The sequence below is a fragment of the Engystomops pustulosus genome, chromosome 4, assembly GCF_040894005.1.
Source record: "Engystomops pustulosus chromosome 4, aEngPut4.maternal, whole genome shotgun sequence".
NCBI lineage: Eukaryota > Metazoa > Chordata > Amphibia > Anura > Leptodactylidae > Engystomops > Engystomops pustulosus.
In genome coordinates this window covers 60,534,265-60,606,353 of record NC_092414.1, presented here as the reverse complement: position 1 = coordinate 60,606,353, position 72,089 = coordinate 60,534,265, and the positions used below count along the sequence as shown (strand labels likewise).

Sequence of the window (72,089 nt, the reverse complement as noted above, 5' to 3'; positions counted from 1 at the left end):
CCTCAGATAGGGGTCGTGCATAAGAATTTCCCAATTTTTATTTAGGATTGCGCGGATCCTTTGACTGTCAGTTGAGAAAGTCGTTATGAAGTTGACGTTATGGGGATTTTTGTTCGTGTCTTTATTTTTAGGAACTAGACAAGTTTCTTGTGAAAGGGCTCCTGCTTTCTTGACAGCTGTTTGGATGAGAGAAGTGGGATATTTCTTTGCTTTAAAACGTTTAGTTAAAATGGCACTCTGATCAACATAGTCTTTATCGTCCGTACAATTTCGCCGGATTCTCTTATATTGTCCATAGGGTACGTTTGTGAGCCATTTTTTAAAATGACTACTGCTAAAATCTAAAAAACTGTTGCTATCAACTTGCTTAAAAAACGTTTTTGTTTTGATGTCCCCGTCTGGAGTGTGGAAGACGACAACATCTAAAAATTCGGCATTATTCTTGGTAATATTACAGGTAAAATGAAGACCCCAGGAATTCTCATTGATGTCTTTGATAAAATTCATAGCCTCTTCTTCCGTACCATTCCAAATAATAAAAATGTCATCAATAAATCTTTTATAGAAATAGCAGTGTGAGTAGGATGTATGTTGGTAGATGACCTGTTCTTCAAAAAGTCCGACAAATATGTTCGCAAAGCTGGGGGCGAATTTACTCCCCATAGCTGTGCCACGTTTCTGTAAAAAAATCTTATTAAGGAAGGTGAAGTAGTTGTGTTCAAGGATAAATTTAGTAGCCTGTAACAAAAAGTTGGCCTGTGCTTTACCTATTACGGGATCTTTATCTAAAAAGTGGGAGATGGCGTGTATTCCTAAATCATGTGGTATGTTGGTGTACAGTGATGATATGTCCATTGTAATGAATAAGAAGGAGTTATCCCATTTACGTGTGATTATTTGTTTGATTAAATCAGAAGTGTCAAGTAAGAATGCATCCAAAGATCTTACATATTTTTGCAGGTAGAGGTCGACATAATGTGACAGGTTAGAGGTCAGAGATTCTATGCCTGCAATAATTGGCCTCCCGGGGGGTTTTGTCTGATGTTTGTGTATTTTTGGTAAATGGTAAAAATGTGCAACGGCAGGTTCTTCAATCTTCAGGTATTGATGTTCTTTTTTATTTAGGATTCCAGAGGAGAGACCTTCGTCAAGAAGTCTATACAATTCTTTCTTAAATGTCGGAGTGGGATCGGTTTCAAGTTTGGAATAAAATTCAGTATCAGATAAAAGTCTCATTGCTTCTGTTACATAATCCGCCCTATTCTGTAGCACTATGCCTCCTCCCTTATCCGCTGACTTGATTACTAAGTCATCTATTGAGGACAGATTTTTTAGTGCAGTCCTTTCTTTTAGAGTAAGATTGCTCTTTTTGGGAGGTAATTTATTCTTGTCAGCTAGGGAGTACATATCATGAAATTCTGTTGAGACAAGAGTGTAAAACGTCTCAACGTAATTGCCTTTATGGTGTGATGGGTAGAAAGTTGATTTAGGTTTTAGGTTAGTGTGCACAGGGATCACCCTATCAGTACCGTCAGTCGTGTCTAGTACAATATCATTAGTATTGTGATGTGATTTTCCTTCTTTATTTTCACTAAGAAGATTAAAATGTCTTTTTAACGTTAAGTTCCTAATAAATCTGTTAAGGTCTATAAACAAATCAAATTCGTTAGAACGTTTGGTAGGGCAATATGATAGACCCTTCTGAAGTACTTTCGTCTCGTATGTAGACAAAGGGTGTGAGGATAGATTAAATATTTTTACAAGATCCGTATTCTCTTTTTCCTTTTTGTCTATTGGAGCTATGGTTTCAATTATCTGATTTTCTTGTTCTTTGGTGTCTCGATAAGAGAATCTTCCTCTGATGATGCTGTCCCTGTGTCTAGTTCTTCCTCCTCTTGTTCCTCTCTTACTGCATTTTTTCTTTTTAGGGAGAGGGGGGGTGCCGGGTATATTGTTTCCTTTAGAATTGGTTTTATTGCATATTGTTGTAATGGGAAATTCGTCATTTCCCCTGGAAGTCCTAAAAAAGATATGGTTTCGTTGAATGAAGGACCATCTAGGTTTTGTGAAGGTTCTATGGGTAATTTGATTACATTATTACTATTTAGAGGGGTATAGAATTGTTGTGGGGGGTCATCATTAGGACTACTAGGAGGAGGGCTATTATCGTGGATGGTGAGGATGGACTCATTCAATTCACTGGAGGGGAATTTCCCTGATGGTAGGTTGGGTTTAGGGTAATTGTTATTGGGAAGTGTGAGTTCGTCAAAGTTTAAGGCAGGTTTAGCTCCTGTGTTCAGTTTCGTATGAGTGACCTGTTTGTCTTGGGTAGTGGGCCCTATAGTCTTATGGTTCATGTTGAGAGTGGGTTTAATTAATCTGGCTGTGGGGGGGTCTTTTTTGGGGGGCCTTACACTGTACGTATTCCTGGTGTTAGTATTCGGGGTGATTCTGGGTTTAGTATTTTGGTATAGGTGAGGGGGTATGAATTCTTTTTTATGATATCTAGAACGAGTATTATTGGTATGCTCGTCAGTGCTAGGATTTCTATCCTTATTTTTGTTCTTAGTCCAGTATTTAATGTTTCCAGTGTTGAAATCATTTCTGTCTCTATCTAGTTTCCCCACTTTTTTCTCTAAAATATCTTTTTCGTACTGTTCTATGTTAAGTGTAAGTTTTTTATAAAGTTTGTTGTAAATAGTGCTTTGCTCAAAGGGTTGTAATTTGGATAAAATCTCTTCAATAACGGGTGTACAGTTTTTTGACAGTGACAAACGCTTAATACAGAGACATTTCAAAAGTGTAATGGAGCATTCATGTAATATATTGTCCCATTCTTTTATGAATAGAGGGTCATTCTTAAAAGCTGGTTCAGGGTGCAGACGTAGACCTCTCGGTATGATGTTTTCTGAGAGATAGGTATCCAAAAACAGTTTATCTAAATGGTGTTGAGATTCGGTCTTCATATGTTTCTCAAGGTCAAAGAATAAATGTTCTATATGTTTAGCATCAGGTTGTGGTTCACTTACAGTTTCACAAGTTTTGGTCCTTTCTTCCAACGTAGTTCTGGTGTAGAATGAGAAAGCTTGCTCTCTTTCTCGGAATCTTCTCTCAAATCTTGACATGTTTTCAACAAAGGGATCCGATATCACCCTGTCAGCCGAAGTAACCTCTGCGTTCCGTAGGTCCGAGTTTACAAGTAAACCGGAAAAAACCGTACTCTAATATACATGCCTAAAAACCAAGAATAAACCAGGTGAGCACCCTCTATTCTTCATTCAAACTACCAACGCTTACCAAACGTTATCACCCGAGGCGCCATCCTCCGTGTTTCCTATTTTTTATCCCTTAACCCTCAGTTTTTTCCGGTTTACTTGTAAACTCGGACCTACGGAACGCAGAGGTTACTTCGGCTGACAGGGTGATATCGGATCCCTTTGTTGAAAACATGTCAAGATTTGAGAGAAGATTCCGAGAAAGAGAGCAAGCTTTCTCATTCTACACCAGAACTACGTTGGAAGAAAGGACCAAAACTTGTGAAACTGTAAGTGAACCACAACCTGATGCTAAACATATAGAACATTTATTCTTTGACCTTGAGAAACATATGAAGACCGAATCTCAACACCATTTAGATAAACTGTTTTTGGATACCTATCTCTCAGAAAACATCATACCGAGAGGTCTACGTCTGCACCCTGAACCAGCTTTTAAGAATGACCCTCTATTCATAAAAGAATGGGACAATATATTACATGAATGCTCCATTACACTTTTGAAATGTCTCTGTATTAAGCGTTTGTCACTGTCAAAAAACTGTACACCCGTTATTGAAGAGATTTTATCCAAATTACAACCCTTTGAGCAAAGCACTATTTACAACAAACTTTATAAAAAACTTACACTTAACATAGAACAGTACGAAAAAGATATTTTAGAGAAAAAAGTGGGGAAACTAGATAGAGACAGAAATGATTTCAACACTGGAAACATTAAATACTGGACTAAGAACAAAAATAAGGATAGAAATCCTAGCACTGACGAGCATACCAATAATACTCGTTCTAGATATCATAAAAAAGAATTCATACCCCCTCACCTATACCAAAATACTAAACCCAGAATCACCCCGAATACTAACACCAGGAATACGTACAGTGTAAGGCCCCCCAAAAAAGACCCCCCCACAGCCAGATTAATTAAACCCACTCTCAACATGAACCATAAGACTATAGGGCCCACTACCCAAGACAAACAGGTCACTCATACGAAACTGAACACAGGAGCTAAACCTGCCTTAAACTTTGACGAACTCACACTTCCCAATAACAATTACCCTAAACCCAACCTACCATCAGGGAAATTCCCCTCCAGTGAATTGAATGAGTCCATCCTCACCATCCACGATAATAGCCCTCCTCCTAGTAGTCCTAATGATGACCCCCCACAACAATTCTATACCCCTCTAAATAGTAATAATGTAATCAAATTACCCATAGAACCTTCACAAAACCTAGATGGTCCTTCATTCAACGAAACCATATCTTTTTTAGGACTTCCAGGGGAAATGACGAATTTCCCATTACAACAATATGCAATAAAACCAATTCTAAAGGAAACAATATACCCGGCACCCCCCCTCTCCCTAAAAAGAAAAAATGCAGTAAGAGAGGAACAAGAGGAGGAAGAACTAGACACAGGGACAGCATCATCAGAGGAAGATTCTCTTATCGAGACACCAAAGAACAAGAAAATCAGATAATTGAAACCATAGCTCCAATAGACAAAAAGGAAAAAGAGAATACGGATCTTGTAAAAATATTTAATCTATCCTCACACCCTTTGTCTACATACGAGACGAAAGTACTTCAGAAGGGTCTATCATATTGCCCTACCAAACGTTCTAACGAATTTGATTTGTTTATAGACCTTAACAGATTTATTAGGAACTTAACGTTAAAAAGACATTTTAATCTTCTTAGTGAAAATAAAGAAGGAAAATCACATCACAATACTAATGATATTGTACTAGACACGACTGACGGTACTGATAGGGTGATCCCTGTGCACACTAACCTAAAACCTAAATCAACTTTCTACCCATCACACCATAAAGGCAATTACGTTGAGACGTTTTACACTCTTGTCTCAACAGAATTTCATGATATGTACTCCCTAGCTGACAAGAATAAATTACCTCCCAAAAAGAGCAATCTTACTCTAAAAGAAAGGACTGCACTAAAAAATCTGTCCTCAATAGATGACTTAGTAATCAAGTCAGCGGATAAGGGAGGAGGCATAGTGCTACAGAATAGGGCGGATTATGTAACAGAAGCAATGAGACTTTTATCTGATACTGAATTTTATTCCAAACTTGAAACCGATCCCACTCCGACATTTAAGAAAGAATTGTATAGACTTCTTGACGAAGGTCTCTCCTCTGGAATCCTAAATAAAAAAGAACATCAATACCTGAAGATTGAAGAACCTGCCGTTGCACATTTTTACCATTTACCAAAAATACACAAACATCAGACAAAACCCCCCGGGAGGCCAATTATTGCAGGCATAGAATCTCTGACCTCTAACCTGTCACATTATGTCGACCTCTACCTGCAAAAATATGTAAGATCTTTGGATGCATTCTTACTTGACACTTCTGATTTAATCAAACAAATAATCACACGTAAATGGGATAACTCCTTCTTATTCATTACAATGGACATATCATCACTGTACACCAACATACCACATGATTTAGGAATACACGCCATCTCCCACTTTTTAGATAAAGATCCCGTAATAGGTAAAGCACAGGCCAACTTTTTGTTACAGGCTACTAAATTTATCCTTGAACACAACTACTTCACCTTCCTTAATAAGATTTTTTTACAGAAACGTGGCACAGCTATGGGGAGTAAATTCGCCCCCAGCTTTGCGAACATATTTGTCGGACTTTTTGAAGAACAGGTCATCTACCAACATACATCCTACTCACACTGCTATTTCTATAAAAGATTTATTGATGACATTTTTATTATTTGGAATGGTACGGAAGAAGAGGCTATGAATTTTATCAAAGACATCAATGAGAATTCCTGGGGTCTTCATTTTACCTGTAATATTACCAAGAATAATGCCGAATTTTTAGATGTTGTCGTCTTCCACACTCCAGACGGGGACATCAAAACAAAAACGTTTTTTAAGCAAGTTGATAGCAACAGTTTTTTAGATTTTAGCAGTAGTCATTTTAAAAAATGGCTCACAAACGTACCCTATGGACAATATAAGAGAATCCGGCGAAATTGTACGGACGATAAAGACTATGTTGATCAGAGTGCCATTTTAACTAAACGTTTTAAAGCAAAGAAATATCCCACTTCTCTCATCCAAACAGCTGTCAAGAAAGCAGGAGCCCTTTCACAAGAAACTTGTCTAGTTCCTAAAAATAAAGACACGAACAAAAATCCCCATAACGTCAACTTCATAACGACTTTCTCAACTGACAGTCAAAGGATCCGCGCAATCCTAAATAAAAATTGGGAAATTCTTATGCACGACCCCTATCTGAGGGAATCTATTCCCAAAAAACCACAAGTTACCTTCAGAAGGTCAGAAACCCTGAAGAATATTTTGGCACCTAGCCGCCTTCGGCCGGAAGTAGCCACTACTAATGTGCAATCTTCTTTCTTTCCCAAATTATTAGGAAGCTACAAATGCGGTCACAATCGTTGCAAATGCTGCGACTCGATCACACATAGACGAAGGGACTTTATGTCTACAGTCACTAGAGAAGTTTACCCTATTAAGAGCTTCCTCAATTGTAGCTCTAAATACATTATATACTTGTTGGAATGCAAGTGTAAGCTTCAGTACATTGGACGCACCATCCAACCATTGAGGGAGAGACTTAACAAACATAGACAAAACATAGAAAAAGGTTTTGCTCTACATAGTGTCTCACGCCATGCAGCCACCCATCACAGTTGCAACATGAGTGATTTCAACATCACACCCATTGAGCACATAAAATCCAATACACCTCAGAGATTTAACTACCTGAAAAAAAGAGAAATGTTTTGGATATTTAAATTACAATGCCTGACACCCACAGGATTAAACGAAAGCCTAGAAAATGTATTTTGAGACAAATATTATCTTATCCTCCGGCCATCTCATCATAATCCAATACTTTCTAATCTTGAGTGTATTTGAATATGAATATGAATATATATGGATACAAAATTTTTTTGCATGTACTTATTATTATGCATTTATATATGTTACTATACAAAATTTTTTATCACCTTCTTCTTAATTTTGATAATATCCTTTTTTAACATAGTCCTCTCACCATTCATGAGATTTTTTACTATGTATTAATTATTTATTTATGTATTTACTGTTTGGTACTCATTTTACTCTTACATTTATTTATTTAATTAATTATTCTGTGAATTGATATTTATTATTTATTCCTAAATTAATGTTTATATTAGTCCCAGTATTATAACTACTTGGAAACTCCTATTACCAAAAGTATATTATTCCGACATCAGCCCAATGTTATTTTAATTACCCCAGATCGTGCCAACCTTTATTATTCTCTATTCTGTTCATTATTTATCTAAAGCTAATTTTTTGTGCCCCCCACCCTTTAACTAACGATAAATCCTGACATGCGCATAGATTACTTGCTTAACATTTATTGTTTTGCGCGTAACATTACATACCATGAGCTGCGAGAGCGCATGCTCCGTTGTCAAGACTACCACTCACCACGCTTTACTTCCGGTAACTCCGGCAACATCCTTCAACACAAATTTTCTGCGCATGCGTCGCCCGGCTCCGGGCCGTCAGCGCGCCAAAAACCCGCTTATCGCGCCATTTCCCTATCCATTCACCGCACAGCATGGCAATTGTAAGTACACACTCATTTTGTATTTAAAGACTGCATTATTGATCTGATTATTCATATATGTCCTGTATTTGAGAAAGGGTCTGCGACCCGAAACGCGTCATTTGGACTTTGTCTGTAAGATTTATTTATTTATTTTTTATTTGTTTTTTAAGAAAATAATATTAAAATTCTTTGATAAATCTTTATTTGGTTTCAACATTGGTATATTTCAAATTTGGGTAAGTTATTTCCAATAGCGCTCCACGTGAACTCTCCTTTTTGCAAATTTCTTCCTATTATCTCTCCGGACCCTATTGGGATCCCGGCCCTTTAGAGTTGTGGTAGCTGCATATTTGGTATAACGAACCCTAGAATTGTACCTGTCAGAAACCGATTTAGAAACCTATATAGATACCTAAAACTCCACAAAGGATAACCACCATCTGAGACTTCATCGCCTGGAACACTTGGACCGTACTCTAATATACATGCCTAAAAACCAAGAATAAACCAGGTGAGCACCCTCTATTCTTCATTCAAACTACCAACGCTTACCAAACGTTATCACCCGAGGCGCCATCCTCCGTGTTTCCTATTTTTTATCCCTTTCCTTGTAATGTTAGGAGGCAATGCAAAACATGTTCTCAGCCACAAATTGCTGGAAGACTATATTAACCAATAATTCACTTTGTTTCTTAGCTTTCTTAATTTATGACATCTGACCTTATGTATATAAGAAATGTATTGCTTCATATACTTTGTTATATCATGTCTGATGAAGAGACCTGAGTCGTCCTGAGAGCTTGCTTATAACATCCCCTTTTTCAGTTAGCCGTTGAGGTATCATAATATTAAGAATCTTAACAAATCTATTTTTGCCCTCACTTACGATTATGGAATTGATATCCTTCCTTGGTGCAAGTATCCCAAAGGATAGGTTTTTAATTTATCACCAGAATGTGAGGCTATGCCAGAGCACATCCATGACAGCCTTCTAAAAGGGCACATCCACCCCTCCAACTCACCTTTGTTTGTTTCCTTTATATTGGGATCAGAAGGACATTTTTAACAACCTTTTGGTTGTGTAATGCATAATGTGGTTTAATTGGGAGATATCTTTATATTTTCTCCAAATTTAGCCACTCATATGGAACATAAGAGAAGTTTACTTTCAACACTCAAACATTTCATTTTCTAAACTGTCCCAGTGTTTGTTTGAAGTTCAAAAGTTCTCCTTCATTGGTTAAAACAGAACTCCTGAATCAATTTGTATGGATCCCAACAAAATCACAGGTTCTGAGAATTGGGAACTTCCATTTAACGATTTGGCCCTTATTTGTTTTAGAGTTTCCATTTTTCACTCCCCAGCTTCAAAATATATATTTTTTTATTTTTGTATGTAAAGAGCTGTGTGAGTGCTTGTTTTATGTGTAGCAAATTACAATTCATAGTGAATATTTAATATTCCATGTCGTATAAAGGGATATTGGAAAAAAATTCCAAATGCATTTGCACCATTTTTATGTGAGCTTGGATTTCACAGCTTTCCCTGTGTGGTCCAAATTACATGTCTCCTTAAGGCCCCTTCCACACTCGCGTTGCAGATCACGTCAGAGTTTGATCAGGGTGCGATCAGGGTTTGGTCAGTGAAAAACGCACATTTTGCATCAGAGTGCAATCAGTTTTCAGTCAGAGTTTGTTCAGTGTCTCAGTTTTTCACGCGCATTTTCAATGCAATTTTGATGCAATTTCAATGCGTTCAATGGACTCAGGACTATGGCAATTGATGCGTGAAAAACGCATTGCACTTGCATTGCGCTTGCAAGTGTCTCAGAGTGCAATGCGTTTTTGATACATCTCCATAGACTTGTATGGTGCGGTTTTCACGCGTGTGATTTGCAAAAGTAGAGCATGTCAAGATTTAAACGCGCGTTAAAAAAAATGCGCGTGTGTGAATGCAAGTCTGAAAAGACCCATTGATTACAATGGGTCAGAGTGCAATGCAAGTTCTGTGTGTCAAAAGCACGTGCAGAAAACGTGCGTGAAAAATGCAAGTGTGGAAGGGGCCTTATTCTTTGTATTGGTACGATCATGAGGATTTCAAATTTATATAGCTTTTATAATGGTTTCATACATTTACAAACATCTTCTGGTTCTAATAACTTTTTCATACTTCAGTGTATGGAGCTGTGTGTAGTGTCATTTTTTGCAAGGTGAGTTAAAGTTTTCAATATTGCCATTTGTATGGCCTTTTGATCATGATTTCTAAATATTTAATGTTGCAAAATGCTGAAAAAGTGTCATTTTTGACTATGGGAACTATCTTCTGTTACGTGGTTAAACGTCGGGAATAACCATTATTATATTTTTATAGATCGGACATTTAGGGATGCGGCAATACCTAACAGGTTTATGATTTTTACTGTTTAGTTATATTGATATAACTTCTAGAGCAGGGGTCAGGAACCTTTTTGGCTGAGAGAGCCATAAGCGCCACATATTTTAAAATATAATTCTGCAAGAGCCGTACAATATGCTTAAAGGGACAATGGCTCCAGCAGTCATTAGTACAGCAAGGAGTGTCCCCCCCCCCCCCCCCCGTACTAAGCTCCCACTGGACCAAAACAATGGTAATTCCCTGTAAAATAAAAAATAGATAATTTACATTCGAGCTTGTCCCTATACAGACGGCAACCGCAGCAGAACATCCCCATACATGAGCCAACCGCTGCAGAACATCCCCATACAGACGCCAACCGCTGCAGAACATCCCCATACAGACGCCAACCGCTGCAGAACATCCCTATACAGACGCCAACCGCAGCAGAACATCCCTATACAGACGCCAACCGCTGCAGAACATCCCTATACAGACGCCAACCGCTGCAGAACATCCCTATACAGACGCCAACCGCTGCAGAACATCCCTATACAGACGCCAACCGCTGCAGAACATCCCCATACACGAGCCAACCGCAGCAGAACATCCCCATACAGACGCCAACCGCTGCAGAACATACCCATACAGACGCCAACCGCAGCAGAACTTCCCTATACATGAGCCTACCGCAGCAGAACATCCCTATACAGACGCCAACCAATGCAGAACATCCCTATACAGACGCCAACCAATGCAGAACATCCCTATACAGACGCCAACCGCTGCAGAACATCCCTATACAGACGCCAACCGCTGCAGAACATCCCTATACAGACGACAGCCGCTGCAGAACATCCCTATACAGACGACAGCCGCTGCAGAACATCCCCATACAGACGCCAATCGCAGCAGAACTTCCCTATACAGACGCCAACCGCAGCAGAACTTCCCTATACAGACGCCAACCAATGCAGAACATCCCTATACAGACGACAGCCGCTGCAGAACTTCTCTATACAGACGCCAACCGCTGCAGAACATCCCTATACAGACGCCAACCAATGCAGAACATCCCTATACAGACGACAACCGCTGCAGAACATCCCTGTACAGACGCCAACCAATGCAGAACATCCCTATACAGACGCCAACCGCTGCAGAACATCCCCATACACGAGCCAACCGCAGCAGAACATCCCCATACAGACGCCAACCGCTGCAGAACATACCCATACAGACGCCAACCGCAGCAGAACTTCCCTATACATGAGCCAACCGCAGCAGAACATCCCTATACAGACGCCAACCAATGCAGAACATCCCTATACAGACGCCAACCGCTGCAGAACATCCCCATACACGAGCCAACCGCAGCAGAACATCCCAATACAGACGCCAACCAATGCAGAACATCCCTATACAGACGACAGCCGCTGCAGTACATCCCCATACAGACGCCAACCGCTGCAGAACATCCCTATACAGACGCCAACCAATGCAGAACATCCCTATACAGACGCCAACCAATGCAGAACATCCCTATACAGACGCCAACCGCTGCAGAACATCCCTATACAGACGCCAACCGCTGCAGAACATCCCTATACAGACGACAGCCGCTGCAGAACATCCCTATACAGACGACAGCCGCTGCAGAACATCCCCATACAGACGCCAACCGCAGCAGAACTTCCCTATACAGACGCCAACCGCAGCAGAACTTCCCTATACAGACGCCAACCAATGCAGAACATCCCTATACAGACGACAGCCGCTGCAGAACTTCTCTATACAGACGCCAACCGCTGCAGAACATCCCTATACAGACGCCAACCAATGCAGAACATCCCTATACAGACGACAGCCGCTGCAGAACTTCTCTATACAGACGCCAACCGCTGCAGAACATCCCTATACAGACGCCAACCGCTGCAGAACATCCCTATACAGACGCCAACCGCTGCAGAACATCCCTATACAGACGCCAACCAATGCAGAACATCCCTATACAGACGCCAACCGCTGCAGAACATCCTTATACAGATACCAACGTGTCTGAGCTGCTGCATAACCTCACATTAATGTAGAAATGCAGTGGTGGGGGAAGATATGAGGGGATGATGCAGATGGGTCTGTAAGGGACACTCAGGAGCTTCTTAGCTGCTCCTGCACACAGGACACTAAGGGGTTAGTGCAGAGTGTGAGGAGACACTGGGGGGAGGGAGCACTTAACTCTGGCTGATTCCGGGCTGCTGACTCCTTCTCCTTCATGTCTCCGGAGTGTGCAGCTCTCTGGTCTCCTGTATGAATCTCCCGCGCTGCTACATCCAGCCCCGGGATTGGCTGCAGGCAGACAGTCTCCTCCCCTCCCTTTCACACACGGAGGAGACTGCTGCAGGGAAGGAGAGGGAGGCGCCGCCCCCGAATTAACCCCGCGGACCCTGCGCTGCTCTGCCGAATACATCCAGGGGCATAAGTACAGCCGGGGCACAACAGCCTGGTCTTGGCAGGCATATTAGCAGTTGCTGCGGCTGTAGTAATGCCCCTGGATTGGAGCCCCGGCTGCGAGCCAGATGCGGCCATCAAAAGAGCCATATCTGGCTCGCGAGCCATAGGTTCCCGACCCCTGTTCTAGAGGAAGGGGGTGATTAGATTTTTTAGGCTTTTAAATTATTTATTCATTATTTTATTATTTATTTTTTTAACTTTTTTATTTAATTTTTTAAAATATGTTTCAGGATACTTTAACCCTTGGTTGCCTGACTAAACATGCCATATCCCAAAAACTTTATTTAGTATGCAAAACACGGACGTTTAAAATCATTTAAAAGCACATATTTAAACAGCATACAGGGATTTTACTGATCCTTTATTACAATGTGCCACTTTGTAGCAAAAGTAGACATATACCTACAAAGATTGCAAATAAAGAAGAAAAAACCCTTCTAAAAATTAAACACATGTGTCCCTATGAATTGGCAGCAAAGTTCCTATAAAGCATTTAACTAAAAAGAGCTCAAGCTAAATGAAAGCCCCCATTAGCATTTAACACAAATGCTAAACAATTTTGGAAAATGTATGAGTTTTGTGATATGGTTTCTAGAAAATTTGTGCCCTGTCATGTGGATTTAGTATCAGAAGAAATGTTTCCTATTTCAGGTCAATCAGGAAAGTCAAATGTTTACATACATATCATTAGTATTTGGAACCATTGCCCTTAAATTGAATGACTTGGGTCAAACATTTTGGATAGTAATCGGATTGAAATCAAGACTACAAGACAGTGATGGCGAACCTTTTAGACACCGAGTGCCCAAACTACAATGAAAACCTGCTTATTTATTGTAAAGTGCCAACATGGTCTTTTCTCCTTGCTCTGTCAATTGTAATGGCTCACTTAGGACACCAATACAGTAGAAAAGAGCAGAAATACAGTTTAAGCCTGCGCTCGGAGCCCGAGGATGCGCGATCTCGGGAACGAGGCCGGAGTTACTGCGCATGCGCAGAACTCCGGCTTCTCGGACGAGGGCGTGCAGCTGCCAGGAGCTGCGCGCCGAAGATCACAGGGTAGGCGGGGAAAGCGGCTACTGGGGCGTGGAGTAGCCGCGCCGTGTAGCCTCGTGTCCGGCTACTCCACGCCCCAGTAGCCGCTTAATTAAATTTACATATTAGGGCAATAAAGTTTATGCTACGCTAGCGGGGACGTGAGGATTAGCTCTAAAAAGGGCTATCCTCACGTCCCATACATCCACCTACCACCCGATCTACCTTTATAGGTAGATTCGTGGTGGTAGGTGCCCTTTAACTTCCTGACTGATGTCTTGAGATGTTACTTCACTATTGACACATAGTGGCCGCATTTCCGTTGGATTTTCCGACGTTTTAGGGGATCAAGCCGCTGGACAGGCATTTAGAATCGGATTGTGTCTCACACGATTTGATTTTGGCCCACCGGCGCCGACTTTCATGCAACAGAAATCAAGGGCGGGGCATTGGACGATCCGACTGATTCGGACTGAGCGCGGGATTTAAAATTTAAGTTGTGTCACAAAACAATGCATTTACATGCAGAAGATGGTTAACGCCGGCGGACCTGATCGGGGAAGCTACACATGCAGGAATTGGCGTGCACAATCTTCTAGAATCGTGGCAGATGTGCATTCTGGTCGGACAATGCACTTTTGGGGATTGGGCAGGACAGGTAAGTAAATGTGTGCCATAATGTTCTTTCCTCATGATGCCATCTATTTTGTGAAATGCACCAGTCCCTCCTACAGTAAAACATCTCAAAATATGATGCTGCCATAGCCTTCTCCCTTTTTCCTCCAAGTATGATGATGTCATTATGGCCAAACAGTTTAATTTTAGTTTAATTGATCACAGGACATGTCTCTAAAAATTAAGGTATTTGTTCCTGTGTGCATTTGCAAACATTAATCTGGCTTTTTATCTTTATTTTGGAGCTTCTAGCTTCTTGCCTGGCAGAGAGGCCTTTCAACCAATGTTGATACAGGACTCGTTTCACTGTTGATAATGACACACTCTCCCAGCTTCACTTCTTGCTGAATTTGCACGGTCTTTTGTTCTTAGGTTGATATGCATATGTCGGACCAAAGCACATCTGTCTTTGGAACACAGAACTTGCTTCCTTCATGAATGTTATAACTGGACATTCCCATCTTGTTTGTACTTGCTTTTAATTATTTGCATAGCTGAAAAATGCTTCTTCAGGTTGCTAGAAATTGTACCAAAAGGATGAACCAGACTTGTTCAAGTCCACAATTCTATTCCTCATCTCTTGGCAGATTTTTTTAGATAACCATCGCCCCATGATTTTATACAAAGAAACAGTGAGTTTCGGGTATGCCTTCAAATACATCCACAGGAGTGTGTCTAAATAACCCATATGTTGCCAATAAATGATCAGAAACTTCAAAAGACATTACATCATCATATGGCCTGTCCCAAATTATTTAAAGGCATAGTAATATTAGTGTATCTAAAACTCTTGTTAGAATGTTGTAAAAATGTCAGAAAATTCTCCCCTTCTCAGTATACAAGAAAGAACATACTGTCTATCACTTTAGTCTTTTCTGCAATTAATCAAACCAAACCTGTGTTACTACAAATGTCTAAGGTACATTTCTGGGAATACTGAACACTAAAAGTGCAGGAGAGTCATTTAGACAGCATATGGCACTGTGATTAAGACACAAGACGTATTTTTCATTAAATGATAATTGTTTTTAGGAAAGGAAGAAAAGTAAATACTTTAAATGTTTGCATTTTGCATCAGCTAGAAATACCATGGATTGTCTCCTTCTAAACAAACACTGCTAATACTGAGACCTACATTGCTGCTGGAGTCGTGTTGTTTATGCTGCCATTAAAATATTTTAAAATCTACTGTAAACTTAGAAAATCTCATTTAATAATAGTACGTAAGAAAATGAGTAATGATAAAAATCATATGAAGTTATGTTTTTAATTTTCTTAACGTGTCAAAGACACTGCAGTTGTTAAGGAGACAAAACAGAGCCCAGGTTTGCAATGCAAGTAAAGATAAGATGCCCCGCCATCACAAAACTATATAAATTTGGTATCTCCATGAATTGTGCTGAACAAAAGTCAAAAGAGGATCGGTCAATTGGACAAAATGTGAAAGCCGTGAAGAAAAAGCCCTCAAGAGAATGGTGCAACTATGTTATTTTCACAGAATTTGGAATTTGTTCTCAACTTCCCATTATATTTAACAGAATGTTAAATGGTGTCACTAGAAATCACAATGGGGGGAAGACTGGGTCTTAAAATTCCCTCCGAAGTTGGCCCTGTGCCGATATTCACTAAGATTTACTCCTCTGTAACTACATCCATTGTGGCCTAAAGTGTTTTTTTTCTAGCAGAAAAGAGAAATATAGTAGGCCAGGATGATGGCCATATTGGTGGTGTACCGGAGGCCTATTCATTCGTTGTGAAGTGTTGATGATCACTTTGACACTCCAGGGAATTCAGTAACTGGAACTCAATTATTGTCTGATATTGCTCACACACCCTTGGAATGGAATTCCAGTTGGTTGGTGCTTCACATATTAGGTGGTGAATAGGCTAAAGTTCCTCTGCATTGCCAGATCCCCTGGCCTGGCCTTTGTGTGCTCAGGCATGGGCACAGTGTGCGGAAGCAGGCGACAATACTGCTAAAAGCTGGCTAACATGCTTTTATACCCTTTTCCCAAACTATCATTTTCTTTGATAAATTGTTATCACCCCTCAGATCTTCTTATATCAAGCCCTCACCATTCCCCTCCTTGCCAGTCTGCACATTGCAGAAAGCCACAGAAGTTGACACTTAGGTTTCATCATCATCAAGGCATATGAACTGTAATTCGATTATTTTTTGGAGGACTTGCTGTGTAGGTTTATAAAAGTATCTTGTAGCAGCAGGATAACACTGTTAGGGTATCAAGATGTTGGGGCGATGTAGAACATATCATGTATGTGTGTTAATAAGTAGGGATCTCACTTGTATTTTTTACATTAGTATCTGGTGCAAGCACATGTAAGAGTTTATGTAAAGAAGTGGACACTCATAAAAATTTGGTACACATGCATTAGAGCAGATGTCCCAGATATTTTATTACCCTAGCAACCCCCCTAATGGTATTTTTAAATTTTAACCTGTTTTACTGTTGTTCTTTATGGCTGAGGAAAGCAATGTTTTTTCAATAATTTGTATAAAGGCTAAAACTATCAAATAACATTTTTAAAATCTAATATATAAAGCTGATTGTATATGTGTGTATGTCCACTATAGACATCTGCACCGTCGCATTTACAATCACCAAATTTTGCACAGCCACTCAGTGTCATTCAGGGTACATCATAGACTAGGGTTTTAGCCTAAATTCCCCCCCACGCTTTCCAAGATACACTTATTAACCATATACAGGATCCATTGTCTGCTGCTGCTGTGGTAGTTAGAAGCTTAACCGCGATTGGTTGCTATTTTGCCACAGGTCATTAATATGAACTCTGAATTTTGATTGTGTATTATAGGCAATGAGTATAAAACAGCTTATGTGTGAGGTAATAGGGATAGAGAAAGAGAAGGACAGACACAGACAGACACAGTCAGAGAGTCAGATACAGACAGTCAGAGAGACAATCAGAGACAGGCAGTAAAGGATACAGTCAGAGACAGTCATAGAAACAGTCAGAAAGACTGTCAGTCTGTCTCTGACTGTCTCTGTCACTAAGACAGTCAGAGACAGTCAATCAGAGATAGAACGACAGTCCGAGAGAGACACAGATAGATACATAAAAATAATTTTTTGTTAACCCATTCTATTTTGTTATAGCTAACAGCAGTTATTTACTATCCTGGGCCCAGGAAGCATGCAGCTGCATTCTCTGTGCAGTGGTCAAACCAGGTAGCTACAAACTATAATTCATTAAGCTACTTGGAGGGACCTGCTGTGTTATAGTGACAATAATGGGGAGATTCAGGAGGCAGTTATACAGGGGCACCCTCTATGTCTGCTTATAGCTTTTTATATGTTTTTATAATACTATTAAAGTTCCCCTTGTCTACTTTTTTACTCTATGAATTTGTGTAAGTGTAAATTATTTTTCATTGGACTGATATGCACAATTGAATACCAACTCTTTTTCCTTTAAACATTTTTTATTAAAGTTTTAATAGAAATACATATACACTGAGACATATTATATATTATTATACATATCTTGACAGTTCTAAGTACTTTGTATTGAATGAACGTGGGTTGTTTTCCTCTTGCGGTTTTAGCCACAAGGCTCACTACCACGCGAACAGAGCTTTCTGCTTCCTGTTTCATTCTCTTTTTATCACAGTTGATCCCATCACCCAACAGTTGTTGTTGGAGTGATGGGTGTTGCACCCAAACCAACTGGATATCAATGACCTTTTCTTTCATTGATATTTTTGCCTATCAGAAATTGGCCAAATAAACCATCACCAGTAAGTTATCAAGAAAGTTAACATCTCCAGGTCATGTTTCTTTCATGACCAATGTTGTCATCCAGAAATTCAACCTTGAAGTGAGGAAGCAGGAGAGCAGATGGAGGAGCCATTACACCATTATACCTCACACCATTATACAGGCTGTCAGTCAAGCACTCGGGGTGTGACTGTGCCTCCCACTCATGAATAAGCTGGACAGCTTGAACATGATAATGACTCATTGGACATTCCACAGGTCATTTGCATACAGCTTTAGAACCTCATTGCTTAAAGAGGTATTCCAGGAATCAGCATAATTCATATACAAGTGGGCACTCAAAAAATAAGCTAATGTGTAATTAGTTGTCATTTAAAATTTTGCTCCCCTTAGCAGAAAATGCTGATGACATAGAATGTAATGAAGAATTAAAATGCTACTGGCCCTTTAATTAGTCCGTTAATTTCCTCCGCGCGGTCCGTTGCAGAGCATACACAGGACAGAAGATGGCCGCTGGTCACATGTCCACATCACATGTCCTGCACCTGCCTGGGCAGTTCATGTGATCACCAATATGCTTGGCTGTAGTCGGTTGGTTGCAGTGCAGCCAGTATGGTCAGTGTCGTAGTGATGGCAGTTACACATCATTACTATGGTAACAGAGCAAGAAAATCTGTTACATCATCACTGGGAGCAGAGCCTGAGAGGTAGGAGGAGTTACTGAGAACTAAAGGATCATGGAACTTGTAGTTTCCAGTGGCGGACATCTTAGTGATAACTCCACCTACTTTAAAGAGGCCATAAATTTTGTAAATCATAAAATCATATTATTTTAGCTCTGTTCTGTGACTAGTGACATTGAGTATTGTTGTATTCATTTATTTATATCATCATGGGTTTTTGTGTCAGACGTTCATATTCCCGGAATACCACTTTAAGTTTACAGACATATAGAGGGACAATGAAGGGATAGAGGCAATGCTTTCTAACGGCAGTTTATGAAAATATATTTAGATTAGGGGTTATTTTGCCTGAAGGATTCTCTTTAAAGCTGAGGTCAAACTCTCTGTGCCTAACAATACCCCATTTGCAATAACTGATGGCCCATGCATCCAGGAACATCATAAATGGCTCTCTGAAAGTATGGTGTTTCAAGTCAATCATAGCAGAATGGGTGTTCTGAGGTGGGGAGAGCTTGACTTCAGTGCTTCAGTGACTTAATATAACCAATTTATATCTCACTCCATTTTGATTTAACATATCTGCAAGAGTAAAGATTAGAGATGAGCGAACATACTCGTCCGAGCTTGATGCTCGTTCGAGCATTAGCGTACTCGAAACTGCTCGTTGCTCGGACGAATACTTCGCCCGCTCGAGAAAATGGCAGCTCCCGCCGTTTTGCTTTTTGGCGGCCAGAAACAGAGCCAATCACAAGCCAGGAGACTCTGCACTCCACCCAGCATGACGTGGTACCCTTACACGTCGATAGCAGTGGTTGGCTGGCCAGATCAGGTGACCCTGGGATAGACTAGCCGCTGCCCGCGCTGCTCGGATCATTCTGTGTCTGGATGCCGCTAGGGAGAGAGCTGCTGCTGGTCAGGGAAAGCGTTAGGGTGTTCTATTAGAATAGTGTTAGGCAGGAGTGATTCAACAAGAACCCAACAGCCCTTCTTAGGGCTACAATAACGTTATACTTTTTTTTTTTTGTTTGCTTGTGGCTGGGCTTGCTGGCACTAGTAGTGCAGCTAGTACCATATTGTGAGGAATTTGCAGGGGGACTTGCTACCGTTGTGTTTAGCTCTTAGTGACACACATATCCACCTCAAACACCAAAGTGGGAAAATTTATTAGGGGTTTGATTTCAATTAGGCACAGTCTGCCATTTACTTTTTATTTTACGTTTATTTTTTTAATAACTCAGTGTCATCTCATCTGGCATAGCAGTGTGCTTTCATACTTGGCTAGAAAATAGCCATAGGAGAATCCAAACGGCTTACTTACGCCTACAGTAGCGTTATATATATTTGATTTCAGGTTGATCTGCTGGTGGCTGTACTTGCTGCAGTGCATCTACTAGCAAATTGTGAGCAATTTGTAGTGAGACTTGCGACCACTGTGTTTTGCGCTTAGTGACGCACATATCCATCGCAAAGACCGAAGTGGGAAAATTTATTAGGGGTTGGATTTCAATTAGGCACAGTCTGCCATTTCCTTTTTTATTTTACGTTTATTTTTTTAATAACTCAGCGTCATCTCATCTGGCATAGCAGTGTGCTTTCATACTTGGCTAGAAAATAGCCATCGGAGAATCCAAGCGGCTTACTTACGCCTACAGTAGCGTTATATATATTTGATTTCTGGTTGATCTGCTGGTGGCTGTCCTTGCTGCAGTGCATCTACTAGCAAATTGTGAGCAATTTGTAGTGAGACTTGCGACCACTGTGTTTTGCGCTTAGTGACGCACATATCCATCGCAAAGACCGAAGTGGGAAAATTTATTAGGGGTTGGATTTCAATTAGGCACAGCCTGCCATTTCCTTTTTTATTTTACGTTTATTTTTTTAATAACTCAGCGTCATCTCATCTGGCATAGCAGTGTGCTTTCATACTTGCCTAGAAAATAGCCATCGGAGAATCCAAACGGCTTACTTACGCCTACAGTAGCGTTATATATATTTGATTTCTGGTTGATCTGCTGGTGGCTGTCCTTGCTGCAGTGCATCTACTAGCAAATTGTGAGCAATTTGTAGTGAGACTTGCGACCACTGTGTTTTGCGCTTAGTGACGCACATATCCATCGCAAAGACCGAAGTGGGAAAATTTATTAGGGGTTGGATTTCAATTAGGCACAGTCTGCCATTTCCTTTTTTATTTTACGTTTATTTTTTTAATAACTCAGCGTCATCTCATCTGGCATAGCAGTGTGCTTTCATACTTGGCTAGAAAATAGCCATCGGAGAATCCAAATGGCTTACTTACGCCTACAGTAGCGTTATATATATTTGATTTCTGGTTGATCTGCTGGTGGCTGTCCTTGCTGCAGTGCATCTACTAGCAAATTGTGAGCAATTTGTAGTGAGACTTGCGACCGCTGTGTTTTGCGCTTAGTGACGCACATATCCATCGCAAAGACCGAAGTGGGAAAATTTATTAGGGGTTGGTTTTCAATTAGGCACAGTCTGCCATTTCCTTTTTTATTTTACGTTTATTTTTTTAATAACTCAGCGTCATCTCATCTGGCATAGCAGTGTGCTTTCATACTTGGCTAGAAAATAGCCATAGCAATAGGATAGCATCGTTTGGTTTTAAAAACTAAAAAACACAAAAAAAAACAAAAAACACAAAAAAAAGTTTAAAAAAAATTAAAGTTATAACTCTCATTTTCAAAATGTTTAACCCGAGGGCTAGGGGTAGAGGACAAGGGCGGGGACATGGGCGTCCAACTACTGCAGGGATCAGAGGCCGTGGTCCTGGGCGGGGTGAGACACCACCTGCTTATGAGGGAGCAGGGGAACGCCGCAGAGCTACACTCCCTAGGTTCATGTCTGAAGTTACTGGGAATCGTGGTAGAGCACTGTTGAGGCCAGAACAGTGCGAACAGGTGATGTCGTGTATTGCCGACAATGCTTCGAGCAATTTGTCCACCAGTCAGTCTTCCACGCAGTCCACCCATGTCACCGAAATCGGCACTCCTCCAGCTCCTGCACCTCAGCCTCCTCCCCCCCAGTCTGCCCCCTCCCAGGAAAATTTGGCGTTTGAACCGGCATACTCTGAGGAACTGTTTTCTGGACCCTTCCCACAGTCACAAACCACTTGTCCGGTTGCTGCTGAGCAATTTTCCGATGCCCAGGTTTTCCACCAGTCGCAGTCTGTGGGTGATGATGACCTTCTTGACGTAGTGGAAGAAGTGTGTAAAGAGGTGTCCGACGATGAGGAGACACGGTTGTCAGACAGTGGGGAAGTTGTTGTCAGGGCAGGAAGTCCGAGGGGGGAGCAGACTGAGGGATCGGAGGATGATGAGGTGACAGACCCAAGCTGGGTTGATAGGCCGGGTGAACACAGTGCTTCTGAGACGGAGGAGAGTCCTCGACCAGAACAGGTTGGAAGAGGCAGTGGTGGGGCCAGACGGAGAGGCAGGGCCAGAGCTGGTGCATCAGCGCCAAATGTGTCAACTAGTGAAGCTCCCGTGGCGAGGGCTCCTGCGGCGAGGGCTAGATTTTCAGAAGTCTGGAGGTTCTTTAAGGAAACACCGGATGACCGACGGACTGTGGTGTGCAACATTTGCCAAACCAGGATCAGCAGGGGTTCCACCACTAATAGCTTAACTACCACCAGTATGCGCAGGCATATGAATGCTAAACACCCCACTCAGTGGCAACAAGCCCGTTCACCTCCGGCCGTGCACACCACTGCTCCTTCCCCTGTGTCAGCTGATAGTCAGCCCCCTACCCAGGACCCTGGCACAAAAACCCCATCGTCGCCTCCACGATCCTCCACAGCATCCACCAGCGTTCAGCTCTCCATACCCCAGACGCTGGAGCGGAAACGCAAATATAGTGCAACCCACCCGCACGCCCAAGCCCTTAATGTCCACATCTCCAGATTGCTTAGCCTGGAGATGCTGCCCTATAGGCTAGTAGAGACCGAGGCCTTTCGCAACCTCATGGCGGCGGCCGCCCCTCGGTATTCGGTCCCCAGCCGCCACTACTTTTCCCGATGTGCCGTCCCAACCCTGCACCAGCACGTGTCAGACAACATCATCCGTGCCCTGACCAACGCCGTATCTGACAAGGTCCACCTGACCACGGACACGTGGACGAGTGCTGCCGGGCAGGGCCACTATATATCGCTGACGGCACATTGGGTTAACTTGGTGGAGGCTGGGACCGAGTCTGACCCTGCGGCTGGTCATATACTGCCGACGCCGAGGATTGCGGGGCCTACCTCGGTCCAGGTGTTTCAGGCCTACTATGCCTCCACCTCCTCCCACCCCTCCTCCACCTCCTCCTCCGAACTACCATCCGTGGGCATGGCGCCATCAGTCGGTAGCTCTAGGCACAGCAGCAGTGCCGTCGCTAAGCGACAGCAGGCGGTGCTCAAACTGCTGAGCCTAGGCGATAAAAGGCACACCGCCCAAGAACTATTACAGGGCATCACGGCGCAGACTGATCTGTGGCTGGCACCGCTGAACCTGAAGCCAGGCATGGTTGTGTGTGACAACGGCCGTAACCTGGTGGCGGCTCTGCAACTCGGCAGACTGACACATGTGCCATGCCTGGCCCATGTGTTAAATTTGATAGTTCAGCGTTTCCTCAAGACATACCCCAATCTGTCTGATTTGCTCACGAAGGTGCGCCGCATCTGTGCGCATTTCAGGAAGTCCAGCACAGATGCTGCCACTCTCAGGGCAGCGCAGCGCCGCCTCCAACTGCCCGCTCACCGACTGTTGTGCGATGTGCCCACGAGGTGGAATTTAACACTGACCATGTTATCCAGAGTTTACCAGCAGCGCCGAGCGATTGTAGACTGCCAGATGTCAACTTCCACCAGAACTGGTAGTCAGGTCAGTCAGCTTCCTCAAGTCTACAATGAGGAGTGGACGTGGATGTCTGATATCTGTCAGGTGCTGAGTAACTTTGAGGAGTCAACACAGATGGTCAGTGGCGATGCCGCCATCATCAGCCTCACCATCCCGCTGCTTGGCCTGTTGAAAAACTCTCTGATCAGCATGAAGTCGGAAGCTTTGCGCTCGTCACAAGAGACGGGGGAAGAAGATTCCCTTGTTGATAGCCAAAGCACCCTTAGGTCTCAAGGGTACGCTTTACAAGGCTTTTGCCAGCTTTATGTCACCCCAGCAAGACACTGTCACCTGTCCCCAGTCTCGGCAGAGTAGGGCTGATCTTTACAGAAAGATGGTGAGGGAGTACGTAGCTGACCATACCATCGTCCTAAATGATCACACAGCTCCCTACAACTACTGGGTTTCAAAGCTGGACATGTGGCACGAACTGGCGCTGTACGCCTTGGAGGTTCTTGCCTGCCCTGCCGCTAGCGTCTTGTCCGAGCGGGTTTTCAGTGCAGCTGGTGGCATCATCACCGATAAGCGTACACGCCTGTCGACTGACAGCGCTGACAGGCTGACGCTTATTAAGATGAATAAAGCCTGGATTTCTCATAATTTCCAATCTCCACCAGGTGAAGGAAGCTCAACCTGAATAATTTATCCACTCCTCCTCCTCCTCATTTTCCTCCTTCTCCTCCTCTTTGTACAGTAAAGCAGAGGAAACTGGCTATTTTTTGACAGGGCCCACTGGCTCTAGCTATAGTACTTTATGCATTTAATTTTTCTGGAGGGCCACCGACCCGGTCCTCTGTTTTAAACAATTTTTGGGAGTGCCACATACAGGCACTCAATCTATTGAATTTTTCTGGAGGGCCACCTACCTGCTCCTCTGGTTTGAAAACTTTTTTGGACTGCCACATACAGGCACTCAATCTATTCCATTTTTCTGGAGGGCCACCTACCTGCTCCTCTGGTTTGAAAACTTTTTTGGACTGCCACATACAGGCACTCAATCTATTCCATTTTTCTGGAGGGCCACCTACCTGCTCCTCTGGTTTGAAAACTTTTTTGGACTGCCACATACAGGCACTCAATCTATTCCATTTTTCTGGAGGGCCACCTACCTGCTCCTCTGGTTTGAAAACTTTTTTGGACTGCCACATACAGGCACTCAATCTATTTAATTTTCTGGAGGGCCACCTACCTGCTCCTCTGGTTTGAAAACTTTTTTGGACTGCCACATACAGGCACTATCCAAATTAAATTGTCTCCATAGCAGCCTCCACACGTTGTCTCCATTGCTACCTCCAAAAGTCGTCCATATAGCTGCCTCCATACATCTTCCTTTATCAAACGAGGTGTGTCAGGCAGAAATTTGGGTTGTTTTCATGGATTCCACATCAAAGTTGTTAACTTTGTCGCCACCCAGCTGTGTTATCCACAAATATACTGGCAAACTTTTATCATTTACCAATATTATTTCAGCGCTTCTTGCGCATCTGTTTACATTCCCCTCACCCGCCATATCCTAAACTTATAAGAACGCTACTACACTTGATCTTATACAAAAGGTTCTTAGAAGTGCTGTTTGGGGAGTAGCCTAGAGACACGGGTTTGGATTGGCGAAAGCTCGCCTGGCAGCGGAGCGCCAGCTCCATGCCAAGATCCAACTAACATAGTTTTAACTGCAGCACCTTTAATCTACTACTAGTTCACTGCCTCCATACATGGTCCCCTTATCAAACGAGCTGTGTCAGGCAGAATTTTGGGTTGTTTTCATGGCTTCCATGTTAACTTTGTCGCCACCCTGCTGTGTAATCCACAAAATATACTGGCAAACTTTTATCATGTACCGATATTATTTGAGCGCTTCTTGCTCACCTCCTTTGGTTCCTCTCTGCCACCCATTGGTTTGAAGCCTGAGTCCATTTATGGTATGTCGCCATGCCACTCTCTAGCCTGCCGCTGCTGCCGCTGCCTCTGCATGCCGTCCCCTATAGTGTCAGGGTCAATTATTGGATGTTTTAGATGCTATCTAGCTTCATTCTGTCACTCTGTCATGGCCATGCTGTTGCCCATAGTTTTGGCATAATGGTGCGATTAAGCAGCCTCAGAGGCATCCATGCATGCTGCCCCTGCTGTTTCCTGTCCATTTCCGTGGTGTTTCCATCCTTTTCTGAGGTTCCCAGGTGTTTGGCCAAGCTTCCCTGTGCAGAGCCTTGGTCCCCTTGAAAAATGCTCGAGTCTCCCATTGACTTCAATGGGGCTCGTTATTCGAGACGAGCACTCGAGCATCGGGAAAAGTTTGTCTCGAATAACGAGTACCCGAGCATTTTAGTGCTCGCTCATCTCTAGTAAAGATTATAAAAAACAGCCAATACAATTCCACACACTGGGGCAGATTTATCAGGCAGTCTGAAAGTCAGAATATTTCCAGTTGCCCATGGCAACCAATCACAGCTCAGCTTTCATTTCACCAGTGCTCATGAATATTTTAAAGGGGAGCTGTGATTGGTTGCCATGGGCAATTGGAAATATTCTGACTTTCAGACACTTGATAAATCTGCCCCACTGTCTCAAATTTATCAAAAGTTGTACGAACTGCCTTTCTGCAGTTTGCCTGACTCCAGTACAGGTTGCACTAAATAATTGCAATAATTTTAACCCCTTCCCGCCGCAGCCCTTTTTCGTTTTAATTTTTCACTCCCCACATTCAAAAATCTGTAACTTTTTTATTTTTCCATGTACAGAGATGTGTGACAGCTTATTTTCTATGTAACAAATTACACTTCAAAATTTGGGTATTTAATATTCCATGCCATGTAATGGGAAGCGGGAAAAAAATTCCAAATGCAGTTAAATTGGTAAAAAAACGCATTTGTGCCGTATTCTTGTGGGCTTGGATTTTTTCGGATTTTACTGTACGCCCCAAATGACAGGTCTACTTTATTCTTTGGGTTGGGATAACAAATTTATATAGGTTTTATAATGTTTTCATACATTTAAAAAAATTAAAATCTCCTGTACAAATTTTTTGGGGGGATTTTGCCATCTTCTGGCTCTAATAACTTTTTTTATACTTTGGTGTATGGAGCTGTGGGTGGTGCCATTTTTTGCGGATTTTGATGACGTTTACAATGTTAGGATTGTACAACCTTTTGATCACTTTTTATAGAATTTAACATTTTTTTAAATGGCAAAAAAGTGCCATTTTCGACTTTTTCTTTACGTGGTTAAATGCAGTGAAAAACCGTTATCATATTTTGATATGCAGCAAAGACTTACCGGCTATGGAGAGGGCTCGGCCCGCGAGCGCTCTCCATGAGCGGGGACCCGGCATGTGACATACTAATACGTCACATGTCGGTAAGGGGTTAAAGTGTCGGACAAGATGCAAGATGTTTTTTTAGTGCAAACAAATACAAAAAACTGGACAGATACAATGAACATGTATGTATCTTGATACTTTTGGTAGGTCTTTTTTTTCAAAAACGTTTTTATTGAGTTTTATAAGTTTTACACCAACATAAAGTACAAGTTCACAATCACATTTATCAGGCATACGTCATAATTTATTCAGTGCCATCAGTGTATCAAACAGCAAGTAGCAATCTATGCTGTATTTTCAGGCTCTGGCTGGTCTTTTTTGCGCATTATGTATGAACATGTCTTTTTTCTTTTGATACAAGTTGAGTTTTTCCTGTCCTGACACGTGCAACTTTTTTTTTTTTTTAAACTTTATGTTGCAAAAGTCTCAAATCTACATGTACACAAGCCATGCTAGTCACACCCCAGACAGATGACAACATCTGAGGCTGCGGTCACACGTGGCGTTTGAGATGCCTTTTTAAAAGCATTACAGACATGCAAGCGTTTTGCATTTTACCATGCATTTGGTTAATTAGAAAGCCTTTCTCTTTATTGTTGGAAGTGTAAGCACCTGTGTTCCCATTTTCACAGCTGCTTACACTTCAATCTTTGTAACCAGTCAAACACAAACGCAGGCATTTCTGCCATGCTTTTGAAAATGCATCTCAGACGCCACATGGGATCGAACCCTTAGATGTAACCAATAAAGTTCAATAAACTGTAAAGGCAAAATTTATAAAATAAAAAGAAAAAATCAACCCAAACTTTCAATGCCCATCAATTTTATACGCAAAATATGAAACTTTTAAAACATGGGAAATAATTCCAGTTTGTTAAAAAAAGTCCATGAAAAAAAAATCTTCTCTTTGCACCTGACCCTGGACCAGGTTCAGATTTGTGATTGAAAAGTTATAAAAATAGAAAAAAAATTATACATAAGTAAAAAGTCTCACAGAATATCTGGAAAATGAAGATACAGAAGGCACTGCACAAGGCGCAGACAAAGGTCTGCTTGAAGCAAAAGTTGCAGTGAAAAGTCATAAAAAGTCACTAAAAAAGAAAGAAATATACATGTCCCCCCATATATCTGGGCCATTATCGGCTTTGCTCCCAAACTATGCACTTCTCTATGCACAGTCTCCAGGATGTCTCCTGAGCATCTCCTTTACTCTGGAATGTGTTACCAAAATGTGGTAGACTGTTCCTTACCGTCCCAACCTTCAAACTTTTCCTGAAGTTCTACATATTTAGTATTGCCAACAATACACAATATATTATACAATTTGTTTTCGTCTTAAAGTATGTGAACCCCTTATTGAATTTACAGCACCATGGAATTAATGATGCACTATAAATCAATAATGATGAATTGTATTGTAGGTACATGTATATGTGCACAGAATAGAGAATTCCTCGTACTGATTAAGTGCAGTACACAGTAAAGCAAAGAATATTCATTAGCTATATTGTATGTTGTTGAAATTTCAAAATATTTCTATTATTTATCGTAAATTTTTTGCTTATTTTATAAATGTTAATTGTACAAACCAGATATAAGTTCTCATTAATTGTTGGCATTGATAGAAGTCATGAATGTTACAGTATATGTGTGTATGTGACAACTATGTGACAACTTTTCAGGTCTTATACTGAGCCTATACCTGAATAGTTGCCCCTTTATGTGGCAGTTGTTAAAGAATTTTCAGAAGTTTTTGTAATGAAAAGTTACAGACATTTTAATTTTTTGGAAATGTTGACTTTATGTAAGTCTGTAATGGATGGGATTATATGTCTACAGACAGCACCCTGCTTCCTACAGGAACTGGCACAGAGTATTATACTGTAATTTAGCTCACTTAATCCCTAGAAGTGGCAGTTCTTTAATGAACTGACATAGTTATGTAAATAAGGGGGTGGAGCTCACGATGATCTGAGCAAATTACATATATAGACATTTAGAGCTTCTCCAAAGTTCTGTACATTGTGATCTGAGGTGGACAGCCACAAGGCACAAAGTACCTACAATGAAGCTCGTCACAGTCATAGTGACATTATCTCTACTCCTATTCTACTGCCTAAATGGTGAGTGAGACATTATGATTGATTGCATACGAGTACCTGGGTTACATACAAGATAGGTTCTTTGGGTTTGTACTTAAGTTGGATTACTATGTAAGTTGGAACTGTTTTTATATTTTATTATTGTAACTCCAGACAAAAATTTTCTTTGCCCCTATGGCAATTTGATTTAAAAAATGTTGTGGATTATTTACAAAATTTCATTACAGACACCTTACAGCTGATCACTACTAAAGTAAAGCATCCAGAGAGCTTCCCCAGAGCTCATAAGGGACAGAGAGGTCCATCTGTAACTAGGGGTCGTCTGTAAGTCGGTTGTTCATAAAGAGGTTGTCCACTATCAGCAAATCATTTATATGATTTGTATGAGGAAAAGTTATAACATTTTCCAATATACTTTCTGTGTCAATTTCTCATGTTTTTCCAGATCTCTACTTGCTTTCCTGTTATAAAAAGCTTCAATGTTTACTTCCAGCGCATAAAAATCTGTCCATGGTCATGTGATGTCACACAGGTGCACAAGCCATTATTATCACAGGGCTCTTACTACTCTCTGTGATAATAACATCTTATGCGCCTGTGTGACATCACATGACCATGGACAGATTTCTATACACTGGAAGTAAATATAAGATCTTTCTATAGCAGGACAGCAAGCAGAGATCTAGAAAACAATGTGAAATTGATAATGAAAGTACAGGTGGTCCCCTCCTTAAGGACACCCGACTTACAGACAACCCCTAGTCACAGATGGACCTCTGGTGAAGTTCTCTGGATACTTTACTTTAGTCAGAGACTGCAATGATCAGATGTAAGGTGTCTGTAATGAGAATTTATTGATTATCTCTGTTCCCATTACAGCAAAAAATGTGAAAATCGAATTGTCACTGGGACAAAAAATTTGTTTGCAGTTACAATTATAAAATATACAGTTCCAACTTAAATAAAAATTCTACTTAAGAACAAACCTAAAAAAACTATTTTATACATAACCAGGGGACTTCGTATATATTGGAAAATTGTATAACTTTTTATTACACAAATCATATCAATTAATTGCTAAAAGTGGTCAACCCCTTTAAGTGGGGGACCACCTGTAATATATGTAATTTTCAAGTCTGCTATAAATGTAAAAAGCATTAATTAATCCAAATTAATCCAAATTCAACAATCTCCAATAAGCTATGACAGGTCATGAGAATTTGGTATAATGATACACATGCAGTTGTGTCTCTTATAATACTCCTTGAGCTTTCTTTTTTTGCAGAACTTTCAACCATTTTTTAGCTTGTTAAACTTTAAGATTAGACTTTTTAAGTCTTTTATGGAAGCATACATGAAAACAAATAGAATGAAGGAAAATGGCACTCTCCCCTTCCAAGAGCATGATTTATTCAACATACTTACAAATTCACAAGGACAAAGTGGAAGGAGGACACGATAAACACCTCACATGAGTGATGACTGTTTTGCGGCTTGCACTTCCAATTTTGCGTATGGAGTATATTGAGTTTTGCAGCCGGAAGAAACACAAGGTGCGAAACAGCCGTCGCACCTACACATGTGAGGTGTTTAACATGTCCTCCCTCCACTTTGTCTCTGTACATTTGTGACTATGTTGAATAAATAATGCTTTAAGAAGAACAAAGATTAGTGGTGAGTGCCATTGTACTTCATTCTACTTTTGCAAGTTTGTATCAATTTGTCAGTGTGAATAGAGAAACACCCATTGAGCCTCCTGTTCTTCAGGATAAACAATTTTCTCATGAAAAATTGTGGCCTCCAGAACTATTCAGCAGCATTGTCCATAAATTTTTCCTGTTTGTGAAAAAATGTGCCAAGCAAAGGGAACATCACATTTATTTTTTGGGTCAGTACCATCAGTGAGCTGCTTACCGTATTTTTCGGCCTATAAGGCTTATAGGCCGGTGCGCCTTATATATGAACTTATACAGAAATGTACTACAGACAAGATGTACTGCACATTTACCAGTGTTTAATAGCTCCATCCCCAGAAATTTCCTGCACCTTCCCACACAGTATACAGGGTCCCTAGCTCCTGAAGTGCCCTGGCACCACAACTAACATTGTGCCCATCCTGCCCTCCCCTAGACCGGAGCTGCCATAGTGCCGACCACGAGGCAATCATCATCATCATCATCAGTAAACAATCCCCCATACCTGACAGCCCTGTAACAGGGGAAAGAGAAGGAGCCACAGGGAACCCCACAGGAATAACACCCTGGCTGAGGAGGGAAGGAGAAGGGGCAGAGGGAGACCGCTTAACCCCTGCTGCATCACCCTGCATTAACCCCCAGCAGCCATACCTCTGAGCTAGGAGCTCTCTGACACGCTGAAGACAAGTTTCCCGGGAAGTGTAGCTGGCTAGAACTGTGCACAGGTCTGCTGGTCATTTTTAGGTACTGCATTTGATCCTGTGCCTTATACTCCAGTGCGCCTTATATATGAACCTAGATGTCTTAGCAGGCATTTATTGGAGGTGCGCCTTATAGTCCGGTGCACCTTATAGGCCGAAAAATACGGTAGTTTATATAGCTTGTACAAAATTAAAAAAAACAAAAAACAACTACAAATAATTACCTCTCCTCCTCTTGATGTCCTCTGCTAGTCTTGACACGCCTTGACATCCCCTAAAAAAGAAACTTGTAGTAAGCAGGCCGGAGCGTGGGGACCAGATGTCCGGCACTCAGGGCTGCTAATTATGCACCCCCCCTCGCGCAGCTACCTCTCCCAGGCTTGGAGATGGGGGAGACGTCACACGAGGGGCATCAATTGTATAACTTTTCACTATGCAAACATTAATATTTATAGGCTGAAACAAGAACACTTTAACCACACTAGGATTTAGTCATGATGCTGGAAGGGGGGTAAAAAAGCCGAATGCTCCGATTTCTTTTTTCATTGGTTGAAAATAAGTAAATTAGATTAGCAGTGCAAACCAATATACTCTGCCAGGCAATTGTGGGACTTAGAATACAACTAAATGCATTGGGGAACACAAAAAAAACTGTGGTGTGCAGCCGTACATGCTGCAGCATGCTGTGATATTTTGTTTGGAAAATTCCTAAACTGAGACCCCACAAATCTGTACACAGGAGTATTGTCTAAACAAATAAAGAGTGAAGTTTACGCATTTAAAGGGGTATTCCCATTTCAGCACATAAATATTATTGTTTGAATAATGAAAAGTTGTACAATTTTTCCGAATACTTTCTGTATCAATTCCTCACGGTTTCCTAGATCTTCTATAAAAAGCTTCATATTTTATTTCCAGTGGACAGAAATCATTTGCATGGCCCGTTATATCACACAGCTCTGATTACCCTCTATGATATTAACTAGCTGTGCACCTGTGTGACCATGGTCAGATTTCTGTCCACTGGATGTAAACATAGAAACTTTCTATAGAATGACAGAAAGCAGAGATCTAGAAAACCGTGAGGAATTGATACAGAAAGTATAATGGAAAATGAAATAATTTTTCATCATACAAACAATAACATAAATTCATCAAAATGGGAATACCCCTTTAAGAATAAAAACTGAACATAATATCCAGCTTAAAAGAAAAGTTAAAGGGGATGTGCAATGCCTATTTGCAAGGAAATAGAACTGATACTGTCCAGTTTCCATATAATAGCTAACAGAGGTCTGGACTTTAGGGCATTATCACTGTAAATCTTATTGTATATAAGATAGGCGGACACACTTTCTACTCTGGAATACTTTGATATAAAGAGGTGTTTGGGCACATGTATAAAACTTTTGGCTTGCCTTTTCTTTATTTTATGTGACTTTCATGGTGCATATGCTAATTTGTGAATTATTTTGCACCTGGGATAATCTCCCTTCAAAGATCGCAATTGTCTAGTCTTCTGCAGTGTTCCCTAAGTTCTCAACTGAATCCACATGTGAAGGTTGTGACTTTTTAAAAAAGTTGCAGAAAAATGTCAAACTTTGGCGCAAATCCTCAGGTGCCCCTGAGCAGAAGTGGAAAGTAACTTCAAACTGATTGCGACTTTTGTAGGCTTTCTGTTTTAAAAAGTTGCAAAATTAGAACATTTCAAATGTAGAGACCTATGGTCTAAGGTGAAGCAGGGACTGACCTTGTAGTGTATTTTATTGAAACTTCCAGTCCTTAAAGGATTGTTAACTGTATTGATATTTTCCCCTTGTGAATAATCTTTCTTAAATAGATCAGCAGAATTGATTTGTTCTTGTAAGTGTAATTCATCAATAAAATCCTGCTCACTCATGGTTAATGTAGGACAAAGGAAGACTATGGGGGATATTTATCATACGCTGGCGATCGTGCGCCAGTGTATGATCGCCCTGCCGCTGTGAATTCGCAGCCCCATACATCAAGAGGCTTCTGCCTCTTGATGTATCGGGGTACCAGTAGCGCAGCGTTTATCCTACGCCAGGCTGGGCCTGGCGTAGAAAAAAACGCAGCCGCCGGCTTTTCACGTATAAAAAGTCGCCGGCAGCAGCGAGTGCGCAGGCGCGGGGACAGTAACCACCCGCGCCGGCCCACTCCTGTCCGGCCGCGCCCCCGCTCGGCCGCCCGCCCCCCCTTCACGCCCCTTAACACCTCACTGGTGTGAAGGTGGCGGATTGGGGAAAATAATCGCAAAAGCTAGCAATTAGCTAGCATTTGCGATTATTTCAGGGCCTCTGCGCCACTGGCGGTGCACAGAGGTCCTGACAAATATGCCCCTATGGCTAGAACTTTACCACACAAGAGGTCAGGCATGTTGCAAATCGACATGCCTGATCAAAGGCAAAACCAGTTCACTGAAAAAATTGTGAAGAATTAGACCCCACTATTTCTGACACTGGTGTCTTATTTTGTGACAATAGGAACTATAGGCCGGCGGATTGATGGTCCATCACTGGTGAAAAGCTTATGGCCACAATATGTTACTTATTCTTAAGGATGCCCTCATTCATATTAGACCGTTTTACACTTACCACAAAGATTAGCTTATGGCTATTGGTTCACAATAATAATTTTTAAAATTTTCACAATAAGGTGGATATAGAAAGTAAACAACATCTGACAACAGAAGCTCAGATTATATTGTTAAAATTAATTATTCTATTATCTGTTTGTCCTCAGACCATGTTGGGAGTTATCCTTTTGGAAAAAGCAGTTCCAGCTCATCAGAAGAACAATCACTTTTAGATCAAGAGGTCAGTTTAACTCTATCACTTTATCAATATGTTCTGAATGGAACAGGGTCGCTACGGATGCAATGTTACGAATTTTCTGCGTTTTATTATTTATTTTTTTTAATGCAAAATAAAATCATCTATAGGGAATGGGTGATTTTTTGTGGTGTTTTTTAATTTTTATATATTTTTTTTAAAAAACTTTATTTTTACCTTTTTGTTACTGTGCCACTAGGGGACTTACACTGGGGATACTTTGATCCCTCACAGAATACATGGCAGTACTTCTGTACTACAATGTATTGTATCTGTCAGAGATTTACTGACAGTGTGCCTATTAGACCCAAAATAGAAACTGGAGTGACATTTTAAATATGTTTTTCTATGTTTAATAAAGGAAATTAAACTAATATTTCCATACAGTATAATGTATATCATTTTCGGTTCGTGTTTTGCAATATCGTTACATGCACATTTTTTTCCTATCAAATTGTAATGGGACATTTCTCTACTCCAGTTTATTGCCCGTGCTCATTTTTTTGTGAACATTTTTTGGCATAGCTGTGATTATGAATGGACTTTGTAGGTAGGTCAGCAGTTTCAAACCTTTGCGCATGATTTGCCTTTAGTGTGGCTGATCTAAGCCCAGAACCTATTATCACCAGTATGCCAGTAATTGCTGCCCACAGGACATTGAGTAGATTCTGGTTACCGTATTTAAAACAAATAAGAAGAATTCAGCTGCACCAGTCTGAAATCTTCTTAATTGTTATAAGAACGCTAACCAGAAGTGATTTGGTGCTCAACCTGGAGTTTATAGGTCCTTAAAATAAAGAAATCAAAAAATTGTGGTACAACAAATAATATATTAAAAATAGGTTACAAGGTGCTATGGTTCAGCTCAGAAGCCTTTTTTAGGCCCACTTTGATGCTTCAAATCTAGCTGACAGGTTCCCTTTAAGCTCCTATGGCTAAATTTACACCAAATTTAATAGGGGTCAAGAAACAGGGTTTAATTTAATTTTATTTTGCATTATTTACCATGTTCTGCTTAAACAACAGTTTCAGCTTTCTATTTTTTCTCAAAATGTTAAACTCTTATTTCAGGGAGATGACCAGTCATTGAATACAAGTGATGTAAGTGAAAAATATAGAAAAATGACTATAAAATCCATAAAATTTTTTTTAGCCTATCTAACAAAACTTTTCCTGAGGTTCAAAAATACCAGACACCTACTAAAAGACTTCACACTATATCAAGTGTTCATAAATGTTTTGGTGTTTACAGGCACAGACCTTTAAAATCACCATAGTCTTTTTAGCAACAAAGTGAGTAGTTGCAAAAGAAAATAGAAAAGGAAGTACAAGATTAAATGTACTCAGGATAATAAAATAAGACATTGGGGCACATTTACAGGGTTTGAAACGCGTTTTTCGTCCGGTTTCCCGAATTTTTCCAATGTGCGCCAAATTCCCCGGGATTTTGGCGCACGCAATTGGATTGTGGCGCATCGGCGCCAGCTTTCAAGCGACAGAAATCGGGGGGTGTGGTCATCGGAAAATCAGGAGGATTCGAAGAAAACGAAGAATTTGAAAAAAGAATTGTGTCGCAAAACTAGCACTCACATACACCGAGACGAAGAAGGTGAATTACAGCAGACTTCAGTGCAGCAGAGACACGCAGTGGACATCGGGCGCACGACCTTAGTGAATCCTGGCAGAACCCGAATCAGCGTCGGAGAACGCGCCACTGGATCGCGACTGGACCAGCTAAGTAAATCTGCCCCATTGTCTAATTCACTATTATTAACAAAAACACAGCATTTCACAGATATAATTCCAACCTGTCTCAATCAGTCCTGGTGTATACAATTTTGTTTACCCCTGGATATGACCGTAAATCTTCTGACTATGGTCGGATTCTTCTTACAAATAGCTACTCTTGTCTGTACACTGCAGTGCTCTCTTCCTCCTGCCCTTCCCCCTGCATTACAAGACCAGCTCAGATACAGGCACTTCCTGCCCTATTTCTATGTCACATGATGACTGCCCAAAACTTAAATTAAAACAAAATTAAAATTTATGCCAATCACAAATCATGAATTTATTTCAGTATTCTGAAAACTAGTCTTTGGCTCATTTGATAGGGACTTGCCCATTCCTATGTTCATGTGCCCCATTGGAAAGTCGCAAAACAGCATTTGTACCACAACTTCCCCAGAACAACACCAAAAATAGACAAAAAAGACAATTATCAATTCCCCCCATTGACTTTTTTTTTTAGCTAGATGTACAGTATATGCTAAACATCAAAAACTATTACAAGAACCTTAGGAAGACATTGCAAAAAGTGCAATTCTGTTTCTTATATTATTATTTAAGTATTATTTCAGTATTATACATTATTTACGTATGTTATCACACTATGGCATTATAACATCTATGAGAAACTCATAAATATTTTCTTTATGAATTGAATGTTTTTTTTTCCACATAGTACAATGGATCTGAAGAAAACGGACAATTTGCTGAGAAAAAGGAAAAGGTATTTCAAAGTAAAACACACACAAGTTGTGACACATTGGGGCACATATATCATTTGTTTTTAGCAGTGCTGTGTATCTTTCTAAATTTGGAGATGTGATACATGTCTGTTTTTTCTTTGTCTCTGTTTTGTGGGGTTTTTTTTGCGATTTCCCCCCCCCCCCCCAAAAAAAAAAAAACCTGCAAAAAGAAGAGAAAAAATGGTCAAAATAAAAATAAATGTCCCCTTATTTTTTGGGAAAAGATCATTATAAAGTGGTTAAAAAAATATTTCTCAATTATTTTTTTATATTTTTCCTAGAATTTAGAATATGACAAAAGTAGGAAAAAGCAAATATTGGTAAGTAGTTGATACAATAAAAAAAATTCATTGCTGATTGAATACACATAACATCTGTATTTTTTCATAGCTCAGCATTTTCATTTTTCAGAATACTACTTCATTTATTAATTTAAGGTGTCCTAAATCAGTATGTGTATGACCCAAGATGTTCATACAGGATTTCAAATTCACTCCATGGGGGACATTTATGGAGGATGATAAAGCTCTGAAATAATCGCAATTACTGGTGCATGGCCACTCATGTGGTATCTGTGTGGGCTATGAGTTTAGGACCCATTTGCCACTGAAAAATTATCAATTTTATCATTTATTACCCCTTATTATCTTACTATGTGCGTTGAGTGCTGGGAACATTACTTGTTGAAACTTTCCCCAGTAGTTATTCTGATTTTTCTTCATTGATGATCCACTTATTCCATAAAACTGGCATACAAAATGAAGTTGTCAATGCCACCATTAACAATCTTCAGATGAGATATCCATTCGGCTTCCTTACATAAAACTTTATCCAAATTGACACTTCTGGATGATATCTCACAACTTCTAGCCTTTCTTTAAGTCAAAAGTTTGAAGGACTTTTACATATTATCAAATAAATATCTCCAAGTATTTGACCTCTTTTCTTATATACATCTAAGAGACACAGACATCACCTACCCAAGTAGCTGACATGTTCTGCTATACACATGTCATGTGTGAGACATAGACATCAGCTAAATAAGTATCTGACATGTTCTGCTATACACATGTGTGAGACACCACTCACCACTTATAATAACTTCTTTAAATTATATTAGGGATTACCCTGGTGCAAACACCATGTGTGTTTAGTAATTTGCTTCTTGAATGCTGCCTCCACCTCCCTGATAATCTCTTGGATTCCTTTCTTGCACTGCCCTCTGTTGCAGGACATAGTTTGAAGGACTTTTACATATTATCAAATAAATATCTCCAAGTATTTGACCTCTTTTCTTATACACATGTAAGAGACACAGACATCACCTACACAAGTAGCTGACATGTTCTGCTGTACACATGTGTGAGACATAGACATCAGCTAAATAAGTATCTGACATGTTCTGCCATACACATGTGTGAGACACAGACATCGGCTACACAAGTACCTGACATGTTCTGCTATACACATGTGTGAGACACATACCTCAGCTACACAAGTGCCTGACATGTTCTGCAATACACATGTGTCAGACACCGACATCAGCTACACAAGTACATGACATGTTCTGCTGTACACATGTGAAACACAGACATCAGCTACACATGTTCTGACATGTTCTGCTATACACATGTGTGACACAGACATCAGCTACACAAGTACCTGACATGCTGTGTTCTCCTATACACATGTGTGAGACACAGACATTGGCTACAGAGGTACCTGACATGTTCTGCTATACACATGTGAGAGACACAGACATCAGCTACACAAGTACCTGACATGTTCTGCTATATAGATGTCAGACACCGACATCAGCTACACAAGTACATGACATGTTCTGCTCTACACATGTGTGAGACACAGACATCAGCTACACAAGTGCCTTACATGTTCTGCTATGCACATGTGAGAGACACACACATCAGCTACACAAGTATATGACATGTTCTGCTATACACATGTGAAAGACAGACATCAGCTACACAAGCACCTGACATGTTCTGCTATACACATGTGCGAGACACAGACATCAGCTACACAAGCAGCTGACATGTTCTGCTATATATATATGTGAGAGACACAGACATCAGCTACACAAGTACCTGACATGTTCTTCTATACACATAAGTGAGACATAGATATCAGCTACACAAGTACCTGACATGTTCTGCTATACACATGCGTGAGACACAGACATCAGCTACACAAGTACCTGACATGTTCTGCTATACACATGAGTGAGACATAGACATCAGTTACACAAGTACCTGACATGATCTGCTATACACATGAGTGACACATAGATATCAGCTACACAAGTGCCTGACATGTTCTGCTTTACACATGTGCGAGACACAAACATCAGCTACACAAGTACCTGACATGTTCTGCTATGCACATGTGTGAGACACAGACATCAGCTACACAAGTAATGGACATTCTCTGCTATACACTTAAGTGAGACATAGATATCAGCTACACAAGTACCTGACATATTCTGCTATACACACGAGTGAGACACAGACATCAGCTACACAAGTACCTGACATGTTCTGCTATACACATGAGTGAGACATAGATATCAGCTACACAAGTACCTGACATGTTTTGCTATATACATGAGTGAGACACAGACATCAGCTACACAAGTGCCTGACATGTTCTGCTATACATATATGTGAGACACAGACATCAGATTCACAAGCACCTGACATGTTCTGCTATACACATGAGTGAGACATAGACATCAGCAACACAAGTACTTGACATGTTCTGCTATACACATGTACGAGACACAGACATCAGCTATAGAAGTACCTGACATGTCCTGCTATTCAGATGTGATAGACAGACATCAGCTACACAAGTACCTGACATGTTTTGCTATACACATGTGAGAGACACAGACATCAGCTACACAAGCAACTGACATGTTCTCCTATACACGTGTGATAGACAGACATCAGCTACACAACTACCTGACATGCTGTGTTCCCTATACACAAGTGTGAGACAGGGACATCAGCTACACAAGTACCTAACATGTTCTGCTATACACATGTGATAGAAAGACATCAGCTACACAAGTACCTGACATGTTCTGCTATACACATGTGAGAGACACAGACATCAGCTACACAAGTACCTGACATGTTCTGCTATACACATGTGAAAGACAGACATCAGCTACACAAGCACCTGACATGTTCTGCTGTACACATGAGTGAGACATAGATATCAGCTACACAAGTGCCTGACATGTTTTACTATACACATGTGAGAGACACAGACATCAGCTACACAAATACCTGACATGTTCTGGTATACACATGTGTGAGACACAGATATCATCTACACAAATACCTGACATGTTCTGCTATATACATGTGTGAGACACAGACATCAGCTACACAAGTACCTGACATGTTCTGCTATACACATGTGAAAGACAGACATCAGCTACACAAGCACCTGACATGTTCTGCTGTACACATGTGTGAGACACAGACATCAGCTACACAAGTACCTGACATGCTGTGTTCTCCTATACACAAGTGTAAGACACAGACATCAGCTACACAAGTACCTGACATGTTCTGGTATACACATGTGATAGACATACATCAGCTACACAAGCTACTTCTCCCATACACCTGGCTGCATACTGTTGCAGTTCAATATGTTATACACACAGCATAATTTTTTTCTAGGGACCAGTGGGCGGGAGGATGGTGTCTGGTGTCATTGTCTCATAGTCAACAATGTATGTTTGCATGCACCACCATAACTCCCTGTGTGGCCAGCGTATATGGTCTAATTTTCTGAAAAAGCGTTCCTCCCACTTTTATTGTCCCCTTTTCCTGTTTAGCAAGTCTCCCCCACTTCCACTGTGCCCTTTCATGTAGCTTCCTCCCTTCCTGTAGCATTCATCCCTTCCAATGTCCCTTCTCTTGTAGCATACCTACCTTCCAATGTCCCCTCTCCTGTAGCATGTCTATCCCTTTCCCCTAAATGCTACAGGAATGGAGACATTGGAGGAGACACAAATGTCCCCTTACCTACAGTGTGCTCAGCTTCTCCACTCCCCCACAGCAGTATTCTCTTCCTTCACTTCTCTTCTGCATTAATGTATGGCTCTATTGTCGGCAGACACAATGCCATGACATAATGCACTGCTCTATTGCCAGTGCTCGGTAAAGGAAGAGAGGACTGCTGTAGGGGAAAGGGAAATGTGAATATTGTATTTTTTTTTAAGAGTTTGCCCTCGGCCCAGAACCAGGTGCTCCACGGCCCGTTCTTGGGCCACGGTCCAGTGGTTGGGGAACACTGATATATAGGCTGTCAGACAAGCACTGGGAAGTGTTGCTGTGCCTGACACTCATGAATAAGCTGGACACATTGAATAAAAAAAGGCTCATTGGGTCAGGATTCTCTTGTGGTTCAGCCTTGTTAGTGACCGATCAATACCACTGTTCTGCTTTGCATATCTTTTGTGAACCAGTGCTCTGCCATCAACATGTTCCAGTAGCTGGCATTGTGTCGTGGTGGCAGACTCTAGACAACTAGCAGATTTTTGGAATGTAGCAGATGATGAATATTTGTGCCAGGTATTTGCATACAGCTTTAGGACCTGATAGTTGGAGTTTACAGGCATGCAGAGGAGCAATGGGATAGGGGCAATGCTTGCTAATGGCAGTTTGTGAAAATAAACACATTTTGACAAATACAGGGGACTGTCTGGCTTTATACTAGGGGCAGGGTGCTGGCTATGTACTGGGGAAGGGGGCCGGCTATATACAGAGGACTGGCTGTCTGGCTATATTCTAGGGCTGGCTGACTATATACAGGGAGTTGGCTATATCCTGGGGGCTGGCTAGCTTTATTTTAGGGAGAGGCTGTGACCAATGCTTTTTCCTTCCTAGGCTCATACTTGAGTCATTAGGTTTATATTCGGGTCTGCATATACTCAAGTATATATGGTATATTTTATTCTTGAGTGACAAAATAAAAATATTCACCCACAGTAAATTAACAATATAAACATCATACAATTAAAAGAATTGAAGAAACCACACAAACATAACACTTGACAGCAAAAAGGTAAAGAGTGGATGTGAGGCCAGCATCTTTTTCTTAAGAATACTCAAATCTTTATTGACATTCCATTAAAAAAGATTTTCCACCAAAGTTCCAGTAACAGAATATCTTAAAACCTGTTGCACAGCTATATGTTTACTTATTCATCAAAAATAATTTCTAGATGGGATTGCTCTGACTGTCAATAAAAATTTTAGAATCTTTAAGAAAAAGATGCTGACCTCCCATTCACTTCTTTTTGCTGCTACAAACATGGTGATCAAGAAGACTTTTGAGGCCACCATATGTCCTGGCATAGCATGTTCCAAATTGACCAATAATGGGCAAAGGTAGTCGTATAAACTTCTTGTTTTTTTGTATTTATAAAACTTGAGATGCAGAATCTAATAAAAATAAATTTTCCATTTTAGTGCAAAGAAGAATATTATGAAAGTGAAGATAATGAACAATTAGATAATAGTGCAGCACAAACTGGCTATAAAACACAAGATAATAATATAGAAAGTACAACAAAACAATCAGATGGTAGTCGAGGTGACAAATACACAGAAACTACTGCAACACTGGATGATGTTGAAACTAATACAAAGGAACCACCAGAAAGTAGTTCAACTACAGGAGACAATCAACTGCCTGTGGTAGATAACAGTGACCAATCTGGATACATGACACAGGAACAGGAAATCAGTAAAGATTACCCTAACAAGTCTAATGATGGGAAAGAAGTGAAGGACAGAGAAGAAACAGATAAACAGGATATTTCTGATATTGATAAAGACCTAAAATCCACATTTGAAGAATATGGAAAGGATCATATATCAGAGGTTGTAATCACTAAACCTGCTTCATATGATTCTATTAAACCTCAAGAGCAAAACATTGAACATACATATACACAATCTGAATATAAAACAGAAAACAAAGAAAATGAAAAAACTACTACAGCAGAACCATCAGCAATTATTTCAGCATACTCATCTATGGACAATAATCAACCAGCTGAAATAGATCATGAATACAAAGTAATTACTGCAACAGAACCATCAGTAGATATCAGTGACCAGTCTCTATATATAAAACAGGATGACCAAGAAGAATTTACCACTTCAGAACCAACTGAGGTTAGTACAGCATCTTCATTTACTGCATACAATCAACCACCTGTGATAGATATCAGCGAGCAGACTGAATATATAAAACAGGATGACCAAGAAGAAGCTACCACTACAGAACCATCAGACGATACTTCAGCATATCCGTTTACTGCATATAATCAACCACCTGTAATAGATGGCAGTGGCCAGACTGACTATATAAAACAGGATAATCAAGAAGAAGCTATCACTACAGAACCAACAGAGGGTAGTTCAGCACATTTGTTTACCCCGTACAATCAGCAACATGTGATAGATATAAGTGAACAGACTGGATACATAAAACAGGATAACCAAGAAGAAGCTACCACTACAGATCCATCAGGGGGTAGTTTAGCATATCCATCTACCCCATACAATCAACCACCTATAGTAGATAACACTGAACATGATAACCAAGAAGGATCTATCACTACAGAACCAACAGATGGTATTTCAGAATATTCATCTACAATAGATATTCAACCACATGAAATAGAAGATGATTACACGAAAACAACTCCAACAGAACCATCAGACAGTAGTGCAACATATCCATTTATCATATACAATCAGCCAGCTGTAATAGATAGCAGTGACCAGACTGGAGATATAAAACAGGATGACCAAGAAGAAGCTACCACTACAGAACCATCAGAGGGTAGTTTAGCATATCCATCTACTGCATACATTCAACCACCTGTAATAGATAGCAGTGACCAGACTGGAGATATAAAACAGGATGACCAAGAAGAAGCTACTACTACAGAACCATCAGAGGGTAGTTTAGCATATCCATCTACTGCATACATTCAACCACCTGTAATAGATAGCAGTGACCAGACTGGAGATATTAAACAGGATGACCAAGAAGAAGCTACCACTACAGAACCATCAGAGGGTAGTTTAGCATATCCATCTACTGCATACATTCAACCACCTGTAATAGATAGCAGTGGCCAAACTGGATACATAAAACAGGATGACCAAGAAGAATCTAGCACTAAAGAACCAACAGATGGTATTCCAGCATATCCATCTACAGTAGATATTCAACCACATGAAGTAGAAGATGATTTCACGAAAACAACTGCAGCAGAACCATCAGAGGGTAGTTCAGCATATCCATCTACTGCATACAATCAGCCAGCTGTGGTAGATAACACTGATCAGTCTGGATATATAAAACAGGATAACCAAGAAGGATCTACCACTACAGAACCAATAGATGGTATTCCAGCATATTCATCTACAATAGATATTCAACCACATGAAATAGAAGATGATTACACGAAAACAACTCCAACAGAACCATCAGACAGTAGTGCAACATATCCATTTATCATATACAATCAGCCAGCTGTAATAGATAGCAGTGACCAGACTGGAGATATAAAACAGGATGACCAAGAAGAAGCTACCACTACAGAACCATCAGAGGGTAGTTTAGCATATCCATCTACTGCATACATTCAATCACCTGTAATAGATAGCAGTGACCAGACTGGAGATATAAAACAGGATGACCAAGAAGAAGCTACCACTACAGAACCATCAGAGGGTAGTTTAGCATATCCATCTACTGCATACATTCAACCACCTGTAATAGATAGCAGTGACCAGACTGGAGATATTAAACAGGATGACCAAGAAGAAGCTACCACTACAGAACCATCAGAGGGTAGTTTAGCATATCCATCTACTGCATACATTCAACCACCTGTAATAGATAGCAGTGGCCAAACTGGATACATAAAACAGGATGACCAAGAAGAATCTAGCACTAAAGAACCAACAGATGGTATTCCAGCATATCCATCTACAGTAGATATTCAACCACATGAAGTAGAAGATGATTTCACGAAAACAACTGCAGCAGAACCATCAGAGGGTAGTTCAGCATATCCATCTACTGCATACAATCAGCCAGCTGTGGTAGATAACACTGATCAGTCTGGATATATAAAACAGGATAACCAAGAAGGATCTACCACTACAGAACCAATAGATGGTATTCCAGCATATTCATCTACAATAGATATTCAACCACATGAAATAGAAGATGATTACACGAAAACAACTCCAACAGAACCATCAGACAGTAGTGCAACATATCCATTTATCATATACAATCAGCCAGCTGTAATAGATAGCAGTGACCAGACTGGAGATATAAAACAGGATGACCAAGAAGAAGCTACCACTACAGAACCATCAGAGGGTAGTTTAGCATATCCATCTACTGCATACATTCAATCACCTGTAATAGATAGCAGTGACCAGACTGGAGATATAAAACAGGATGACCAAGAAGAAGCTACCACTACAGAACCATCAGAGGGTAGTTTAGCATATCCATCTACTGCATACATTCAACCACCTGTAATAGATAGCAGTGACCAGACTGGAGATATTAAACAGGATGACCAAGAAGAAGCTACCACTACAGAACAATCAGAGGGTAGTTTAGCATATCCATCTACTGCATACATTCAACCACCTGTAATAGATAGCAGTGGCCAAACTGGATACATAAAACAGGATGACCAAGAAGAATCTAGCACTAAAGAACCAACAGATGGTATTCCAGCATATCCATCTACAGTAGATATTCAACCACATGAAGTAGAAGATGATTTCACGAAAACAACTGCAGCAGAACCATCAGAGGGTAGTTCAGCATATCCATCTACTGCATACAATCAGCCAGCTGTGGTAGATAACACTGATCAGTCTGGATATATAAAACAGGATAACCAAGAAGGATCTACCACTACAGAACCAATAGATGGTATTCCAGCATATTCATCTACAATAGATATTCAACCACATGAAATAGAAGATGATTACACGAAAACAACTCCAACAGAACCATCAGACAGTAGTGCAACATATCCATTTATCATATACAATCAGCCACCTGTGGTAGATAGCAGTGACCAGATTGGAGATATAAAACAGGATGACCAAGAAGAATCTACCACTTCAGATCCACCAGATGGTATTTCAGCATATTCATCTACAGTAGATCATCAACTACCTGAAGTAAATGATGATTACAAGAGAACTACTGCAACGGAACCGACAGAGGGTAGTTTAGCATATCCATCTACTGAATACATTCAACCACCTGTAATAGATAGCAGTGGCCAAACTGGATACATAAAACAGGATGACCAAGAAGAATCTACCACTAAAGAACCAACAGATGGTATTCCAGCATATCCATCTACAGTAAATATTCAACCACATGAAGTAGAAGATGATTTCACGAAAACAACCGCAGCAGAACCATCAGAGGGTAGTTCAGCATATCCATCTACTGCATACAATCAGCCAGCTGTGGTAGATAACACTGATCAGTCTGGGTATATAAAACAGGATAACCAAGAAGGATCTACCACTACAGAACCAACAGATGGTATTCCAGCATATTCATCTACAATAGATATTCAACCACATGAAATAGAAGATGATTACACGAAAACAACTCCAACAGAACCATCAGACAGTAGTGCAACATATCCATTTATCATATACAATCAGCCAGCTGTAATAGATAGCAGTGACCAGACTGGAGATATAAAACAGGATGACCAAGAAGAAGCTACCACTACAGAACCATCAGAGGGTAGTTTACCATATCCATTTACTGCATACATTCAACCACCTGTAATAGATAGCAGTGGCCAAACTGGATACATAAAACAGGATGACCAAGAAGAATCTACCACTAAAGAACCATCAGAGGGTAGTTTAGCATATCCATCTACAGTAGATCATCAACTACCTGAAGTAAATGATGATTACAAGAGAACTACTGCAACGGAACCATCAGAGGGTAGTTTAGCATATCCATCTACTGAATACATTCAACCACCTGTAATAGATAGCAGTGGCCAAACTAAATACATAAAACAGGATGACCAAGAAGAATCTACCACTAAAGAACCAACAGATGGTATTCCAGGATATCCATCTACATTAGACATTCAACCACATGAAGTAGAAGATGATTTCACGAAAACAACTGCAGCAGAACCATCAGAGGGTAGTTCAGCATATCCATCTACTGCATACAAGCAGCCACCTGTGGTAGATAGCAGTGACCAGATTGGAGATATAAAACAGGATGACCAAGAAGAAGCTACCACTTCAGATCCACCAGATGGTATTTCAGCATATTCATCTACAGTAGATCATCAACTACCTGAAGTAAATGATGATTACAAGAGAACTACTGCAACAGAACCGACAGAGGGTAGTTTAGCATATCCATCTACTGCATACATTCAACCACCTGTAATAGATAGCAGTGGCCAAACTGGATACAAAAAACAGGATGACCAAGAAGAATCTACCACTAAAGAACCAACAGATGGTATTCCAGTATATCCATCTACAGTAGATATTCAACCACATGAAGTAGAAGATGATTTCACGAAAACAACTGCAGCAGAACCATCAGAGGGTAGTTCAGCATATCCATCTACTGCATACAAGCAGCCACCTGTGGTAGATAACACTGATCAGTCTGGATATATAAAACAGGATAACCAAGAAGGATCTACCACTACAGAACCAATAGATGGTATTCCAGCATATTCATCTACAATAGATATTCAACCACATGAAATAGAAGATGATTACACGAAAACAACTCCAACAGAACCATCAGACAGTAGTGCAACATATCCATTTATCATATACAATCAGCCAGCTGTAATAGATAGCAGTGACCAGACTGGAGATATAAAACAGGATGACCAAGAAGAAGCTACCACTACAGAACCATCAGAGGGTAGTTCAGCATATCCATCTACAGTAGATGATGAACCACGTGAAGTAGAAGATGATTACAAGAGGACAACTGCAACAGAACCATCAGACGATAGTTCAGCATATCCATTCACTGCGTACAATCAACCGCCGATAGATAACACTGATCAGTCTGGATCTATACAACAGGATAACCAAGAAGAAGCTGCCACTACAGAACTATCAGATGCTAGTTCTACAGTAGATAATGAACCACATGAAGTAGATGATTACAAAGGAACTACTGCAACAGATGATTCTGGGAATGAATACTCTGAATATTCTGATGATTATGACAATATTGGTTATGGATGCCCATCACATGTAAGTGTTCTTATATTTTCTTTTCTGTTTTCTTCTTAGTTTCTAGGGATTTCTTTTATTTACTGTAATCCAAAGTATAACGTTTTGGCTAAAATAAGCCTTTATCAAATAAGCCTACCGCTGTAAGAAGAAAGTGCGAAAGAAGTCCAGTATTTATGTTTCTGTAGCGATGCGTGGTATTGCACGTCTGTGCTTGTGGATGGCGCTCTGAGCTACGCTTGAGTAGGAATTATTTCCTGCCATCTATTTCTTTGTAGATTTAAACACAAACCAATTCTAGAGAATTGGAAATAGATAGGTGGTTTTTCTAAGATATCCAATCCCCAGATTTTATTATGATTAATTCATAATTATTAATATATGCACTCAGTCTGCATGATATAGAAGCCTTTCTTGGGAATATATGCTGCCTGAATGTAGAGAGTCTAGCCTATAAGCATTTCAGTGTAGTTTGGTCGAGGCTGTGAGGTCTACAGTTCACTCCCTTGACCAGTCTAGAGTATACTCTCTGCTGCCCCTCAGCTCCAACAGTCTTGCCCCCACCCAAAAGCAGAGAAAGGGACCTAATAGTACAAGGACTTAGGAAACCATCCGACAATCAGAAATTTTGGAATTTGGTAAAAGTGCAGATTGATGTTATAGGAAGATATATAATACTGAGTTCACAGCTGTAAGTATCTGTAAGTCAGGTATAGCTGCACTGATATATCCTTCTCCCAATTGATAAAAAACTTTTAGTCAACCTCTGATATACATCATTTCTGACCTGGAGAAAACATCATTCTAATTTTGAAATGTACAGCCATCTGTTTTGGTCACCCCTTTAGAGAGAGCTGTAACACATGAAATATTAATCCACATCTGCAGCATTTGCACAGGCTCTTCGGTGGAACCAACATTCATTGTTGTTTTTGTCACCTATGATTGGTTACAGTAATGATGTTAGTGGAGATTTTTATCGTTATTACTCCTAATTCTGAGCCTAGAAATTGAAGGGGTGCATGTTTGTTTGCATTTTGCACATTTTTGAAGCTACTACCATCATTTTAAAAACTTATAAAAAATTTGTGTCACATTTATATCCTGTAGCATGTTCTCATTGATTGTAAGTATTACAGCATTTGGCCGCATTCATCTTCCCTTTAAATACAACCAGTCGTCCTGTCCCTGCAGCTGAGAAACACCCCTATACATGATGCTGCCACCACCATGTGTCACTATTGGAATTGTATTTGGCGGGTGATGAGCAGTGCCTGGTTTTCTCCACACATACCACTTAGAATTAACACCAAAAGGTTCAATCTTAATTCTCATAGTCTGGGAGTCCTGCATGTGTTTTGCAAACTGTATGCGGCTTTCATATGTGTTGCACTGAGGAGAGGCTCCTGTCAGCGCACACTGCCATAAAGCCCCGACTGGTGGAGGCAGCTGTGATAGTTGACTTTGTGAAATTTTCTCCTAACTCCCTACTACATCTCTGAAGCTCAGTCACAGTGATATTTGGGGTTCTTTTTTTATCTCTCTCACCAAGCCTCATCTCCTACAATTGCTTAGTTTGGCTGGGCGGCCACAACTTCTTCCATTTAAAGGATTACGGAGGCCACTGTGCTTTGTCTGGGAAGATGGGCTGCAGAGTGGATAACAGGGGTTGTTTCCCCATCAATCACACTTTATTTTCCTATCACTTGGTAACATAGTGAAGTCTTACTAGAAAGAGTTTAACCCCTAGGGGACACAGCCTATTTCGGCCTTAAGGACGCGGCCCCATTCTTCAAATCTGGCCTGTGTCACTATAAGTGGTCATAGTTTTGGAACGCTATGAGATATCCAGGGGATTTTGAGATTGTTTTCTCGTGACACATTGTACTTCAAATTAGTTTAAAAATTTGGATGATATCTTTTGTGTTTAGTTATGAAAAAAAACTAAATTTGGCAAAAATTTGGAAAAATTCTTTATTTTCAACGTTCTAAATTCTCTACTTTTGATGCAGATAGTCATAGCTCCCAAATAAATTCATAACTTACATTTCCCAAATGTCTGCTTTATGTTGGCATGGTTTTTTAAGATTCCACATATTTTACTAGAATGTTATGAGGCTCAGAATTTAGGTATCATTTTTCAAATTTTTTGTAAAATCACCAAAACCTGTATTTAGATGGACCTGCTCAACTTCTAATTGACACTGAGAGGCCTAAATAATAGTGGGACTCGTAAAATACCCCATTGTGAAAACTACACACCTCAACGTATGAAAAACCACTTTTAAGAAGTTTGTTAACGCTTTACGTGTTTTATAGGGGTTAAAACAAAATGGAGGTGCAGTCTGCAAATTGTAATATTTTTTCACAATACACTCATTTTGGGTGGAAAATTAAACATTTACAATGGATTAAATGAATAAAGGCTCCACAAAGTTTGTTACCCAATTTCTCCCGAGTACACGGATCCCCCATATGTGCTGGTAACCTGCTGTATGGGCGCACGGCCGGGTATAGAAGGGAAGGAGGTGCCATCCAGATCAGATTTGCTATGTCACATTGTACAGGCTATAATTTTTTTCTTTTTTTAATGTGGACCTATAGGGGCTTATTTCTTTTGCCATATGAGATGCACTTTTCTGGTACGTAATTTGGGGGAATCTATAGGCTAATTGGTGAGATTTTATTAACTCTTTGTTGGTGGAGGAAATGAAAATCATCACTTTTCAGGAAGATTTTTATGGGGTTTTTTTTTTTGGCTGTTTACCATACCATAAAAATAGTATATTATTTTTATTCTATGGGTCGCCACGATTACAAAAAGACCTCATTTATATAGATTTTTTATTTTTTTACCATTTTTAGTGCATAAAAAGTAATTTGGCAAAAATGTTGTTACTTTTAGCATCACCGTCTTTCATATGCATAACTTTTTTATTTTTCGCCTCACAAATCTGTTTAAGGGCTTATTTTTTGCGAGAAGGATTGTTCTTTTTAGTGGTCTTATTTTAGAGTGCATAACATTTTTTAAATCCCTTTTTAGAGCATTTTTATAGGGTATTAATTGAAAATGATCTTTTTTCTGGAGCTTTTTTTTGTTTTGTTTTTTACGGGGTTAACTTTGCGGATCTAATAACGATTCTGTTTTATTATGCAGATTGTTACGGACGCAGGGATACCAAATATGTGGGGGTTTTGTGTATTTTATTCAATTGTACTGAATAAAAACCAATTTGGAGAAAATCTTGTTCATTTTAGCATCATCATCTTTTCATATGCATAACTTTTTTATTTTTTGGCTGACAAATCTAGTTAGGGGCTTATTTTTTGCGAGAAGAGTTGTTCTTTTTAGTGGGCTTATTTTGGAGTGCATAACATTTTTTAAATTACTTTTTAGAGCATTTTTTATAGGGTATTAATTAAAAATTATCTTTTTTCGGAACGTTTTTGCGTTTTTTTTCTACGGCGTGTACCGTGCGGGTCCAGTAACGATTCTGTTTTATTATACAGATTGTTACGGACGCGGCAATACCAAATATGCAGGGTTTTTTGTGTTTTTGTGTTTTTTATACTTTATTAAGTGTTTTTATGGGAAAGTGACATTTTAGGGGCTTATATTTTTATGTATTTATTTTTTATTTATTATAATGTGTAGTGTTAAGTGTTTTTGCATATTTTTACTTATACATACTTGAACTTGAACCAGTGATGCTCTGATCACTGGTTTAAGTTCAATACACTGCTCTACAATACTATTTTATTGTAGAGCAGTGTAAACTGTCTGAGCAAGCTTGCGCATGCTCAGACAGTTTACAGTCAGACCCGGAAGGGGTCTGACTGCCATGGAAACCGGGCAGCTCCGGGGCACATGCCAGTCCTCGGAGCTGCCCAGAAGTGGATCGGATCCCCCGGTAAGCGGCACGGGGGATCCGATCCACAGCGCAAAGACCCTTACACGCCGCGGTCATGTTTGACCGCGGCGTGTAAGGGGTTAACACCCGCGATCGGAGCCGGCTCCGATCGCGGGTGTTAGCGCAGGCTGTCAGCTGTACTAGACAGCTGACTGCCGCTGCTTCTGATACCGGCTCCGTTCGTGAGCCGGTGCCAGAAGCAGGACGTTATAGAATGTCCCCGTGCGCTAAGCATCTAGCCCCGGGGACGTACTATAACGTCCTGGTGCGCCTAGGGGTTAAGATTAGTCATGTAAACATGTGTATGTGATTTGGGTTGTAGTTTAGGCACTCAGTGTCCAAAAGGTTCACCATCACCATCACTGCTCTATACCAATCTATGATTCCTTTTTATTTATTCTATTCATTGTTTTGTTTTTTATACTTCTTTTTCTTCTGCCAAGAAAAACAAAAATGTTTTACTGGCACAATTTGGTTTGCGCTAAAGAATCCATTGGTTGAAATCCAAGAATGTATATCTGGCCTGTAAACATATGTAGGGCATATCTGAGGCAGCTAACAATTTTTCTAAATTGTTACAACCAATTGAATAGGTGCTAAAATAAGTACATAGGGTTGCTATCAGCTATATTACACAGCTGACACATACTGAACTTCTGCTGGCACCAATTGTGGCACCTAACAGGTATACTGCTGGGTGCCACCATCTACAGTATAAATGGTTGTCGTCGAATTCTGTGACGTCATCGTTGGCGCCGATTGTCACAGTGACAGCTGGGAGCCTCTTAAAGGCTCCTATAGCTGACATTATTATTAATATTTTGAAAAAATTGGACTTACATTGGAAGATCCCAAGCTGGTGCCCAATCTCATGATCCGGCAAGTGAAGCCAGGATAATTTCCCATTACAGAAAATGTGTGTTATTGTTTGCATGAGGAAATGTTATAGAATTTTTAAATATAATTTCTGTATCAAATCCTCGTTGTTTTCTAGATATCTGCTTGATGTCATTCTTTGGAAAGCCTCTGTTTACTTCCTAAGGATAGAAATCTGTCCATGGTCATGTAATATCACACAGATACATGAGCTGTTAATAATCACAGTCTTGTGTTATAATTAGCCTTGCTCCTGTGTGACATCACATGACCAAGAATCGATTTCTATCCACTTAAAACATTCTAAAGATTGTGCAAAAGTAAATTGCTAAATTGTAAAACTTTTCATCAAACAAACAAATATTTATTTACTGAAATCGGAACATCCCTTAACATAAAACTTGATGAATAGGTCATTTTTTGGTGACACATAGGGGCAGATTTACTTACCCGGCCCATTCACGATCCAGCGGCGCGTTCTCTGCAGTGGATTCGGGTCTTCCGGTGATTCACTAAGGTAGTTCCTCCGCCGTCCACCAGATGTCGCTGCTGCGCTGAAGTTCCCCGAGGCCCGCTGGAAAGCCCTGAAATTCACCGGCCTATACCTGGTGAAGGTAAGTGCAAGTTTCGCAAAACACTTTTTTTTTTTTAACGCGGCGGTTTTTCAGAATCCGTCGGGTTTTTGTTCGGCCACACCCCCCGATTTCTGTCGCGTGCATGCCGGCGCCGATGCGCCAAAATCCGATCGCATCTGCCAAAATCCCGGGGCAATACAGGGAAAATCGGCGCAAATCGGAAATATTCGGGTAACACGTCGGGAAAAAGCAAATCGGGCCCTTAGTAAGTGACCCCCATAGTCCCACTGTACTCCATGAAGCAATGTAAAACCCCTCTATAAGAACACTTCCAGCTCTTTTAACATATTATTTACAACCTATGGAAAAAATGGCCATTATATTAAAAAATAAAAGTAAAACTGGAATAACGTCTTATCATCATCCTTACAGAGAAGCCCAAAGGTAAATAAAGAGTTAAGTTTTTACATGCAAAGAATAATAAAAATAAGTTATTTCCATGTGTTCTTTTATGTCCTATGGGTCTCTTTTTGTAGATAGAGCCGTTGTGACTCTATCGTATCTTGATCCATATAGCCTCATTAATAAACTATAAAACAAAACATATATATTTAATAACCATCAGCTAAATATTCAGATTAGGGCCAAATAAAAAGTATTGTACAAACACAAAATCTAATTTAATCAGAAGTATTCTCTAAAGCAAACAAATGTTTCTACAAATGTTAGTGGCAGCCCCTTCACTGTCCATGCACAACACAGCAACACTCTCATCAATATGGTTGAGGTACAGGTCAGCCATAGTTGTACAAACTAATTCCAGCTGAGGGACCTTGCACACAGGCGTAGTGGGGATGTATATACGGCTATATACATCCCCATAGACGGCTTTAGGCGCCCAGTGGCGGTACGGTGCCACACACGTGTGTTACTATTCCGTACCATGTATGGGAAAATAAAGAGCATACTCTATTTTTCCCGATGCTTAGTGGGGGAGCCTACGTGTGTGTGCATATAGCCTGAGGTTACAAGTTTTTCTATTTATATTGGGGTAAAACAGGCCCCCATAAGCATACATTGACTGGCTCATAAGAGATACAAGCCATAATAATACAATTACTATTCAGAAACTAATATGATAGTCACCCAAATATATGTGTGCCTTTCTTCTCAACAACTCATAGGATGACAAGTCAAAGGACAACTCAAAAAACAGGTCAAAGAATAAGTCAAAGGGCAACTCAAAGGATAAGTCAGAGGACAACCCAAAAGACAAAAAGTCAAAGAATAAGTCAAAGGACAACTCAAAAGATGACAAGTCAAAGGATAAGTCAAAGGACAACTCAAAGGACGACAAGTCAAAGGACAACTCAGAAGATGACAAGTCTCCAAAATAGGTCAGTGCAACAAAAAGTTCCCTATACTAAATCCACATCAAATATATTACATTCAGGAAAAACAATGTGAGAAAAATGATTATGTTATATATTCTATAGACAGAGACACACACTTTTATTTAAGACTTATATGTGCACTTATCCATGGTTGTGAATGTTAATCAGACAAGTGAAGTCCCGGCAGGTTTCTGTACTATAATGATATATATATATATTTAGAATAAGCTTTGGTTGGGTCTAGCTGCTACTTCCTTAATAAAAGATGAGTGTTAAGATCCCATAATCTATTAATAAAAAAGTGTCAAAAATTAAATGGATCATATAGATTGATATCAGTGTGAAGCTGGGGTTTTAAAGCAGCAGCTATAGGTGCAACTCTTAAAGGGATATTACCATTTCAGCAAATAAATGTTATATTTGGAATAATGAATAGTTATACAATTAACCATTATACTTTCTGTATCAATTCCTCACACTTTTCTAGATCTCTGCTTGCATTTTTTGAATTCTGACATGTCACTACAAGTGGTTATAACTTTTGAACTCTTTAACCCCTTAAGGACGGAGGGTTTTTCGGCTCATTTCTCGCTCTCCAACTTCAAAAATCCATAACTTTTTCATTTTTCCGTGTACAGACCTGTGTGAGGGCTTATTTTGTGCGTAACAAATTTTACTTTCCCGTAATGTTATTTATTTTAACATGCCGTGTACTGCGAAGCTGAAAAAAAATTCCAAATGTGGAAAAATTTTAAAAAAAAAACGCACGTCACGTTCTTGTGGGCTCAGTTTTTACGACTTTCACTCTTCGCTCCAAATAACATGCCTACTTTATTTTTTGGTTCGGTGCGATCGCGGTGATACCAAATTTATATAGGTTTTATTGTGTTTTAATACATTTTCAAAAATTAAACGAATGTGTACAAAAAAGAAAAAAAATTCTTTGCCATCTTCTGATGCTAATAACTTTTTCAAACTTTTGTGCATGGAGATGTTTGAGGTGTCATTTTTTGCGAAATGAGGCGACGTTTTCATTGCTACCATTTTGAGGTCTGTGCGACATTTTGATCATTTTTTATTTCATTTTTTATGTTATGTAAAAAGGTGTAAAAGTCGCATTTCGGACATTTGGGCGCCATTTCCCGCCTCGGAGGTCACCGCCGCCTGTAACCGTTTTTATATTTTGATAGATCGGGCATTTTGGGACGCGGCGATACCTAATATGTTCGTGATTTTTACTGTTTATTATGTTTTATATCCGTTCTAGGGAAAGGGGGGTGATTTGAACTTTTAATATTTTATTAATTTTTTTTCTTTTTTTAGCTTTTTTTTTTCTTTTTTTTTTCACTATCTTTTAGACCATCTAGGTTACATTAACCCTAGATGGTCAGATCGCTGCTACCATATACTGCAATACTTCTGTATTGCAATATATGGCATTTTTGCAGCACATTCATTACAATGAGCCACTGGCTCATTGTAACGAATCTGCAGCTGCCAGATAGCCTCGTGTCAAAAGAAGACACAAGGCTACCATGGCAACTGATCGCCGCCCCCCGATGACGTTTGGGGGCGTGGCGATCAAAAAAAAGATGGCGGCGCCCGCGCGCCGCCGTCTTTTGAATCCCGCCGGCGACTTTGCCGGCGGCAACGGGGGGGTTAATAGCCGCGGTCGGTGCTAGCACCGACCGCGGTTATTAGCGGTGGGGGTTTTATGCATTTTGCAAAAACCCCCACCTTTGTATGAAGAGGACTCAGCCCGTGAGCCCTCTTCATACATCCCTTATACCTCTGCGCCGTAGAGCTACGGCGCAGAGCGTTAAGGGGTTAACTTACCCAAGTGATTTTGAAATTATTTTCTCGTGACACTTTGTACTTCATGTTACTTGAAACATATTGGTGGTATGTCTTGTATTTTTTAATGAAAAAACTGATATTTGGTGAAAATTTGCAAGAATATTCAATTTTCGAAATTCAAAATGTTCTACTTTTTCCACACATAGTCATACAAGCAAAAAGACTTGATAACTAATATTAACCAAATGTCTGGTTAATGTTGACACATACAATGCCAGTACAAATTCAGGTGATCTAGATTCATCATATCTCAGTGCCACGAAATGCACTGTACAGCTGGAGTGATCTAGTAGATATTTGTTAACCCCTTACAATTTAACTCAGTTTTATTGCTGTTTTAGATCCTTTAACTCAGTGATGGTCAGTGTAAAATCCCAGAGGGTGGGTTGGGACTCTGTAAGCAGCGAATTGGGGCACATTTACTAAGGGCTTTACCCGCACTTTTGTCGGACTGTGCGCGTTCTTCTAGGCTAAAATGGCTTGCACAGACATTTAAGAAGTGTCTGCACCGCTATTGTGTCACATGCTACCCTTTAATGACGCACTGCATTGGCCTACAAGAGGTCCGACTGATTTGGACCGCCGCATTTAACTTACAAATTGTGTCGCACACCATATGTCAAAAGTGCACCACAAAAAAGATGGTGAACTCTGTCGGGCCAGTGCAGGAAAGCACCAGATTCATGATTTCTGGCGCACAATCGCCGCACTTAGCATTATATATGGAAATATCCATTTTAATGCAGTTTTCAACTTTCTAAGTAAATGTTCCCCATTATGATCCATTTACAATAGTGCTGTGAGATGCTGTATGCTGACAATGTGGTTAGATTATCAGGGTACAGGTTTATCGACCCTTTTATTTTCCTTCTGAACATTGTAAACATTGTAAACATTCTTTACATCTGACATGTAGAAAGAGAGATGAGACAGATCAGAGATGAGAGATGATAAGATTCATGATTTGCATATTAGACACAATGGGGGTCATTTACTAAGGGCCCGATTCGCGTTTTCCCGACGTGTTACCCGAATATTTCCGATTTGCACCGATTTCCCCTGAATTTCCCTGGGATTTTGGCGCACGCGATCGAATTGTGGCGCATCGGTGCTGGCATGCACACGACGGAAAACGGGGGCGTAGCCAAACAAAAACCCGACGGATTCAGAAAAATCGCGGCATTTAAAAAAAAAAGTGGCGCGAAACTTGCACTTACCTTCACTAGGAATAGGCCGGTGAACTTGAGTGCATTCCAGGGAACTTCAGCGCAGCAGGAACTACTTTAGTGAGTTGCCGGAGGACCCGAATCCAACGCAGAGAACGAGCCGCTGGATCGCGAATGGACCGGGTAAGTAAATCTGCCCCAATGACACACTGTCAGCACTACTACATCTCAGTGTGTGAGCTCATCCTGGAATGCAGGGGTGGGGGATAGAGGCAGAGAGCAGAGAACAGCACAGCGTCATACAAGATGTCTGCTAACCCTAAACTCATAAGATACACGGTCGGATCCCAGGGCAACCAAAATTGTGTATACCACGACTGATAGAGACAGGTTGGAATTATATCTGTGAAATGCTGTATTTTTGTTAAAAAAGTGAATAGAGAATTTGTTACTATGGTATACAGAGTATATTTAAGAAACTTGTCTTTGTGGGAATACCCCTTTAACTGCTTTTAACACACTGCTAAGTCAAAACATTTAGGTATTGATACACTGTTGAGACCAGGCTTTGAGGAATTAATGCCACTAGCGTTTATGATAGAAGAGAGACTAAATTAGCACTTTACAACTACCTTTTACTATGTAATTATATTATATATATTATAATTTTTATTGAAAAACTAATTAAAAATATTTTTTCAGATTTTAGAAAAAGTCATCAAGTAAACCTTAAAAAGGTGAGTATACATTATACAGGCGGTCCCCTAATTAAGAACACTAGACTTACATACGACCCCTAGTTACAAATAGACCACTGGATATTGGTAATTTATTGTACTTTAGTCCTGGGCTACAATAAACAGCTGTAACAGTTATCACAGGTGTCTGCAATGAAGCTTTATTGTTAATCCTGGTTCTTATGACAACCCAACATTTTTTAAATCCAATTGTCACAGAGACCAAACAAGTTCTGGCTGGGATTACAATGATAAAATATATAGTTCCAACTTACATACAAATTCAACTTAAGAACAAACCTACAGACCCTATCTTGTATGTAACCCGGGGACTGCCTGTACTCCTTCCACTAAGGAAGTTAAATTACAGATGACAATTAGCACTTAAACACTTGACTATAAGATATAAGAACATTTAGAAACTATATTTATCTCGCTAACCCTTTAATTACCAGGCATGTAAGGGTTTTTCCCACAGAAGAAAATTCTCACATCTCAATCCCCTAGTGATGTTAACACCATAAAGATCATTTTAACCCATTACTCATTTTAAGCTCCTATAACTCAGTGATGGTCAGTGCAAAATCCCAGAGTGTGGGCAAGTACTCTCTAAGCAGACACTTCATGATCTGCTATGTGCTATGAGATATGAGATGCTGTGTGCTGACAATGTGCTTAGATTATCCTGGTAAAGGTTTATCTACACTTTTATTTAGCTTGTGAGCATTCACAAGTATCTGACACATAGATGAGATAAATCAGAGATGAGAGATGATGCACATTACACACATTGACACAGTCAACCCTGCTACATCTCTGCTCTATCACACTATCCCCTCTCCAGATAAAGAAGTTATCTGCCTGTAGCTTGTAGCTCTCCTCTCGTTGCTGCTATTGTCTGCCGGCAGGAAGTCAGTGTGTATCAGTGTGAGCTCCATCCTTAAATGCAAGAGTGGGGGCTAGAGTGCATGGAGCAGAGAGAGAGAGAGAAGTTCCAGAGTGTCAGGCAAGATGGCTGACGACCCTAAAGTCACAAGATACAGGGTCAGAAACCAGGGGCAACTGCAATTGTGCAGACCAGGACTGATAGCAACAGGTTGGGATTATATCTGTGAAATGCTGTAGTTTTCTTAATCACAGTGAAATAGAGAATGTGTAATTTTGCTATCCTAAGTATATTTCAGAAACTTTCCATCGTGGGAATACCCCTTTAAATAAAAAGAGAGATTCTGCTAGAATATATGTATTATATCAATTTTCTGAAATAACGAAAAAAGAGATGTGTATTCTTTTCCTGTACACTATTTTTTTCTTATATTGAATATTAAAAGCCTAACTGAGTCTATTACTGATATTGTATTATTACATATTTTTAACAAGTTCAATCATATATCTTTTTTATTTCTCTAGGAACAAGTTCATTTGATGACGGAAATCTTTATGTTGGAAAATAATAAATCAGAGATGTTTTCTCATTAGTTAATATTGGGATAAATAGAATAGTATTTCCTATCATGTGCATTTTAAATGAAATAAAATTCTTTCAGCATATTTCTTTTTTCTGAGTTGAATATTGCTCAAACACACACAGATACTTTTGTGGGATGCATTTGGAAATATATAAAATGCAGATAAAAATGTCTACTTTGCAATTGATTTCACATCAAGACCATTTGCCAAAAATGTCAGCAACCAATCTGCATATGAATCCTTTAAAGTACACATTCTTAAAATGTTTGCACTAACATTTCCTTGTGCAGGAGTGCAGAACTCCATTCCCTAAGAAGCTGATTCTAGTACCATATGTAGAAAGTGATTCCATGCTTGTACGGGCTATAATATTCATACAGCCAAGTTCCCATGGGAGATGCTGTGTGCTGACAATGTGGTTAGATTATTAGTGTACAGGGTGTATCTACACTTTTATCTAGCTTCTGAACATTCTACCCATAGTTACCCATACAACACCTATAACAGCTACCCATATAACAGCTACCCATATAACACCTATAGGTCTGCCTCCCACCACACAGTATCAGAGCTACCCATATAACACCTATAGGTCTGCCTCCCACCACACAGTGTCACAGCTACCCATATAACACCCCATAGCTGTGCCTTCCACCACAGTCTGAAAGTCAGAATATTTCCAGTTGCCCATGGCAACCAATCACAGCTCAGCTTTCATTTCACCAGTGCTCATGAATATTTTAAAGGGGAGCTGTGATTGGTTGCCATGGCAATTGGAAATATTCTGACTTTCAGACTGCTTGATAAATCTGCCCCATAGTGTCACACTTAAACATATAACACTCATAGCTCTGCCTCTCACCACACAGTGTCACAGCTACCCATATAACACCAATAGCTCTGCCTCCAACCACACAGTGTCACATCTACCCATATAACACCCGCAGCTCTTTCTCCCACGAAATAGTGTCACAGCTACCCATATAACACTTATAGTTCTGCCTCCCACCACACAGTGTCACAGCTACCCATATAACACCCATAGCTCTGCATCCCACCACACAGTGTCACAGCTACCCATATAACACTCATAGCTCTGCCTCCCGCCACACAGTGTTACAGCTACCCATATAACACCCCATAGCTCTGCCACCCACCACACAGTGTCACAGTAACCAATATAACACCGATAGCTCTGCCTCCCACCACACAGTGTCACAGCTACCCATATAACACCGATAGCTCTGCCTCCCACCACACAGTGTCACAGCTACCCATATAACACCCCATAGCTCTGCCTCCCACCACACAGTGTCACAGCTACCCATATAACACCCGCAGCTCTTTCTCCCATCAAATAGTGTCACAGCTACCCATATAACACTCATAGTTCTGCCTCCCACCACACAATGTTACAGCTACCCATATAACACCCATAGCTCTGTCTCTAACCACATAGTGTCACATCTACCCACATAACACCTATAGCTCTGCCTCCCACCACACAGTGTCACAGCTACCCATATAAGACTAATAGCTCTGCCTCCCACCACACAGTGTCACAGCTACCCATATAACACCCCATAGCTCTGCCTTCCACCACACAGTGTCACAGCTACCCATATAACACCCCATAGCTCTGCTTCCCAACACACAGTGTCACAGCTACCCATATAACACCCCATAGCTCTGCCTCCCACCACACAGTGTCACAGCTACCCATATAACACCCCATAGCTCTGCCTCCCACCACACAGTGTCACAGCTACCCATATAACACCCCATAGCTCTGCCTCCCACCACATAGTGTCACAGTTATTCATATAGCACCCCATTGCTCCGCCTCCCACCACACATTGTCACAGCTACCCATATGGCACTAATACCTGTGCTTCTCACCACATAGTGTCACAGCTACGTATATAACACCCCTAGCTCTGCCTCCAACCAAACTGTGTCACAGCTAGATGACTGGTCCATTAAATGCAACAGCCCACACTTCTTGCCTAAGCTTCTTTAGGTTGATATTTTATTTTGATTTTAAGAATGATGGGAATTTTGTTTGTCAATAAATGCTGCCTATGTGACAGGCTGAATGATGACACTCTACAATGACCAAACAACAGATCAAAGGTGGTGCTGCAAATGTTCAAGCCCTTAGAAAATAGCCTTTCCTAAAACTGACTGTGGGTATGAGTCCATCTAGATCAATGTGACCAATTGGGATTGGCAACAGTAATACAATGGAAACAAGTTCGAGTAAAGAAAGGGTAGCCCCAGATATAGGTAGTCTCAGCGCCTCTAATTTTCTTCAATAAACGGCCCATAAAATTTGTCATATATGTGGATTACATGCAGAGAGGTAAGGAAGTATGTGGAGCTGCTTTTGTTTTTATGGGTTTTACTTTGCACATAATTCTTTGGGTATCCCATAGATACCAAATGTTTATAGTTTTTGAAATATAAAAATCATTTTCAAAATGTCATTCTAATAAAATTTTGCCACACATAACTCTTCTACTTTCGCATGCAGAGTTGTATATGGTGTCATTTTTTGCAGTTAAATTTTTGTAATTTTTATCAGTGTCAGTGATACAATCTTAAACGTGTACAACGTGTTGATCCTTTTTTGTTTGAATGTAAAGGGGTTGTCCCATCTAAGGAAATTAGGCCCTTTCCACAGTCTAGTGGCAAACTTGCTGATCGGTGGGGGTCTGATGTACCCCTGTCACACCACGAGATGACCAGAGCAGACAGTTATGCATGCGTCCGTCTCTATAAAGCCGACAGAAAATGACAGCTCCATAGAGATGAACGGGACAGCCCGCACACGACGACTGCTCTAGTCATCCAGGGGTTCAACGGGGACCCCCATTTTCGTGATCCGTGGGGGTCCAATCACTGAGACCCCACTGATTAGCATGTTAGACCCTATCCTGTGCAAACTTCCTTAGTTACAACCCCTTTAATGGTTGGCAAATTATCTTGTTGCATTATGCATTATTATTTTGGTCAAGTATTTTTGGATGAAGGGATGAAGGGAAGGGATGATTTTTTTGGCACTCTTTTGCGTATAATTTATTGCAGGTGTTTTTTCCTGTGATGTCTTGACCTAATCTATTTTGCATGCAAAACATGAGGAGGCATCAAGTCCCCTAAGCTGCTACCATCGCTTGGTGATCTCAATCAACTCCATAGAGATTAATGGAGCAGAACCATTAATTAATGGAGCAGTCTCAGCCCCCCCCCCCCCCCCACCTTTGTGCATAGGGCCTAACTTGCTTTCGTGGGAAAACCCCTTTAACATATGTAAACACCTAAACATACCTTAAAAACGATAGCAGCACAAAAATGTTTGCTATGGGAGCACAATGCATGCCCTCAAACTCCGACCTAGCAGCGACTAACTAGGAAGATGGGCAGCGACATGGGCCAAAAACATAAAGTATACTCTGACCTCATTAAATGTCCTACAACTTCTCTAGGATAAAAGCGCCATTTTCAGGGTTCCTTACAACGTGGAGAATGAGCTGTCTGTCCCTACATCACCATAAAGCACAAATTAGTGGATCCAATGCATCAGATTACTGCTGGTAGAGTGTCCTAATTTGGTTGCTCGTTCAGTCTAGGTGATGGGTACAGGTTATCTTGCATCTTTAATACTGAAATATTAACTTCGCTGTCTGCCTGAGCACCTCTCGGATTCCCCGTCTTTTAATTTATTCACGCCCTCCTGCTGTCGAACTACTAGAGAGTACACGTCCCGCTCTCCAGATCGTAGTATTTTGTTTGGTTGGATGTGCAAAAATCATAATTTTTTCTCTGTTTTAAATTTTTTTTAAGGCTTTTACTACACGGGTTCAGTAATGAATTAATTTTATTATATGGGTTGTTACGGATGTTGCAATACCCTATATGTGCTGTTTATGTGGTAATTTTCACGTTTTAGTGTATTTTGGAGTTTTAAACTATATGGGACATTTATAGGGGACTTTCATTTTGTATTAAAAAAAATTTTTGTTAAACTTTTTTTTCCTTTTTTTTGTCCCCCTCTGGGACTTGAACAAGTGATCATACTAACCCAGCAGCCAGTCATGTAAGGCAGCCCTGGGGTCCTTCATCGGACCAGTATCCAATAGGAAATATGCGTGGAACCCAACCCCCGTATATGACTAGTGCTAATAGGCACAGTTAGTTGAGTGACGGCAGTGTATACTCAAAGTGAGACAGAAGGCGGGTACCTCGTCAGAGACTATCATTGGCTTACTCGTATGGGCTGCCGTCCACTAGCGCAGCGAGGATGTGATGACGACACCCAGCGGAGACCATGTCAGCTGACCATGTTGTTGTTGTCATGCGACGATGTACTCTGCGCATGTCAGTGGGCAAATACCGAGGTCCGCTGGTGGAGGTACTGCGAATGCCTGTGGACTTAGATCGTGGTGAATATCTGTAGTGCTAAGGTTGGGTTAATAGCTGTGGCGCCAAGGTTAGTAGCTGTGCTGCCAAGGTAAGTATACATATGACTAGATCTCGCTATGGATTGATATGAAGGTAGACAATTCCCTCCGGATGTCTTTACTCAGTTATTGATGGTGCATACAGGCTCGGACTGGCCTGCCAGGATACCAAACCCGGTGGGCCCTTATCATGAGTCACCATCTCCTGCCTGTGTCTGTGAGCAGGCACATTCAGCTGAGGCTGGAGGAGGGGGGCAGCAGGGGGGACTATGACGTCCTGCAGAGGGAGAGACAGGTTCTCTGCTCTTCCCACAGCAGCGCTGGGGCAGTGAGTAAGACATTTCCTCCTCCCTGCACTGAGCACCTCAGCCCCTGACACTGCAGGAGAACATGGCCCCTGATTCACTGGAGAAGCAGACAGTGAGCTGTCACTAATTACAGACCAGAGGACGTGGGCCCTCTAGTTGTCACAGTGGGCCCCCTTCCTCCTGGTCATGACAGACATCAGGGGCCACCAATCAGCTAGCAGCTGCTGCTGGAGTGTCCTCCCCCTGGCACAGCAAAGGCTGCACTCATGTGCAGGAGCTCAGGATGAATGATGAGCTGCTGCTCCCCCCATGATGGCTTCCAGCCAGGGGCGTAACTAGGAGAGGCAGAAATCTGCTATGGGGCCCCCCTTCCCCTTAAAATATATATATATGGCAGGCACACGTCGGGCACGCTGGAGAGAAGAAGAGGTGGTCGCGGTTCACCCCTCCCCTCTCCATAGAGAATAGAGCCGCATGGTCGTTCTTACGGCCATAGATTGAGCACGCTCTATCTCTTTTGCTCAAAACAGTGAGTACTCGTTGTGCTCACCGTGCCGAGCCCTGGCGTATAGAAGCTTATGGGGGAAGTATATCCGACAGCAAATCTGCGGCCAGATATACGTCCCCCATATGTTCTTGGGAAGGTACCCCTATACAGACATGTTTATACAATTACACACATTTATACACTGATATATACACACCTTTATACACACACATAAAGTTCTACTCTCGTATACTCACACCCTTATACATACAAGCATTCACTTATACACACATTTATGCACTCATATACATTTATACACTAATACACAGAGTATATACAAACTCATACAGTATACACATTATATACATATAATAAATTTACAATACACACACACACACATATATATATATATAAATATATATATACATATATACATACATACACAAATACAGTATACACTGACCATATATACACATACATGCAGGATAAAAACACCATATACACACATGCTGCATATACATACAGAATATACACATACATTCAGTATATACAGCATACATACTTACCACATACAAAAACACACATCATATATATATATATGCTAATATAAATACATGCATGTAAAAATACAGTATTTGCTTCAATGCATTTATACACAGTATATACATGTATACATAGTAGATGCATATATACACATATACATAGGATTTACATATATATATATATACGGAATATGCATAAACAGTATATATATAAAGATATATATATATTTATGTATACACAGTATATATACAATATATACACATATACACACATATACACAGTATATATACAATATATACACATATATACAGTATATATACAATATATACACATATACACAGTATATATACAATATATACACATATACACACATATTCACAGTATATATGCAATATATACACATATACACAGTATATACACAATATATACACATATACACAGTATATATACAATATATACACATATACACAGTATATACACACATATACACAGTATATACACACATATACAGTATATACACTGTATATACACATACACTGTATATACATATGTAAACAGTATATGCATATAAATACATATATACATACAGATAAATACATATATACATACAGATAAATACATATATACATACAGATAAATACATCTGTATATACTTACCTTTTAGGAAGTTTGTGGGCTGTATGGGTGTTCAGGCAGGTGTTCAGGTGGGTGTCCAGATGCATTCAGACGGCGGGGGGGGGGCCGAGCGGGGGAAGGGGGGGGCGAGCGGGGGAAGGGGGGGCGAGCGGGGGAAGTGCGGGGGTGAGCGGGGGAGGCGCGAGCGGGGGGGGCATGCAGGGGAAGGGGGGGGGCAGAGAATCAACTGTGCCGCCCTGCAGGCTGATGAGCGGGCAGGTCAGGGAGATGAGGGGGGCGGGTCAGAGAGGTGGCTGGGGGGCGGGTCAAGGATATGAGCAGGCAGGGATCCCGGAAAGAGGTAGGTGGGTAGGTGGGTAGGTGGGAAGGTGGGTGGGCTCAGGAGACGTGTAGATGCACAGAGAGGGAGGGGCCCGGGGGCACGATCCGGCACTGCAGCCCCGGACCACTTACCCCAGGCCGTGGCAAAGCACTGCAGGGAGCGTGCATCCCCGGGCCCCTGAACCTCACGGGCCCCGTAGCAACCGCTACGGCTGCTATGGTGGTAGTTACGCCACTGCTTCCAGCACAAGAAAAAGGTACAAAATAAAAGTGCATCACATTTACACACACACAGTGCACCTCATTACATCCCTGCAATGTGTACATACATATAGAATAACAGTGGACTCAGGAACTACAACTCCCAGCAGTTGAATGAGATGCTGAAAGTTGTAGTACTTTGATTGACTGTATTAAGTATTGCTGTAGAATAAGGGTGATGTCACATGTAACGCGCTGACTGTGTTTAGAATTGGAATCAAAGCGCACGGGGGTGGGCTTCTATGTAAACGCATGCGATGGGTAACGGCACCCAGTGTCTTGTATTGTCCAAATGCCAGGGCTGGAGGAATCAATGTGTTACATGTGACCGCAGCCTCAGTATTACCAGCATACTCCGCATTACCTGTGACTGCAGCCTCAGTATTACCAGCATACCCTGCGTTATATGTGACCTCAGCCTCAATATTACCAGCATACCCTGCGTTACATGTGACCGCAGCCTCAGTATTACCAGCATACCCCGTGTTATGTGTAACCGCAGCCTCAGTATTACCAGCATACCCCGCGTTACGTGTGACCGCAGCCTCAGTATTACCAGCATACCCTGCGTTACGTGTGACCGCAGCCTCAGTATTACCAGCATACCCCGCGTTACATGTGACCGCAGCCTCAGTATTACCAGAATACCCTGCGTTACGTGTGACCGCAGCCACAGTATTACCAGCATACCCTGCATTACGTGTAACCGCAGCCTCAGTATTACCAGCATACCCCGCGTTACGTGTGACCGCAGCCTCAGTATTACCAGCATACCCCACGTTACATGTGACCGCAGCCTCAGTATTACCACTATACCCCGCGTTACGTGTGACCGCAGCCTCAGTGTTACCAGCATACCCCGCGTTACATGTGACCGCAGCCTCAGTATTACCAGCATACCCTGCGTTACGGTTGACCGCAGCCTCAGTATTACCAGCATACCCCGCGTTACATGTGACCGCAGCCTCAGTATTACAGCATACCCTGCGTTACCTGTGACCGCAGCCACAGTATTACCAGCATACCCTGCGTTACATGTAACCGCAGCCTCAGTGTTACCAGCATACCCCGCGTTACGTGTGACCGCAGCCTCAGTATTACCAGCATACCCCGCAATACCTGTGACTGCAGCCTGCGTATTACCAGCATACCCTGCGTTACCTGTGACTGCAGCCTCATTATTACCAGCATACCCTGCGTTACGTGTGACCGCAGCCTCAGTATTACCAGCATACCCTGCGTTACCTGTGACCGCAGCCTCAGTATTACTAGCATACCCCGCGTTACGTGTGACCAAAGCCTCAGTTTTACCAACAACCCCCCCCCCCCACCCGTCATGGTGTCCAAATTGCAGATTCATCACCATTTCAATGCACAAACATTTGAATAAAAAGTGATGAAAAAACTTCTTCACTTCACAAACTGATATCACTGAAAACGTCAGCTTCTCCAGCTCCGTACATCAAAGTTTCAAAAAGTAAGAGGTGTGTGAAAGTTGTAAAACCGAGCCTGTAATAAAAATAATGCAACTTTTTTTGTCATTTATACCACATTTGGAATTTTTCTCCAGCATCCTAGTGCACTGCACGGAATATTAACCCTTAAAGGGTTAAAGGCCAGACCATTTTCATCTTTGATTTTCCATTTTTACCTCTGTGTCTTTATAAATTCATAACTGTGTTACTTCCATGTACAGAGCTGTATGGGGCTTGTTTTCTGCATAACAAATTGTCCTTCCTAGTGATGGTATTTAATATTCTATGCCATGTACTGGAAAGCGGGAAAAAAATCCCAATGATGTAAAATTGCCTAAAGACCGTACTTCTGATATTTTCTTGTACGGCTTTCACTGTGCGCCCCAAATCATACCTCCCCTTAATTCCTTGGGTAAGTGTGATCACGAGGACACCAAATTCATAAAGCTTTTTATTCAGTTTTTATATAAAAAATGAAAATCTTTGGTACAAATAAAATGTCTTAAAGGGGTTTTCCCACGAAGACAAGTTAGGCCCTATCCACGGGCAGATAACAAGCCTCAGGCCCCATTCACACGTTGCAGTTCTTGATCTGTTTTAATTAAAAATAAAACAGGGAGGGGCTCATTCCAGAACAAAAGTGTTTCAGTAGAAAGACATATGTGTTCTGACAAAGCCCTTCCCTTTTGCGGTTTCCAATGCAGTTAAAACTCATCAAAAAACAAAAAGTGTGCATGAGGCCGTGGTCACACATACTGCTAGGCGTCCGTTCATAACGCGACGCTAGCGCACAGGGGGAGGTCCTAGTCCCTTTTCCAGGAAATGCATGCGATTGATAAGCCGATCGCATGCGTTTCTCTGTAAAACGTATGTGCGTTCAGGCTGAGGACGCCTAGCAATATGTGTGACCACGGCGGGAGGCTTGTTTTCTGCAGGATTGTTGTACACGTCCTCATTTACTTCTATGGGCTCCTGCACATGGCTGCGATTATGCCTGAGCTGCAAATGACAGAGCAGGTCCTAACCATGTTTGCTGTTCAGGCTATTATTATGTACTTGCATCCCGATCACAAGCCACCCTCAAACAATTCCATGGGACCATTGTTTGCATCCCAAGAACTGCACAAGTGTAGTGTGCAGGAAGCCTGGGGCTGCACTCACGCATTACGTTTTTTTTGTTGCAGAAACTTAAAGTTTGTCTGCTGAATGGCAAAAAGACATGCATTCAAATGGAAGATGAACAGATCGGGGCAAATTTACTTACCCGGTCCATTCGCGTTCCAGCGGCGGCTTCTCCGCTCTGGATTCGGGTCCGGCCGGGATTTAATAAGGTAGTTCTTCCGCCGTCCACCAGGTGGCGCTGCTGCGCTGAAAGTAAACTCATCGCGCCGGAATGCACCGAGCTGGACCAGGTGAAGGTAAGCGGTCCTTATGCGACACATTTTCGGTTTTTAAATGCGGCGGTTTTTCCGAATACGTCGGGTTTTCGTTCGGCCACGCCCCCCGATTTCCGTCGCGCGCATGCCAGCGCCGATGCGCCACAATCCGATCGCGTGCGCCAAAATCCCGGGGCAATTTAAGTACAAGCGGCGCAAAACGGAAATATTCGGGTAACACGTCGGGAAAACGCGAATCGGGCCCTTAATAAATGACCCCCATCGTCTTTCCAAAGAGTTGAATATGCAACAAAAAATGCAATGTGTGAACATGGCCACAGGCTGCATTCACACCTTGAATTTCCAGCACGTTCAGACACGCAATGAAAATATACAAGGGGGTGGCTCACATGTATCCATGAAGCAGCTGGTGGGCCCCCAGAAATAATTTCACTGGTGGGCCCTTGGCACCCCAGTCCGACCCTGGGTGCATATATTTATATATCGTATTCATATCCAGAATATTTATGGCTAGTAGACAGCTATCTAGCTATAAAAAACGGGAATGACACCATGCATAGCGGTCAGGAGTGTATAAGGCGCTTATAGCTATTTTGTACCCATACCGCCGTCAGTCATGTTGAGTATAATTCTTTATGTTACTTTGTTCATACAGATTACTCTAGTGTGCCAGGGTATCAAATGGTACCCTTATCCAAAAAGAACAGCTGTTCAATGGAGGCTTGATCATACACGAAATGGGATGGAGTAACCACAACTAGTAGAGCATTAGAGGACAAGTGGGGCTCATAACACATGGTTTGTGCACCGTACCTTATGTCATAAATGGAAAGTAGAAAAACTCAAAAAGAATAAAGCAAAAAGGGGGGGAGGGGTATGTACAAAGAGTATCAAATTATTATAAATACGCTGCAAAGGTAAATCCCTCATTCAGGCCTATTGGGTTCAGGGATTTGAGGCGATGTATCAATCTAGCCTCTAGCTGTAAAAGCTTTCAATCGATGTTGCCCTGACGAGGTCCAGCTTGGACTTGATCAATGGCCCAAAATTTGAGGGTATTTACATTACCTCCATGATGCAATCTTACATGTCTGGAGATGGGAGTATCTTTGTTGGTGGTAATTGGGGTGCAGCTTCGGGACCAAGAGAAATGGGGTTACAACGGAAAGTAGTAACACCAGGAATATTCAATCCGCACGATAACTTACTCATCAACCTTTCTTCCAAAACCTTGTCACCCCAAATATGCTCACTATTGCAAAAGGGACTCACGTTCACGCCAACACCCCTAAGTGACAATTTTTTATGGATCAAAGGCATTAATTTGTTTGCACGAAAACTTGCACCACACAAAATGCATAAGGAGGAAACAGATAAGAAAATACTCAGACAAAGAGAAACACAGGCGCTAGAAGCACTTCTTGCATTAGAAGAAGAAAATCAGCTCGGCCCTACAAGTATACAAGCTCCACTAATGGACATGCGACCCAGATCGAAACTTACTCCCCCTTTCTCTAAGTACCAAAATATCGAGCCCTTTGTCCAATTAGTCTCTAGCGATATAGAGAAACTCACAATGAATAAAAAACAACAATTTAAAAATCTCACTACTGAAGAAATTAAGGCACTGGAAGTCCTGAAAAAAGACCCCGACCTAATAGTGAAGCCCTCCGATAAGGGGGGGGGGGCAACACAGTGGTCATGGACACCAAGGACTATGTGGACATGGTCCAGAGACTCTTGTCTGACAGACATACGTATGAGGTTCTTCGTACATATCCCAGATGAACATATGTTAAAAAACTGGAGCAACTCCTCTCCGAAGCGAAAAACGACA

The 72,089-nt window shown here is 41.0% G+C and overlaps 1 protein-coding gene across 1 annotated transcript; it reads left to right on the top strand.

Annotated features, from left to right (window-relative positions):
- The first annotated feature begins 29,196 nt into the window (after positions 1–29,196).
- On the top strand, positions 29,197–60,358 carry LOC140128448 (uncharacterized). The gene is made up of 9 exons (XM_072150154.1): positions 29,197–29,270; positions 34,408–34,481; positions 35,568–35,597; positions 36,958–37,005; positions 37,306–37,344; positions 42,535–48,399; positions 54,925–55,137; positions 58,860–58,894; positions 60,305–60,358. The coding sequence occupies exons 1-7, from the start codon at positions 29,213–29,215 to the stop codon at positions 55,135–55,137; spliced, it is 6,327 nt and encodes a 2,108-aa protein (XP_072006255.1). The 5' UTR covers positions 29,197–29,212; the 3' UTR covers positions 58,860–58,894; positions 60,305–60,358.
- Positions 60,359–72,089: the final 11,731 nt, after the last annotated feature.

What these genes read in the sequence shown, in the direction of transcription:
- LOC140128448 (XM_072150154.1), top strand. Translation starts at nt 29,213, where the DNA reads ATGAAGCTCGTCACAGTCATAGTGACATTATCTCTACTCCTATTCTAC. An exon ending in TTGCTGAGAAAAAGGAAAAG is followed by an intron (nt 37,006 to 37,305) that starts GTATTTCAAAGT and finishes TATTTTTCCTAG; the next exon opens with AATTTAGAATATGACAAAAG. An exon ending in GTTATGGATGCCCATCACAT is followed by an intron (nt 48,400 to 54,924) that starts GTAAGTGTTCTT and finishes AACAACTCATAG; the next exon opens with GATGACAAGTCAAAGGACAA.